Raw genomic sequence first — 72,089 nt, 5'->3', positions numbered from 1 at the left:
CCATTTCCAATACTATCTTCTAAGACTTTCCAATTCAAAGAAGACAAAGACTTCTGTTCCTTGTAAAGTTGTCATACAGAATAAAAATATAGAAATACAGTCATACAGAAAAAGAACAGTCAAATTTCAAAAAGCAAAATCATCCATGTAACTACAGTACCTTAATTAATTTTGATAATCAGAACACCTTCCTTACCTGGGAAATAGTCTGTTATACTCCCTACATCCACAAGTTAGAAACACACAAATCCTAACACCCACCTAGATAAGTAACTAGCACTTAGAATGCCTTATGAGAAAAACAAATAGTGAGACCATGCTCTAAAGGTAAACTCTTTTAGGTCAGATTGGGGTACAGGAGTTGGGTAGAGCGAATCTGACATACTTCTGCCCTCACTGCTTAATGCATACACAGCCACATTCACCAGAGCTACCAATCCAGCATCAAAATCCAGACAGCCAAATGTAAATGCAGCCCCTAGAATAAGCTCTGTGACAGGCTTCTTTTAAGCCTCTCTCAAGTGAGGGTCCCTCCTCCCCATCCCTTTGACCATTCTTTGTCAGAATGCAGCTTGTTCACTTAATGGTCCATTAGCTAATCTACATTCACATTGAAATTCAATCTTGTCTCATAATAGCATTAAAAAATTAAACAAGAACTTTGCTTCCTTGGAAATGACACAGTCTCCACCCCCATTTTCTCATCCCTTCACTGTTTTCCCTGGAGTTGGGGATTTTCCCTTCCATTTATTCCTGGGTTTGTGTTCTGGAAGAAATGCATAATCTCACCTCATTCAGAGTCAAACAATAAGGAGACAAACAAGCTATACATGCGTAACAGCGGAACTGTCTCCCAAGCAACGCCGTGGGTATTCCCATAACTTCTTTCCTGGCCCCAAGGACATTTTATCAGTTGGAATGAGGGCTAATAAAGATCCCCTTTGAAATGTCTTGTCACACAGAAGGAACACCCTGAAACAGTGAAAATGGCTGACAACCAATCAAACCCTGTGCTGGGACAGGCATATGATGAATAATTCACCTCTTTTTTAGGCAGTGGCACAGACAGCAGCCACTTGTGCTAATCTTAGTAATTTACAAAACAAATGTCCCACACATGAAGCCAGTGGGCCTCTCTGGAGACAGAAGTGACATCCCACTGTTACTGGGAAAAATCGTCTACCATTCTTTCAAAGATGCTGAATTATGGGTGTTCAATAGAAGGCAGGATTTAGAGAAAGTTTCTCAGGTCCACTGCAGTAATTTCTTTTTTCAACATTTTGCAGGCAGTATGTAGCCCTCTAGTCTGTTCCTAAATGCCATTACATACTGCTGTTACAATGACAGCCCCATAGAATTAAGCATTATTGTACCCAAAGAGGCTGCTTTTATTCTACATTAGCAAGAACCATTATGTTTATGGCTCTGTTAGCTCTCTATAGCCCCAATCTCCCTAGCATGCAGCTAAAAACGATAGCAGACTTGCTTATAACTCAGAGAGAAACATATCCCATATACCACCACTCAGAAAGGCCGTCTGCTGCTCTATCCTCAGTCCTGAGCCGAGGTCGTTGCCAGGCTGTGATACCAGGTCAGACTACAATCACCATTTAATAGGCTGGGAGTAACTGCTAGGGTTGTAATTTATCATAGCTGACTGAAGTTGCGCGCTTCAGTTGTTGCGACTGTGGTCCTCCTCCACGCTGTGCCTTTGCCTTAAGTTTCACGCCACATTATACAAACACCTACTTGTGCTCATTAATCACAGCTAAAGCTAAGAGAAATTTGAATATAGATATTATATTAATTTCTAAACCGGCATGACTGGCCTGCAAAGCTGTAATCCAGCAGTGCATTCTTCTCCAGTCCCCAAAAAGGCTGTACTCCCATCTCCCAGCACCTGTGTTGTCCCCTGGGAAAAAACGGGCAGAGCTTTTGTTCTTTGACATTGAACTTAACCTACACAAAGGAAGGTGAAGTGCCTTCTCCTAGCCTACATCTGAAGCTTTTTGTTAATATCACTTGTACCTACATGCATTTACTGGAGAGATCACAGCCCCACTGCACAAGAAATAGATTGCTCATACTTTGGAGCAAGGTTAACAAGACAAGAACATCAGAGGACAAGGGACTATATCTGGAATGAGCTGACTAAACTTATCCGTGGCAAATTCATGGAGGCACCAAGGCTCAGTTCAATGCTTTCCCCATTAGACCATAATTGTTTTCTAGTAATATCCTGAGCATGAATGAGTTAAGCAAGAAGTGTGTTCTTCTATTTTCAAATTTACATTTTTTTCACATTGTTCTATATAGGAACTTCATTACTAACAAGAACCACTCCATCTGAAGGATAATGGGATATGAAGTGCCCTCTCTTTTAGGTTATTGCCCTCAGTTCAGCTCAGGTCAGCAATGATTAAGCACCATCACCTGTTGATCCTTCTGTATTGTATATAACAGATGTTCTTGATAATCTCTGAATTTCACAGAAGATAGGCATCCTCATTTCAAAGACAGTGACAAATACTAATTGACCCAGCTGCTGCCAGTATCAATAAAAATTACAAGACCTGGGCAAGCTAAGGAGACAGGCAAACCCTCATCTAGAATGATGGTCATCACAGAAAAAAATTAAGCCACTGCATGTTCCACATGACCCGAATATTCCACCCTGTCTTAGCAGCTCTTTAATTCACCGATTAAAATGGTTTAGGTGAGAAGAGATGCCCTCTGGACACAAGCAGCATCCCCAAAAAACATGATGGTTATTACTAGAACTCATGAGAAGCACATGGAACCAACCAGCCAAGATCCAGAGACAAAGGTTTCATGTGCAAACTGTTTTGAGGGGATGAGGAACAGAAGGACCACAGAACATCAATAAACATGGAAACAACAGCACTACCAGGGATAGTATCCCATGCTAAAGCTGTAGAAAAGAGTTTTTACAATTAGGTATCAAAACCGTCAGTGATAACCCAAACCAGACACTTTTTTTTGTTTGTTTTTCACAGCAAAACAAAAATGCGAAACATTTTCTTTCAGGTTAATTTAGAATACAGTTCAAAATTGCTTTTGCCTAATATTCAGGGGCCATATGATATTCTAACTCTTGTCAGTTTGATTTATCGTTTATATAGGAAAATGACATTTCAAAGCATTTTATCTTTCTAGAATTCTGTATTTAAAAACCCCCAAACATTGGAAGGCTTCAGTATTTCAAAATCACTGCTCTCCCAGTCCCCTCTTACCTTTGTAGGAGAACTCTCAGACCACAAACGGCCTGACAAGGAAACAGAGGTTATGTATAAAAGCGTACCTCAAAACTCGCACTATGTGCTAAGCAAAGCTTCCACACTAATTCAGTCACTTCCCTTCCAGTGACTTTCCTCTCAGGTTCTTCCCTTTCATAAAGCATACTGGTCACATACAGATCCTTGGAGTCCACTGGAAAGACATAAGGGAAAATCAGATATCTGGTGGTTGCTGGCCATTTGCTATGGTTAACCCTAAATGCTAAGGAAAGTTTCTTTCTGACCCTTTAAGAATCTCAGAAGAATCTGAGAACCTAAGAATCTCTCTAGTCTCAGTAAAGCCAAGGGATGAATATGAATGCGTGGCAGTCAGGTTGAATTTAAGAACACAACAGAATAAAGGCCTAAAGACAAGTGTGACCTGAAAGAAAGAAACGAGACAGAAAAGATACACATGAAAAAAGTCCCACTTTCCATCAATATGCCTCTTACAATGGCCCTGCTACTTGACATTCATTGTCCTTCTCACTTTTATCTAATCACTTGCTCCTCAGTCCCACACTTCAACCTCCCAAAAACTCAACAGGAGATCTAGGTGCCAAGAAAAATAAATGGCTCAGCTCTTAACCTCTTCCTGAGGAAGAATCTTGTCATCTTACATCAGCATAACTATAAACAAAAAGTGTCCTGGAAATATGGATTTTCCTTTAACAAAAAAAAAAACCCAACTATTTAGAAGTAGACAAAGAAATAATACAAAATGTTTCTCAACATTTAGAGCTCAACTTTAAAATCTTTCCTCAGGCAAGCTGAGGAAAGACTTGAGTAAAATCATTATTCAAGTAATGTAAAATTATTTCATTGACTTCAGTAAAATCATTCTCCTAAGGAGAAGCACACAGAGCAAAGAAGGAACAAAAACAAACAGTTCTCAGACATGGCATGTCCTTAGTTCCATTAGGACTTGCGATTATTTAGGCTCCATTTGTGCACAAGTTAGGAATTGCCCACGGATACAGGAAGGCTGATGCTCTGCATACAAGGGCACTAGGTATGTAAAGCAGGTAAAAAGGAATTGTCCATTATGGAAATCTATCACTTTTGGAGATCCACCCAGCTTCATTATAGCAGGTCCCAGCTCCCAAAGAAGGGACAGCTCTCAGTAGCTCAGCTGTAAAAACATCCACTTTCACATAGTTTAATACATTAAAGGAAATAACAGGTGCAAAGAATTCTCACAGGCAAGATGCAGTCCCAAGATTTTTCTAGGAAATAAATTTGCTTTATTTTAGCTGAAACATCATGTTACCTTTTTTATACAGCGTCTCTGTTTCCACTTGAAAGAGTTTCAGTGAAGACTGTGTCTGTGTCTTCGCCCCGTTGCCCTTCTGAGAGAGCAGTGCAACAAGGTTGGACTCAGTACATTTGGCCTCCGCTAAGACTCCGTCCTTAATGCTCTGAACACATTCCAGTTTGGAGGACAGGATCTGCTGCTCAGACTGAGAAGAACAAATACTTCAGGTAAAGTCTTGATGACCTATGTCAGACCTGAAGTCTCTTGTCTAGACCTTTGACAGTGCCCAGCCTGTGGAGGTTAATACGCTCCTTATTTTCAGTCTGATTTTTCTATCACTGAAATGCAACTGCTACTAACTTTCAGTGACAAACAGTCTCAATTCATTTCAGTTCACAAAGCATCAGTGTTAAGCAGATCTTTTTGGTCAGCACAGCTGAGAAAAGCAAAAGGCTAGTAAATTATGACTAGCTAGTACAATACAAGGAACAAGTAATATTCACCTAATAAAAATGGCACAAGACACAAACATTGACTGTATTCGCCATGAACAGCGGAAAGCTGTAAGTTTGACTTTTAGAAAAGCTTCTATCTTTCCAAAGTTTTCTGCATATAACAACTTTCTTTGCATAATATTTTTTTCTTATGCACATCTCTATTCCTCTTTCATGCTCTACTTTCAGTTTACCACTATAACATATTTTAATGACAGAGCTTAATCCAGGCACCTAACAACCTCTTGCATTTATACTCTATATATACTCTAACATTCATCAACTACAATGCAAATTTGCATTAAAAACAAATTCTATGAATAACAGACATTACAGGGACAATAATGTTCTTCATTTCTTGCTAAGGATTCAAGTTTGGGCAGACACACACAAATATAATTCAGCATAAATGACGATTCAAAAATGTTTTCATTTACATTATGACTCTTCAAAGGAATTAAAAGGTCCTGTGGAAGAATCAGTGTCATTCCCCAACACTTACTGACATACGAGGAAGAACAACAGACTGCACAGAAGTAAAAGCAGAATACCGATGAGAGCAGAGGTTTAAGTCCCTTGTCTTGACAAGAATGGGACCTTTTCGCTGATACCTCGTTGGGCATATTCCCAGAACATCCACCTAGTAACAAATGTATGGTGTTGAATCACACATGCACACAAACAATACAAGCAGGTATTATGGGCTATTACAAGTAGTTTTAATAATTGCTTTGTTGTAATAACTGCAACAGAGACCTAAATTCTCCCTTGCAGGACACTGGCTTCACCACAGAAACCATGGAAGAGCAAACAGTTTTAAAGACCTTGGTCAAACTTTAAAATAGCCAGGGTTTGTTGATTTAACTTGTGTTATTCTGTATGAGATCATTAGCAGATATATGCTTTTTCATTTAAGATCTTGTGGGTTTGCGGAGAAGCATTAATTCAGCAGAGCATTTCTACTCAAAAAGAGTTGTAATTACATGTGGGTGTCCCAAGCCTTACTGCAGGATATCTATTTAAGCACTGATATGTAGCAATAGCATGAGAATGAGGTAGTGCACATCATGCTGAAGGTCAACCTAGAGACTGCTCTTCACAACCAGAGGAAGTGCACCCATAAGGTATCTCAGCTGCACTCATGCAAACACACAGGCAACAGTGGGGTACTCTCAGATATTATTTCAGTGCAACACAGCAGAACTTGAGCTTAAGCATTCAAAAAAAAACCCCAAAAACTGCAAAGAGCTCTGAGAAGCCTGATCTTAAAGCCTCTTGAAATTAATGAAAAAAGTCATGATGAATAATGAATATCGTATTTTCCCCACAGGATAGGTAAAGCCCAAGCCCTGGTTTTACAACTGCTCAGTGAACTCTGCAATACACAGCTTTTCCTCAGGTAACCAAGTTCTGGATTCCAACCTTCAACAAGAATGCAAATTATAAATAATTTCACAACATTCACTACAAAAAGCAATCAGATGACCACCACTGGCTGCTGACCAGTCACCAAGTGGCAAAAACCTTTAGTTTTTTGTAATAGTTAAGTCTATTGCAAAGAGAATAGACTTAATGTGTACAAGGCCTGACAGTCACCCTAGAGCATGACTCTACCAACGGTCTCACCTCTTCAACAACTGCACTAGCAGTGGATGCTTGTAACGTCTGTAGGACACTGAGAATGCCCCGCTTTATGTTCAGTGCCCAGGTCTGTTCACTCTTCACAGGACAGAGCTTCAGAACTTTCCCATCATGGAAAGAAAAATGAAGAGGATGCTGTTCTAGTATTTCCCTGCAATAAAATAGTTTATAGTTTCTTACTTCAAACTGTGGCTGCAAGTCAGTTTATGACATCAGACTCAGATTTTCTGAACAGAGATGTTCCTCCACAATGGATCTGTCTTATTCTGTATATATTCTGTATATTCTTTATAACAAGCCTCTATTCTTCATTAATTCACCCTGACCCTAAGAGCCCTTAAAAAACAAACAAAACCTATCAAGATAACCACAGCATCTTCAACATAACTGTAACACTTAATAAAGCCAACTCCTGGTAAACTCTTTACAAGTAATTACACTTGATGGCAACAATTCTTATTTAATGTAAGACAGAAATTCCATTTTATGATTCAGGGTGCCTTTAGCATTGGTAAGCATGTCTCAATTGCAAAGTAACTGCATGTACTTTTTCCTCTTCAGCTGTGATACACACAAGAACAATTGCTTTCCAATCAGCCCATATCTTCCTGCTCCGCTAGGTGTACATACTTAGGCTCTATCCCAGTTATCCCCCAGTCTCTGTTGTCGCTCCACTCCCTGATTTCTTTTGCTATCCCAGATTGAGAGTAGAGCGTTCTCTACTTTTGCAAGAAATCACTTTTTAATATTGACTTTCACTCCTAATATAATGTACTTCAATCATGTATTTCCCTTCTAAACAGGGAATAGTAAGCCATCAAAAGGAAGAATTTCTACAGTAGCCCAATGGTCAGCTCACACACAGGAAGAACACAGTTCATCTGCACATTAACCATGAAACAAACTGTTCAGCTAATCAACCTGTTCACAAAGACAACATAAAAGAAAAACTTTTAATGCACCAACACCTGGATAAAATCTTTCCAAACGAAACTGTGCACATGGGATCAGAGTTTCGGAACTCCTAGGCAACTGTGGTTGCTTTTGTTACTATCCGTGGAAATTACATGCATGTTCAGAGGACAAGCTAGACCGCTGTATATTCACAATAGGCTGAGGCAAATGCTAATAAGGTTCACTCATCTGAATAATTATTTTCTTGACAAGAAAAGAAAGCACTGAATGCTTTCTTTGCTACCTCTATTTTTTGGCTTCTCTGCAAAGAACAAGACACAACTGCTCTCACTTCTATGAAAATCCTACAAATAACGTCACAGAAGATGATGTGCCTGTACTCTGATTTGAACTCTGACACCACTACCAGTACTGTGGAACACAAAGCTCTTCCTGATGAATATAAAAAGCAGTGCATTTACTCCAAACTTGCTCTTTTTGACCCTCTGAATTGAGTCAATTACCTCAGTTCTCAGTGTCATTTAAAGGCTGAGAATCCCAGTAGCAGGACAAAAAGGAAGATTACAACGCTGAGCTTAATCAGACAACAGAACTGCCTTTTTTCTTTTTTTTTTTTTTTTTTTGACTACACATGAAGCATCAGCTCTCTGGGAAAATACAAGGCCTCCACAGTTTGAAGAGGCCTTTTTGTACAGGCATCTTCACTCAAGTCTATACCTTTGCAAGTCAGAGGGAAACACGCAGACATATGTTATGAATGAGCTACTAAAAACAAAAAACATAAAAGGAAGAGAGTGACATTAGATTAATAAATGCAGCTTAAATATCCTGGAAGAAAAAAAACAAATGTCTTGCATCATGAGAATCCTCCAAACCAAAAACTTCTGAAATGTACTTCAAAACTCAGGTGCCTGTACAAGTAAAAACCGCAACTCAGAGAACTAGTACGTGATCCATATACACTGCTAGTCAGCTGGAGGCCTGATAATTTGTACCCAGAATAATTTTAATTGCCTCCTTTCCAAATGCTTTTACATACAAAGGAATGACAATTAGGTTCAAAAAAACCTTTTTGGACCAAATGCCTCTCAGTTTGCTGACAGTGCTCAGATCTTGATCCTTGTTTTTTTCAAAAAAAAAAAAAAAAAACAAAACCAAACAAAACCAAACACAAGTAAAACTAAACAGAATATGAAACAGAGTGAACAATGTCCATTCAAGCTGCTGCTAAGCCATACGGCTTCAAAAAAACAAGAACTAGACCAAATTAGAAGTTTTTCTACCTTAGACTGTCCATTTCCTTCAGAGGCTCCTCTCTGGATGCAAGACTCTTCTTAATCTGTACATCTTGCACCTAGGAGCAAAGATTATAGAGCAACAAATATCACTGTCAACAGGAGCTTATGGCCTTTGTCTTGGTTTAGCCCCAGCCAGCAATTAAGCATAACACAGCTGCTTGCTATTGGGAATTAAAAACAACTCCATCCCAGGCGAAACCAGGACAACTTCGTCACGTAAGGGTATCTACATAGAATGTCACAGACCATGAAAAAAGGCTCAGTGTTGCAAGCAACACAACTGCAATAGCCACATCTTCAGGTTGCATATCTGAAATGGTTTCCAGAAATTTCTTCTACAAAGAAGTTTCACTCGCTATTAAATACATTTTGATGGCACTGCTATATCCTTTTCAGTTTCAAGCCAGAAGCAATCACCTGCTCTGGGGTAAAGTAGGAGCCTGGATAAACATAAGTCATTTCTACTCCAGTTGAGAAGCAAAATGACTACTCATCTCGGCTGACTCTTGAGACTATACCTGGTGAAATTCGTAGTAGTCAGTAGCCATTTCACAGCTTACTTTTACTGAAATCAGAGAAGAAAACGCGTACTTAAGTTCATTACAAAATTTCCTAGAGTACTTGCAGTTTGGCTGGTTGTGGTAAGGAGTAACTGTTCTCAAATGGTAAATAAAAAATGGTGGCTCTCTGCCCCATTTTAAGTACAGCACAGACTGCAACTGTTAGTAATTTTTTTTCTTAGTATCTTCTACTTTTTAATTGTTTTATAAAGACAAGCATTCAACTACATATTGTTTTGCATATCTTAAGAGGCCTCAAATTAAGATAAAGAGCTAGAACTTGGGGAATCCAGCCACTGATAGTGCAAGGCAGAAGAGAGTGATTCAATCTGAAGACAGTACCCAAATTCTCATTTTTCATGTAAAATCATGGGATCACTAAAGAGTTAATTTTATCCACAGTGCCATGTTAGGATAGGGATAACTATTCTATTCTTCACTGGCCTCATGTATATGTGTATATAGTACACACATGTCAACCCCCGGCAGACCCCATGAATTATCCCCTCTGTGAACCTGAAGTAAAACCAAGGCAGATAAGAGAAGTTCATTTTCCATGCTCCCCCTGCTAAAGCACCATATTTCTCAAACTGGCCTACCAAAGGGCTCACCTCAGGAGAAGGAATAGCACCAATCCAGCACATCATACAAGTTTCTCAAGTTCTCTTTAAAACACTTGCAATTTTTAAATTACTGCTACAGATATGAAAGTGCTTAAAAATAAACCAAGTTACTTTCAAAGGGACTAGCTTCAAGTCCAGTTCTGCACTTCATGTGACAAAACAGTGAAACTGTCATGCTGCTTAGGAAAGAAAACAATGATTTGTTTAATCTGCCCTTTAAAACTGGCAAATATTTAATTTGAAGCCATGTCACATCAAAGCAATTGTGCAACTCTAATTATGAGATGCAGAATTGAACTGGCTTTTAATTATAAGAAAAACAAATGTTTTAAATGTAGCAGTAATCCCAAAGAAAGACACAGTTCCACATTAGCTCACCCCAATCACTCAAACGATTATGTCAATACTCACTTTCAAAACCATCTGGCAATTCCCCAATACATCAATGATCACTGTGCTCTCCAGAGAGATGCCACTGCTTTTGTAAATACTTCCCTGCAGGAATGTGCTGGTGACTGCTGAATACCTGTAGCTGTATCTAGCTCTTTTGGGGAAGTACGATGTGCCGTGTCCATGTCCTAGGAAACAAACAAAGAAATCTATTTTTAGTCTATTAGGCTTCCCCGTCCCCGTATTTTTTTTCTACTTTTTTAATCTTTTGGCCACTTAAATCAGCTAAACATGGAGCTGGATACTCAGAATGCTCCCTTTCACTTGGACTTACAATTGAAAGAACTGGATTTCTGTAAGCACTCTGCATGCTAGCAATAGCTCCTGTATGGAGGGTGAAAAGAATTCCTCTCCCTCCTATGCACATAACCTCACAATCTCCATCAAGGCAGGAATCTGATTTCCAAGAGCAGAAAAGGAATGCAACACATTTACAGCATGATGGTCTTCTGACACCTTTCAGAGAACATCAACAGAGGACCTTTGCAACAGCAAGATGAAAAAGATCTGCTGACACATTCAGTGCTTTTCATGCCCATGCTGTGAGCTACACATATGCAGGCAAACTAAATAATGGGTTTTTTAAGTAAAGAACTTTGGTTCTGAAAGCCTGCCTGAAAAGATCCACACTGAGGAAAAGAAAGCATGGGAAGACAAGGATTATTTCTATTTGTATGAATACATTGTAATGACCAGGCAAGTGTCCATGGGCAGCACTGTCTTCTAGCACACACCCCCATGTGTGCCATATGGTCTCTCTATTATTCTTCTAATCAAAGGAGATTCTCTTCAAGACCAGGTGGTAAGAATTAACCCTGAAAGGATGAGAAGATCAGAGTCATAATACCTTCAATGCCATATGTTTTGGTGGCTGTAGTGTGTGAGATTTTCACAAATACAGTGTCTCTAAAAGATAAGACATCATGGTATGACCTTAACTGGGACCACTGAAGATGAGGGAAAATTCAAAGAAAATACTCTGCCTTCCCTCACATGAAGACAACACCTAGGAAAAATGACCACTGTGTCTCACATTATACAGAGCTTCCTTTCCTCTGCCTCACAGCAGCACTGCAACACTTGAGCACTTTCAATGACAAAGCCACACAGAGATGAAGCAATAGTGAATAAATGAAGGGTCTCTGAGCTGCACTGAGCAGTAAGCCAAGAGGCCCGGACCAGATCTCCTTGGGAGTAGAACATCCATGTCCTCCCCTTGCTGTTACACTCAAAAGCACTTTTGCACATTCAAGTACCTGCTGGCAATGTAAATGAGAAGCATAAATTACAAAATACAGAATCACAGAATCACAGAATCACAGAATCACTAGGTTGGAAAGGACCTTTAAGATCATCAAGTCCAACCATTAATCCAGAACCACCATGTCCCCTAAACCATGTCCTGAAGTGCCACATCCACACGTTTTTTGAACACTTCCAGGGATGGCGACTCCACCACCTCCCTGGGCAGCCTGTTCCAATGCCTGACCACCCTCTCAGTGAAGAAATTTTTCCTAATATCCAATCTAAACCTCCCCTGGCGCAACTTGAGGCCATTTCCTCTTGTCCTATCACTAGTTACTTGGGAGAAGAGACCAACACCCTCATCGCCACAACCCCCTTTCAGGTAGTTGTAGAGAGCGATAAGGTCTCCCCTCAGCCTCCTCTTCTCCAGACTAAACAACCCCAGTTCCCTCAGCCGCTCCTCATAAGACATGTGCTCCAGACGCCTCACCAGCTTTGTTGCCCTTCTCTGGACACGCTCCAGCACCTCAACATCCTTCTTGTAGTGAGGGGCCCAAAACTGAACACAGGATTCAAGGTGCGGCCTCCCCAGTGCCGAGTACAGGGGCACAATCACTTCCCTACTCCTGCTGGCCACACTATTCCTGATACAGGCCAGGACGCTGTTGGCCTTCTTGGCCACCTGGGCACACTGCCGGCTCATATTCAGCCGGCTGTCAACCAGCACCCCCAGGTCCCTTTCCGCCAGGCTGCTCTCCAGCCACTCCTCCCCAAGCCTGTAGCGTTGCATGGGGTTGTTGTGGCCAAAGTGCAGGACCCTGCACTTGGCCTTATTAAACCTCATACAGTTGGCCTCTGCCCATCGATCCAGCCTGTCCAGATCCCTCTGCAGAGCCCTCCTACCCTCCAGCAGATCAACACTCCCATTCAGCTTGGTGTCATCTGCAAACTTACTGAGGGAGCACTCAATTCCCTCATCCAGATCATCTATAAAGATATTGAACAAGACTGGTCCCAGAACCGAGCCCTGGGGAACACCACTCGTGACCGGCCGCCAGCCGGATTTAACGCCATTCACCACAACTCTCTGGGCTCGGCCATCCAGCCAGTTCCTCACCCAGCGAAGAGTAAACCCGTCTAAGCCTCGAGCCGCCAGTTTCTCCAGGAGAATGCTGTGGGAGACGCTGTCAAAGGCTTTACTAAAGTCCAGGTAGACAACGTCCACAGCCTTTCCCTCATCCACTAGGCGGGTCACCTGGTCATAGAAGGAGATCAGGTTGGTCAAGCAGGACCTGCCTTTCATGAACCCATGCTGGCTGGGCCTGATCCTTTGGCTGTTCTGCAGATGCCCTGTGAGCACTCTCAAAACCAACCGCTCCATAATCTTCCCTGGAACAGAGGTCAGGCTGACAGGCCTGTACTTCCCAGGATCCTCCTTCCGGCCTTTCTTGTAGACGGGCGTCACAGTGGCAAGCCTCCAGTCTTCTGGGACCTCCCCTGTTAACCAGGACTGCTGATAAACGATGGAGAGTGGCTTGGCAACCTCCTCCGCCAGCTCTCTCAGTACTCTTGGGTGGATCCCATCAGGCCCCATAGACTTGTGGGTGTCCAGGTGGCTTAGCATGTCCTTGACTGCTTCCTCCTGGATTATGAGGAGTACACTGTGCTCTCCATCCCCGTCTTCCAGCTCAGGGGGCTGAATATCCTGTGGATACCTGGAGTGGCTATTAAAGACTGAGGCGAAGAAGGCATTAAGTACCTCAGCCTTGTCCTCGTCCTTGGAGACAATGTTCCCCGCCATATCCAGTAGGGGATGGAGATTCTCCTTGCCTCTCTTTTTGTTGTTAATATATTTGTAAAAACATTTTTTATTATCCTTTACGACTGTGGCCAGACTGAGCTCTAGCTGGGCTTTTGCCTTTCTAATTTTGTCCCTGCTTGACCTAACGAGATCTTTGTACTCTTCATGAGTTGCCTTCCCCTTCTTCCAGAGGTGATAAACTCTCCTCTTTTCCCTGAGTCCCAGCAAAATCTCCCTGTTCAGCCAGGCCGGTCGCCTTCCCCGCCAGCTCTTCTTACAGCACATGGGGACCGCCTGCTCCTGCGCCTTTAAGATTTCCTTCTTGAAGACTGTCCAGCCTTCCTGGACACCTTTGTCCTTCAGGACTGTCTCCCAAGGGACTCTCTCAACCAGTGACCTGAACAGGCCAAAGTCTGCCCTCCGGAAGTCCATGATAGCAGTTTTGCTGAGTCCTCTCCTTACTTCACTCACAACTGAGAATTCTATCATGTCGTGGTCGCTAAGCCCAAGATGGCCTCCGACCACCACATCTCTCACCAGTCCTTCTCTGTTTGTAAACAGCAGGTCCAGCAAGGCACCTCCCCTGGTGGGCTCACTCACCAGCTGCATCAGGAAGTTAACCTCAAGTTAACTCAAGTTACACCTCAAGACATCCAACCAAACCCTTCCAGGTCAGTTCAATACCCTGTCTTCCCATCCGTTCCTCCTCTACAGAATTGAGATTTTGTGCCTGCTCACTGAAGAAGTCTGTCTTCATGCCCCTTTCAGTACAAAGGGAGCCAATACCCTGGCTGGGTTTTGTCCTGTAGCAGTTTAGTAGTCTGCTTAGCTCTAACGTCTGTGAGTTTTCTGAGTTCACAGAATGCAAACTTTAGGCAGGTCTGGGCCTGGCAAAGCTTAGTGGAACTTCTCTGCTACTTCCACGAATGACGGTAACTCAGATATAAGTACCATTCTTCTAAGAACACAACATCCCTGCTGAAGAGAAGGAAGTTTTCTCTCCTTCCTTATCACATACAAGCCCTGAATACCGTCTTGTTTTACTCACCTACACACTTCGCAAAACAGGAAGCTCCATAACTTGCACTCTCCAGGGATCCTGCAATGACAGGTAAGATAATAGAAAAGCACTGAAAATTTGTGTGCAGCTCAGGACAGACCTGCTGCTTTTCAGTTACAATGAAATAACCGAAACCAAAGCATGCCCCTAGGAAAAAAAAAAAAAAATTCCTTGAGAGTTTTGCTACCAAGTATAGAGGGATAAGACTTTGCTCTTGTCCCTTTCCACATATCTATACCTCCCAAGCACATACATAAAGGAATGACATGCCTTCGTGTGTTTATTGAGGAAGGTATGGAAATGTAAAAATAACATGGATTACCAAGCAAATTAAAAAAAATTAATTTTTTCATTACCACACTTCTTCACATCCACAGGCTTTTAACTTTATTGCAGTTAGGAAAAATTTCTACTTAGATAAGATTTTTATTGCACATGGCCATTCAAGAAATCATAAGTATCATTTAAAGCAGAATGAGAGCAAGCTTTACTGCCCAAGAAATACCTTTCCGGCAGCAGCACACTAAGGAACACTTAAACATCACAAGTCAAGGGTGGCAGTTGGTTAAGACACCCTTTAACACTGAAGAGCCTGCTCTCCAGCATGACTTTCATTCCGACTTTGACTGGGAGGGCAACAAATTCCAGGGGATAAAGAACACACAACACATAGATGGAATTGCTTCAGATTTGCATTGGCATGAACACAGGGAACAGTCTGGGCTGTTACACACAGAGCCTCCGTTCCTTCTCTTCACTCTGTGCACACATGTCTGCACAGTAAACTAGTAAGGCTCTCACTAATGCTCTGATGCTGAATGACCTTAAATAAGGCTGGCAGAATTATATTCATCAGTTAGTGCAAGCACTGCTGGACGATATTAAAGTCCATGATGAACCGGAAGAAAAATTCTGTTTTCACAGAGAAGATAAGCATCAGTGAAATTTTTACGGTATCTATTTCCTGTGCATCACTCTGATTGCCTCTACAATCATGATGACTGGGCACTCAAATTGCTGGACTGATATAAATCACGCTTCAGCACATGAAGAAAAATCATTGCAGATTGCTTCCACCTCTGACAAATACACAGGCACTATGTTGAAGACTGGCCTACTGGTCCCAATCTCTTTATAACTTCTGTGATAAACTTGAGCTGAATTACAGGAATTTTGAGAGAGGAGCCCCATGACAGGCAGTTGTGAGATGCACCTTCCAGGACCTGATCTGGCACTGCTAACAATCTCCAGCACTCAACTCGGAAAGCTACCCCAAGTCCTAGATATTGATAGGAACGTGCACATGGAAAAATCAGTCCGATCCCAGCTGCTCACATGCACTGCGGTGATATACAAGGAACAGCCAAAAGCAAGTATGTGATCCTGCTGCACTGCAAGCATGGCACTTGTATGTATCATAGTGAAAGAAAATGCTACTTTATTAATAAAACGTGTATTACATGATTTAATTACTATTAAGAGCATTCAGACCTAACCTGGCATTATTGATAAATCTTTCTTAAAAATAACTCCCACAAGTTCAATAGTAAGTATAATTGCCCACAAACTCGAGGTTATACTATATGCTAATGAACCTCCCTGTTAAGTCATAACGAACATCCCTGTGCTGCTCAGCTTTGTCTCCCACTGGTGACAGAAGTTAGAAGAGCCTCTTTATTCTGGTTCTGTGCTTTTGGATGTTTTATATATGCTATATGCCTGAAGGAAATGCTCTTGTAAAACTATAACATTTAAATATCCACATTTATGTTATTTATTGGAACCGCATTTTCTCTTCTCTTAATCCCTTTTTTTGAAATGTCAAAATTATTGGCAGGAGGAAAGAAAGGAATTCTCTGGTTTTGGAACAAAAATAAGAAAGTGTTTGTTTCTTCAGCACCCACTCAAGCTTGTATGCATTTTTATTCCCATTTTAAGTTTCTGGAGAGTAGCATTACATTTTTCTTGAAAAGGTCTTCTCCCCAGATTTATATTTTCCTCCCAACAAATGCTCCTTTTTATTTTGCAGAATTAATTCTCTTTATGGAACTTCAGTTTTTACCTTTTAAAAGTATGAACAACATGTTATTTTCAAGCAAACTTGGTCCTCGTGCTTCAGATATCTGCAGAACTAGAAAACTTTCCAGCATAGAGAGACCATGTCACGTAACATATGAGAATTATCACTTGACTATAAATTTTTATAAATATACCTATTTATACACAAAACAATTGCATTAACTTTAAAATTACAAACACATTGCATTTGGAGAGAAAGAAATACACTTCTCAGTCTCCTTGGGAGAAAAAAAGTCATCCCTAAGTGTCTAGTGGGTCAGGTAAGAAAAGGGATATTTACCTCACACTCTTCCTCCAAACAGTTGATAGTGTTAGGTTAATGGATTTTAATGAATAAATAGTACAAATTATTCAAGAACCTTGAAATAAATACAGTAAGACAAACTTGGAAAATCCATCTCTGTTATGTAGCATCAGATTTTTTTAAGATGTTCAGCATGCCTCTCCAGGACCAGATTTAAGAGCTCGCTCAGCTCCTGCGTGGATACCTGAATGCTGTGCTCAGGATTTTTAAACTTGCTTATCACAGACAGATGGTGTGGTAGGCTGAGCATCCTGGACAATGAGGCGCTTTGTCAACTTTGTTAAGCTGCCCAAATTTAGAGTTTCTGCTCTTTGCTTTGTTCTTTTTAGATTTTCGCTGATAATTTATTTTGGTTATAAAAACATCATGCACTTATCTCTCTCCAGCTGACAAAAGTAACATCACTGACATTTCATGACCTATTCACACTTTTCTGAATCCTTCATCTGCCAAATACAATGCAAGCACAATTTTAGAACATGATACATGTTATTTTCAGGTGAGATAATGGAGTGGCACAATCTCACTGCTTCTGTTGCTTTCGCTAGCAATGCTGAAGAAAGATGCACTATTTAACTGCACTCCCTTTACAGGTAGAGCACCCTCCCACCTGCCCTGTACCACCCAGAGAGCTCAGTAAAGAAAACTGCTACACTACACTGAAAATCAAGACAAAGCTTCTACAAGAATTACTGCAAACCTACAAGTTGTAACAAAATTTACAGCATCTCAGAGGTTTTGTCAGTGAGATCATTCCTTAGCAGAAGTATTTTGCATTGAGAAAGATCAATCTTAGCAGAGGAAAAAGTGTCTTCTACTTACTCCCTGAAGCTCCTGCCACAACAGCACAAAGTAAAACGATGGTGTGCAGCCCCATGGCCATTGAAATCACCGCCTCAGCCCAGAAGTTAGCAAAACCACATCAGTTCTCCTCTCAAAGGGACCTCTGAGCAAGGCAGTGAAAGAAAATTTCCTGACAGAGCAGGAAGCTCACTATTTCAACTCCTCTCTTCCAGCCAGAGGAGGGGCTCTGGCAGGGCAGCCTGGAGAGGGGAGGGTGTGCGTGGGTAGTAAGGGGGAGAGACAGACACACACAAACATCTCCTCCAATCTCTAACAGCATTTCAGCCTTTTTGCAAAACAAAAAGGAGAGAAGTTAACCTATCAGAAATTCCACAAAACCGCAAGGAAAAGAAATTAAGCATATGGCATCATAACATAGCAAATGCTCAGAACAATTCCACACAGTTAAGTTTAAAATAAATAAATAAATTTTAAAACCACCCTAGCAATTGTTCCCTGACGATTAATCCATCAAAAAGCACACAGGATGAAAGCAAAAGCTTTGGGGCTGATGGCAAGGTGTTTCCATTGGTAGCAAGCAAGTTCAAGGGAGGCAGCTCATCCCTTCAGCCAAAGTCCCAAATCTAAGATGGATGGAATTGTGCATAAATAATACACAAAACCACTAAACTCCAGTTCTCCTGGTAGCAATCAGGTTTTTACAACACGTCAGACATAGGTCTTCCAGGGTTCACTGAACCTGTCATAAAGACCTTCCACTCCTGCTTGAGGGAAATTCACCACCCTGTTCTACTGACGCATTCTTCTAGAACTGGGGTTCTCCTCATACGCCTTCCCTGCCTGCCTATGCCAATGTTTACACTTCACGCATAGCAGGATCAATGATCACTTACACCACAGAGGCACTGTCAAAACTCTGTTACACATCACGCCCAGACCTTCTGAAGGAAGCTGCCATGGACAGGCAAAGGTTTAATTTCTCCTGCTGCCATGTCTTAACCTGCCGTAAGCTTCTCTGGTTTACCCTGAACTACTGTTCACTGGTACTACTCTCCCCCACTAAACTGTGTTGTCACAGCCTCTTGCCTGAACTTACTTTCTCCATCAGATAACATTTGCTCAGCCAAAACGCTTACGAATTTTACTTAGAGGGAAAGCAACTTCTCACATGTGCTTTACACAGATCAATGATCAAAGAAAACGGGAGCAAGCAAGTCAAGTCTAAAGAGTCAATGAAATATTCCATGACGAAAGCTGGGCCCCTCTATCAAAATCCCAGGTCTACCAAATGCCAGACTCAGGGACAGCTCAAATCTGAGACAGAATTTAAAAAAAAAATTTAAAAAAAATCTTACAGATTTCCTACAGCAGCTTGAATTTCCTACGATCAACCCAAAGTGACAACTGAGAAAGCCTTCTTCCATCTCCACTGTGATTTTTCAGAATATTCTAACTTTGAAACTGCTTCAGAGATTTCATTGTGGAAATCTTGTGACTTGCTGGGTTTGCCATTTTTACCCTGCTGAGTTACTCAGTCTTGTATTCACTCTAATTTTTCATTATTTGCCCCAGCTCATCTGGACATAGTACGTGCTGCGTACATTACGCTGCAGTCATTCAGCTTTGGTCTACTATCAGCAATATGGACAGAAGCAAGTAAGTTAATAGCTGGGCATGAATATAAAAACATGATGAATTTACTGGAATATTGCTATACTGTGACAATTCCTTTCTTGAATCACTACTATTGCCAGTTCTCCACGGTAGTCTGACTTTTGACTGTTTATACAGTAAGATTTTTCAATATATTTCACATAGCTATTGCAAAATAACTTAAAAGCATAAAGCTTATACTGAAGTTAGTGGGAATATAAAAATTGAAACTAGAAGGAATTTCTGCCTTATCATGACTCTCCTAAGAACTGCATAGCGCAACAGCAGCTTACAAGCAGTGTTTGTATGCTGAGCATTTGTAGCCCTACCCTCATACTAAGGACAACATTTGTAATCCATTGGAGAGGACAACATAAGCTGTCATAAATGAATGTGACATAAATGAATGTTGTAAATTAATTTGACAGTTTATAGTAAGTTTACGTTAACCTCATGTATGGCACCAATGTCCAGAGTCAGCAAAGTATATAAACAGGTGCTTAATTTTAAGCATGTGCTCAAATATAAATGCTTTCTTGGAACAAGGTCATTTTATTAGTCATTTCATACCCCACTGAAACTCCAGAAGCTCTTTCAGAAACCTTTTTGTCGTTAAATATCTAGTCTTTCCTTATAATGCTGTGGGCGGGTTTCTAATTTAAAAAAAAATTAATCAAATTTTCTCTTTCTGTTACATTTTTAATTTTCACCCAGAACAATTCATGCAGGTCACAGGCAACTCCTTTCCCACAAGGAAGGAGCTTTAGGAAAGCACGTGGCCAGGAAAGATTGCATGAACTATGCTGAGAGACAGTCTGTGCCCGAAGCCCCTGAAACAAAGCAGGGTCTAACCAGATGGATGAAAAATGTCAGACCTTTTCACAAGACTACAGCACACTAGATTTTGGGATGCCTCAGAACTGCTGCGCAGGTGCAAACCAACAACACTGCACATACATCTTATCATGTGGCAAGAGAGCATCTTTCTAAGAGGTTACACAACAGGCATCACTAAGAAAACTGGACCCTTCTGATGAACTTTCTGGTAAGGTACCATAGTGTTTAGTAAAAGACCTGTTTTATAGCTTTAAGACAAATACACAGCTACAGATATCAGCATTTCAATCACAACTTATGGAGTAACATTTTCATGCAAAAATAGCTGGTGTCTTAAGAAGGTTCTCTAAGAATTACCAAACAAACTTTCTAAAAAGATTCAAGAGGGAGCAACAGTTTTCATTTGTAAATGCTGGGCATTAATGCAGTTATATATACACTTAATTTTAAGCACAAGCAATCTTGTTAAATGTAAAGGATCAAAAAATGCAGACACACAACACATGCTTGAGCAGAGAAAGAGAAATTTAAATGTCTGTAAGTACAGAGCAGAAGCTCTTCAGAAGTTTCCATCAGAAGTCACCTGTGATCAGAGTGTCTGAGAACTGGACAGGCCCAGCTTCAGACATCAGTATGACCAGAGTGTGGCCAAGCCTCTCCCCTTCTGAAACCAAACTGAGGATGAACAGCCAGTAATAACACTGCGAGCCACAGACTGAATATTGACATAGAAAATCCATGCAAAATAGCAGATACAGTGAATTTCTATGTAAATTTCTATATTTTAATATAGAAATTTAATTACAGAAAGGGTTACATGTCAACATATTAAGAGACTCACAGGTCAGGCTCACAGTCATACTCTGATTCAGGCTGTGATCCCAAGGTATGTTATATGCGGAAAGGACTGCTGGAACAGAGGATTTGGGCTTTGGCTTAGAGAAAAAAAATAGAATTCAATGTTACCTGGTAACTGCATCTGATTTCCTATTTTGTTCAAATTGTCTTGCTCTGCTTTTTTGGTTAGAGCTGTAAATAACACTTTCCAAAATAATCAAATTTGCATTTTAATTTCAAGTTTTAGCTTTGCAGATTCCCATTTCTTAGGGAAGAAGCTACATTAATATAAAAGAAAGAAAAATATATTGTAAGTCCATGAGCACACTCAAGGATTTATACATCTGGGCTTGCTTGAATCTTGACAATGTCATACACCAAAGAACAAAGAAATGCACAAACAAAACGCCAGGGCTTTTTTGTAAAAAATATTTCAAATAGCCTTTTTCAGTATATCACAGACTTTGGGCCCTTTATATTAAAACTTCAGAGTTAGGAATTAAATGCCTGATTTGCAGTAGACTCTTAAATGCATGCAAAAGACAAATGTTCAAGATAAAACACAGTACAACATTACTGTCCTGTGTACTTGACTAACTTCACTCACTTCAGTGGGTTGGTAAGCGCAGGATGCAGTCCAAACCGAAAAACAAGCTCAACATCTTTTAAGCATTTTTTTTCTAGCACCCCCAAAATGAGTTTTTTCTAAAAAAATCAAAACACCAACCCCAAAACAGGCGGACAAAGAACCTCCCAAAGAGAAATTTCCACCATGGTGCTGTCCTAGATAATATTAAAATACTGAAAAAAATCAGGCACATATGCTGCTAAGACACTCGTTTAATGACACACAGGAGACCAACACTGGCAGTTAAGTCTGAAAAACGTGTTCATCCATTTTAATGGATACTGTACTCAAGTTTGCAAAATTAATTTAATCAAAAATACCATCTAGCATACAACAGAGTAAGGATGTCTGGCCATGGACACCTGAAAACTCTAGCATCGTCAAGAAAATCTGAGCTTTAACAAACTGGTAAAGTCTGCTCTGTAATGGCCGCACAAGTTCTTTTAAATTGGTATTATTGTTATAAACTCTCGTTTAACCCTAATAAGCAAAACCTGGCGGAGAGCGCCCTTAGCCATGGCGCCAAACTTGCAGCCCTAAGTGCAAACACCTGCACGCCCGTCGCCCTCCCGTGATGGCGGCAGCAGCTACTGCAGCTCCCGCAGAGCCTGACCAGCGCGGGGGGCCGAGGAGCGCCCATCCCACCTACCTGTTCTTACAACTATTTGGTGTCTTCACAGATTTTACTAGTTCTGGACCCCGCAACGAGACCTGAAGAGAAGCCCGCCGCAGCAGCGCGTGAAGCCCTCACAGAGCGGAACGCTTCCCCGGGCACAGCTTCGGGGAAAGTGTTCCAAAGACATTATTTCCCTGAGGATAAAAAACCCTAAAACCGAGTAGCACGGCGAAACACGTACATTTTTCAGGCCGTTTACAAGGTGAAAATTAAGCGATGAAGGGGCCGACCGCCTTCCCAGGCTGTGGCAGCGCGCGCCGGCGGTCGCTACACAACCACCCCACCCCACCTCCCCAACGGACCGACCTCACCCGCCGGCCGCTGCCCCAGGGCGCAGAGGAGAAGCCGAAAGACCCGCCGTGGTCCTCACCACGGTCCAGGAGGATGGAAGGCCGCGCCGCCGGCCCGGCGAGGCAGCAGCCCGCGGCCGCCCCGCCGCCTCCCCAGCCGCCGCGAGGCGCTGCGGCCGCGAGGCGCCGGGCAAGGCGAGCTGCGGCTGTGCGCGAGGGGCAGGCGGGCGCGCCCAGCCGCCGGGGCCTGCCGCGCGCCGAGGGCGGGCTTGGGCGCTTCACCTTTGTGCCTTTATTTAGTTCTTATCACAGAGCGAAAAATTCTTCAGCGCTATTTGGTGAAGCGCTGTTTGGCGAAGGACTAGAGCACCGCAGGTAACTGCTGTACAACTAGCTGCCAAGACGCAGCCCGCGCGGGCCAGGCTGTGGCTCCCTCCCCCGCTGCGCGGGGCAGCGAGCCCTGAGCGGGGCTGCAGCGGGGATGGAACCGCTTCTGGGGTTGTTGGGGCTTTTTTTCTCCCAATGTTTTGTGAAAGCGCTGTTGTCACATTCAAGTGGACCGTGGCTTTAGCCGTGTCTGTCACACACCCCGTTAGTGCAATAATCCGTTGGAGCTCACTGAAGCTGGTTTTTTGGGTTTTGTTTTGGGTTGGGGGGGGGGGGGGGGATGGAGGCTACGAAGACCAAGATGTTGCATGAAGCAAAACATCCAACCACAAAAGGACTATCAGAAAGCCTCCCACGCACTCTTGGTTTATTCTAGACTTGAGTACGACTGCTCTACTTTTAGCACCTTCAAACCACACAGCCACCTGTTCAAACAGACACTTGATGTGCAGATTCTTAAAACAGTAGCAAAAAAATCAATTATAAGTGGTAGCAAGAAGCACTTCCTTTGTAATTGGCACGTTTCACCATGCACCATTTGGCCTCCTGGTTTGAAAAAGTAGTAAGAGACTCATTGGAGAACTTATTTCTATACTGGATTCACATCCAGCACATCATACACGAGGGTATTCACCTCACAAAAATACATTAAAAGTCATCCTAAAGATAATCAGCTTCTGGGACATCACAGGACCTTATAAAGAAAACAGGAAGACAAAGGTTAATTTGCTATAAAATACAATTCACTTGAACTATAAACACTTCACACTTTTGTCACAGTACTTGCTCTTAGTTTTTGTTCCTCGTATGACAGTGCATACTCCATTACTCACCTTCTACTGCTCAGTTATGAAGAATAATTAACTGGGTTTGAGTACACAGATCACAACTCATTTCTTCAAAAAAGAACTTGTGGGTAGACTGCCAGAAGTTCTTTCACAAACACTGCAATAAATAGCAGCTTTTTGAAACCACTGTGCTCTTGCTTAACAGCTCCCTCTTGTAAAGCTAGCAGCTGCTTTTTGCTTGTTTTAACAGCTTTTATTTTGGATCCTCTTTGCGTGACAAAACAAATTGTATTTCATTCTGGCTCAGGCGTCATGAGAATTAACTAAGCCTGAACATTGTGCAAGTTCTGTCGATTAAAAGTCTAACAAAAATAACACTGTCGAAGTGTAACAGAAAGCAGCGTTATCCTGGAAAGCTAAAGAAGGTGGGGGTATGGGAAGGCTTCACCCAAATTTCTCATGTGAGGTTGGAGGACTTCAGGTGGTCTATGCCCCTTACTTATATGTGGAAATAGCATGAGCACATAAAGTCAGCGTGCCATTTCTGTATCTATCATCAGAGGAGAAAAACTGTTTGTTCACGACTCAGCTTGCTTATTAACAAGTTAACCAAAATGTTGCTCAATAATAAAAATCAGTGCATTAGGAAACAAATTGTTGGAGGTATTAATCTTGCCTTCCTGTATTCTCTGCATCTCAGAAGAAAAAAAAAAAAGGAAAAAAGTGCTTCAGACATTAAAAAAGCAGGGTATTCTTGCATGATTAAGGGGGATTCTTTCCAACTGAACAGAATGATACTTGGTATCTGTTTTCTCCCTACTGGTCAACGGTATGTAAAAGTGTAGCGTATCTATATATGTGTTTAGTGTTTAGTTGTATTGCAAGTGGAAGTTTTACCCAAAGGAGTTTTAAGTTGGGGGGGAAAAAAAAAGTATTAAAGGGCCCGAGTTGCAGGAAAACACCACATTTTCAAATGTGGCGCTTTGTGTAAACAGCCAGTCTGCAGGCCAGAGAATGCCGTTTATCAGAGACTTGGGCCAAGTGACAGACTGAAAAATTTCACCCTATGATTACATTTCTTGACTGAATTTTAACATTTCAGCCATTCATGTGTTTGGAAACATTCCAAATGTTGTAATTTTCCAATTACAAGCACTAGATATGAAAGACAATGTTTTTATTTTAAATATAATCAGTTTTAAAAACAAACAGCAACTTCAACATAATCAAACACAAAGAACTTTCACACAAAGCAAGTTATATCCTGCATTTGTCTGTCTAAAGTAAGTTTAACAAAAGCAAGTTACTTTGGCGCATTCTGTAGATAATTCCATACACAAGAGAACAAACACATACTTTGTAATTAAGGAAATTTCAGTATAGAAGGTGTGGCAGAAAGTTTTGCTGAACGCTTAATTAGATGGAATACCTGCCAACATTATGTGTCCTATTCTCAATCCGTAAGGGGAATTTAAAGAGATGCAATGGATCGTGCCCATGGAACAAAACTGTCCTGGTTTCAGCCAGGGTAGAGTTAATTTTCTTCACAGAAGCTAGCGTGAGGCTATGTTTTAGATTTGGGATGATAAACTGTTGATAAGGTGCTGATGTTTTGAGCTGTTGCTAAGTAGTCAAGGACAGTCCAGCTTCTCGTGCTGGCCTGCAGCGAGCAGGCTGGGGGTGCACGGGGAGCTGGGAGGGGACACAGCTGGGACAGCTGACCCAGACTGGCCAAAGAGATATTCCCTACCATGTAACATCACGCCCAGTATATAAAGCTGGGATGAAGAAGGAGGAAGAGGTGGAGGCACGTTTGGAGTGATGGCATCTGTCTTCCCAAGAAACCATTACGTGTGACATAGCCCCGCTTCCCTGGAGATGGCTGAACACCTGCCTTCCCACGGGGAGTGGTAAATGAATCCCTTATTTTGCTTTGCTTGCGTGCACGGCTTTTGCTTTACTTATTAAGCTGTCTTTATCTCAAACCGTGAATTTCCTCACTTCTACTCTTTTGATTCTCTCCCCTGTCCCACTGTGGGAGGGGGAGTGAGCGAGCGGCTGCGTGGGGCTTAGTTGCCAGCTGGGACTAAACCATGACAGTCCTTTTTGGTGCCCAACATGGGGCACGAAGGTTCTGAGATAATGACAGGTTTGACTGGAATGTGCTAGATAGAATTTATAGCTGTTATTGCTGTTTAGCTATTAATTGCCAAGCAGGCCCCTGTGCGTGCCATGGGTTTGCTTTCCTTACGTATATTAGGGTCCAGTGCTTGTTAGTGGCTGCTTTTTGCTTTCGCTGCTGCCGTGCTGCTGTTCTGCGCATCGTCTGACTCTGCTGTGCCTGGGAAGATTTTGATAACAGCAATGGCCTTACGCCTGGGCTGGCAGATGTCCAGGGCATTGCTGCTTTTTCTGTGCCGCTGTACTGGACAGGCTGGAACTCCAGTGTGAACTCGAGTCGAAGGGACTGTGACCTGCGGGTGAGTCCATGCGAGAGCAGGACATCCCGAAGCGTCTGTGGCCGTGCGTACGCCCATGCCAGAGCAGGTATATCTCAGAGCATCTGTGGCCATGGTTGTGTCTGTGCCGCAGCAGGTATAACTCTGATAGGATTGTGAAAACCCTACATAATTACTTTTTTAGTCAGTGTTGTTCTGCATTCTGGTGCCACCACCTTACATTTTCCAACCATCACTTTGTAGAGAAAAGGGGAGCAAAGGGAATGACAATTTGAAGACTTACTCACCAAATTACTATCTGTCAGGATTATGCAGACTAGACTGACATGGGTACTAAAGGAAGTAAAAATCTTCCCCACCACACAAGCAAACATCAAGTTTGGAAACACTGCATGCTTCATTGCTTCTTCCTGTCTTGCTCTGATGATAAACTGACAAGAAATACATTTTCTGTGAAATCTGGGGAGGGGTGGGGGGGTGTATGTGTGTGTAAAAAAAAAAAAAAGAAAAAACTGCTTTACAGTAACACATGTGACTTGTGTAAGGTAGAATCAATGCCTGTGTCATCAAAACAGAAAATTCAATGGCGCATCACGCAGGGCCTTAAAGAACATCAAAAGCATCACGGCGGTGCAGCAGCAGACGGAAAACATGAGCTAGTACCGTATCAAAGCGGAAATCTATAAAACTACCAGCTTTTTACCTCCATCATTCTCTTGCCAGTTAGTAGCTGCTCAGGTAAATTCTTATAGTACAGGGAGACATATGATCAGAAACCTTTTCCAAATACACAGGGAAGCTCTTAAACCACTTGCAGACTGACCCAAAAGCAGCAGCAGTTTACAAAAATTAATTAACACAAGGCCTAGAGGTTGCATTTGTGATCCACAAAACTCCTGGATTTCAAATGTGAAGTGCTAACTTTTAAAAAAAGTTAACTTATACCAAATACTTACAGAAGGCACATTTGGCAAGAACAGTACATGCAGTATTTTTTTTTCATTTGTATTTACTTTAGCTTTTTACTTTTACAGAGATTAATACAGTGTTAGCATCATAGCCTTGTTTAAACACCTGTCTGCCTCTTCTAGACAGGTATCATTCAAATGCATGAAGAATTTATCTGGACCAAGTCTGCTGCTTATGACATAGTAAGATACTTGAACCTTCAGAGCCTCATTCCCTAATTTTTTGTGATCATCGTCTTAAGTAAGCGTATCCAGCTTAAGTTTCTGAAAACAGACCTTCTCTTTCATTTAGAAAAATCAGAGTACAAATGTAAATAATCATCAGAGAAACTCCTTAACAAACATGTTACCTTCTCAATGAAGAAACAGTAATTAACAAACAAATTAACAGCACAGATCCTGTATGTGTTTTGCAGACGGAATTCAAGCCTTAAGATAAGGCTGAGGTTTGTTTATGATCTATTAGTTGACTTACATAAATGCAAAAGGAAGTCTTCCAAGTCTATAACCAAGGCTCTACAGGCATTTCCACTGGAGTAGAGAGAAAACACTTCACAGATTTATAAATCAGCAGTAAAAAAATCCAACCAAACAAAAAAGTCTGAAAAAATATCTATTAAAAATTCCTGTAGGAACATCTTTACTGCAGAGTAGAGATATGACTAGACTTAAAACTGGCAAGGAAATTCAGGCACCAGATTGAATCACTATTGATGCACAATAACCTGAGTTATCCATTTGGTAAAGCAGCCTCCAAGAAGGAAGAAGCCTTTAGGTTTGGTTCTCTTTCAACTAAGAAAGTTTTAAAGTGAATTTTAGTGCTCATGAAAAGATGCCAACAAATCACTTCTTTTGGCAGAGGGGCACCTTTCCCAAAGGCAAGCAACTCCCTGCCGGTTTGTAAACAATGCTGTCGCAAAAGCATCAACACCAAGCATGAGACTATATAGGTCTCCATAGACATTCTCCTCTTGGTCTGTGCTGAGACTGTAAGCAAGCACACCAGTGTGCAACATGACTGAGACAAGATTAACTGAAGAACATCATCAACCTGTTTTGCATAAAGCAGAAAGGGAAAACATTTAGTTGCGATCAACTGGTGCTGGACTGAGTGGCCCATAAAGATTACATATACTTTTTACAGACCTAAGTCAGAATCTCCTCAAGCAAATTCTTATTCAAACAATCTAGCAATAAACATTACTTTTGATTGGTTTCCAGTGACAGAATGCACAGGAACAACCAGAAGTCTCCATGAAGCTTCAGAAAGGGCTTGTAGAGGTCCTAACCAACTTAGTCAATTATCAATGTTTAAACACTGCCTATAAACGTTTGTAAGAGCCAACAAGAGCACTGCAGTTCGGACAGGTGTGATCCACATCCTTTAGGGCATCAATGCAGAAGGGAATTAAGCAGCAGCCAGCTATACACCTGTACAGAAAAAAAAAAAAAAACAAAAACAACATTTTACCACTTGTTACATACACAAGAAGGTAAAATATATTTCCTGCGAAAGCCATCAGTAAAACTGGTGTCATGAGGCTTTAGGAAGAACACACATGGCAATGGAGCCCATCATTCTAGCGTTCTAGAGCAGCCTTAAGGTCCTACAGGACTGAAATGCAGATGTACACTATTCAAACCACAGAACGAGAAAGCAACAAAGCCAAGAGCTTCGTTACTCCTTAGAGCTATAAAAGGTCATGTAAGAAGAGAAGAATAAAGTGCAAATTGGAATCAACCTACCCCAGCAGGCAGAGGCCACCACATGACAGCCAAGTCAAAGCTCCCGAGTCATATGAGAGACGTGTCACTATCATCTGGTTACAGGAAGGGCAGCACATCTGAACTGGGCGGTCATAAAATACTACTGGGTGCTGCACGTACACCGTCTGAACTGTAACTGAGCAGAGAAAGATGTTGTTTACTCAATGGGTAAATAAGGAAAAAAGGATAGTTTAATTAACTTCCTCTGAGCTAGAACCAGCTACTATGAAATATTTGAAACTCAGAGCAATGAAATACTCAATGACAAAGAGAAATCACCATGGCATTTCCTAATGCAGAAACACACTGTCTTAAGAATAAGTCTGCATTAAAGACTGCAGAAAGCCAAATGATGTTATTGATATTAGTGCACATTAAAGGACTCACAAGAATTGATGCACCTTATTCCCTTCAAAAATATTTTTTGGAAGGTTGGGAACATCTGTGAACCCCGATCTTTAATCTTCTGCACAGCATCTATTACATAGCTACTTGACACCTCCTTAACGTGAGGTACGGTAGTTTTTCAGGCTTACCGGGATTATTCACTGGTGCTGGCTGTCCCATGTACGGGGGAGGGCTCATTCCCTTCCCATCTGGTTTCTGGCCAGATTCTGGGACAGGATAGGGGTGAGGATAGCTCACATTGATTCCTGTTGTTTCCTCATAAGAAGGTGGTGCAGATGGGACAGGGATGCCACTTGGAGCAGACATTGTATCTAAAACATAATAGAAAGAAAATTATAACAAAAGACATTATTTATTGAGGGCAAGTGACAATTAATTAGGCTCTCTACTCAGAAAGCAAGAAGATAACTAAATTAAAATGCACCTTTACCAGCATAGAATTTATTGACTGTTATTTGTTTCTGATAGTATTAAATGTTAATTTTGATTTCATTGTTGTTGTTCTTTCATTCACTCTTCCTTTTCACAGGATAGGTTTTTTTGGGTTTTGTTGGGGGGGGGTGTTTGTTTTGGGTTTTTTTGGTTTGTAGTGGGGTTTTTTTGTTGTTTTTTGTTTGTTTGTTTCCCCCCCACCCCCAATTCTTCCTTTATAAGTTAAAAATGCTAAAACAGGGACTTGGGGCATCGTTATTAGTATACTAAGCTATCTGGCAATTTCAAGAACAGTATTTCAGATCCATTCCCCCTCCAGCTCTCCTGAAAAAAAATCAAACAGCATGATAGGCCACATGGTAGTTGCTAACATGAGCCTGGTTTGTGATGAAGCTCAAATATTTTAAAAAGGCTATTTGTCTCTGCTGCAGTTTGAAATTAAAAAAAACCAGAACATTTATATTGAAGGAAAAAGAAACCCCAAACAATTAAGTACATCCAACTCAACTCAAAGCTCAAATAAGCCTAAGGTTGCCATTTTTGCTGCTTACCAAAGGTTCAATGAGTTTGTTAATGCGACTTTCCTCCACCAAATGTTATTTCATTACAGAGTTTAACAATGCTAACATCCCAAAGTGGAAAGAAATGATTGTGATTTCAATGCAGACTTCCTCTTTCTCCCTGCCTACCCACTTCCTATACTCTGCCCACCAATTTCTGTGTTGAACAATCCCTCATGGCATCAACGCTGATTAAGCATCTTCCTTCTTCTCTTCCATCTAAGGACCATCAGACAGCTCTGAGAACCATACTGCATTCTCTGTTGTTGTACATTTGATCCCTCTGTATACGCACAAGTCTTTTCACTCAGTATTATTTGCGAAGGGCAACCTGTACTTAGAATATTAATTCTATATTCTTATAGTAATATAGAAGCTATAATTAACCACAGCACTAGTATGAATAAAAGGATTAAGAGAAATTGCACCGATGAGGAAGAAAAAAAAAGGAACAAAAAAGTACGTTAAGAAATAATGCTATATTGTTGTGGGTATTTTTATTTTCAAAGCTTGTTGCTTTGAAAACAGTAGCTTGCTGCATAAACGCAGTGTCTTGAGGTGCGAGACGCCAGGCATTTCAAGCTCAACAATTCTCCCCACTGTCCATATCACAGCTTGGAACACCACTGCATTGCACGGTAATAACAGGACCTAAATACACACAACTTGACTAACTTGGTAGTCACTTGCTTCAGAAAAATATTGGCAAGGTTCGCAGCCCAACTTCCTTTTCTACCTTATACAAAAATGACATTTCCTCCCAAAAAAGCTGATTCAAAGCTGAACATTAAAGATCAGAGTTTAGATCTGGTTAAACTCTCAAGGACAACCAGTGAACAATCCTTTCCTCACAAGCTATGCTGTGGATTTTTACAATCCAGGAAGTATGCTGTAACTTGACTGCTCAATACACAGAGTCACTACACAGACGGACAAGGAAAAGAAAAGCGAAGAATCAGAGAGAGTAACATTGTGCATGAAGACCTTGCTGGCTTTCTGGCCCAGAAAACAAGGGCGAGGTGGGGGAAATCTCAGTATAAAACCTGGCTAACCCTTAAACTGTAAAATTACTTTTGAGAATTTATTTCCTGAGAAAATGGAAGGTCACAATTTCTTTCACACTGAAATCAATACATAGTCACAGCAGACAGCGGAGGAGCAACAGTCAGTGGAGAACGAACTTACAACTATTGTGCAATGACCTATTTGCACAATAGTTTCCCACACAGTGGCCTGAATAACCCTTTTACTTTGAACTTAGAATAATTACTTTAGCAGAGAATTTATTATTCCAAAGTAGAGATAACTGTTGTGAAACTATGCATCTAGAACTACCTTCTGCCAGATTACCTCATTCCATTTTGTTTACGTGTGCAGATGAAGTCCAGAATTTGTTTGCCTTTTTCAGTATATTGTAATGCTTAAAAGCACCAGTTTAACAACCAAATGCATCAACAGGATTCATCCCAGGAAAGAATGTAGCTATTTTGTGCACAGATCTGGAACTTTTCCACTGCCTATTCTGAAAAAGGATCTCATCATCACCATTTCAAGGCACTTGTGTAACAGCCACCCCAAGGTCAAAGCATCCTGGACTTCTAAATTAAGATGTGGAGTCCTACTATTAGTGAGCTATGAAAGAACTGCCTAACTAACCCCCTTTTTCCATTGGTCTCCTAAAATCTCGCTTTTTGTACTGTTTAAAATGCACCTCTTTCCACCTATCACCCAGTAAATATATCACATTCTTCATTCAGAAGAACTGATCACTTTGGCAGCTGGGTTGCAAAGAAGGATCCAGCAGATCTAGAAGACCAAAAGCTGAGTATAAGCTGACAGTGCCATGAAAATGGCAAACACCACACAGGGATGCGTAAGCAAAAGCAGCGTCCGTACAACAGCTGAAAAAGTTCTGCTGCTCTGAGAAAGCCCCCATGGGAGTACAGTATCTAAGAAACAAACAGCTGAACTGATTCCAAAGAAAAGCACCAAGAGCAATCATAAAGGCTAGAAAAGAGGACTTCTGAGAAAAAGCCAAAGAAATTGAGTTTCTTTAGTTTCAAAAGACCAGAGAGAATAATGAAGACAGACAGGTAGCAATGACAAAGCACTAAACAAACTCCTCTGAGAGTAAACTTTAAAGAAAACAGTAAGAAAAATTTTAGAATAATAAGCTTTTCCCTATGTCTCTTAATAAGGGTACTTAAGCACTAGACAAATTGAGCAAGACACTAATAGACTTTCCATAGTTTCCTTTTGCACTTTGCTCCCTGCAAACAGGTACAGAGCAGCTTAGAACTTTAATCACAGTATGTTTTACAGATACAGTCTTATATAAAACACCACTGATACAGACATGTCTGGGAAGAGCAACTAACGCATAATGCCTGATTACAAAGAGGACAAAAGATTAATATTACAAACCAACCCCAGATCATATAAAAAGTGATGCAGAATCTGAAGCGTCCGTGTAGGATATGGAAGACTTGACTTTTCAACACCTTAACAAACTGTACCCAGCTACTTGCGAAACAGCAGCAATTTACTAACTGAAAGATAAAGAGGCACAAAAGCAAGCTGATGGCAGAAGCAGAAACTGAACCCACAAGTTTCGTCTTCTGAAAAGCGGCTCTCCAATGCTGCTCCCAAATAATTCAAAAGGGAAGACTGTTCAGCGACTAGTACCAGACTGCAAGAAAAGACACAGGATAAGACAGGTAAAGGTAACAGGGAAGTCAAGTACACCAAAAAGTTAGGAGGTAGCATGTATGCAAACCATCAGGCAACATTAAAGCTATCTCAAACCAGGATATGAAAACACTGAAAGACCAACAAGCACACTAAATGCAAAACCAGGCAGCCTTTTACACTGATACACAAGAAGTTTCCATTCACATCTGGAAGTTTCAGATCCAAATGCCACTAAAGCAGAGAGAAGAACTGAGCAGTTCTGGCTTCCCTTCCCAGACTCTCACTAGTCTTTTGCTTTGAGTCTTTAGAAATGCATGTGGTAAGATAAAGACCAATGGCTTCAGCTACCCATCCCACGTCATTCTTCTGCTCTTTATAAAAAACCTCTTGTATTCCAGGTACGCACTGGTAAGGTGGACATTGACTCACTGCGCCCGGCTGCACTCTAACTTTGGGCAGATGAGTCATTAGACTCCAGAGAAGAATTAATAAAGCAGCAAAAGCACCAGCTCCCTTCTCCAGATTTTTCTTTTTTGTTCATTTGCTCAAGAGAAAGAATCACAAGTACTTAATGCTCAGAGCACTTTTCTCAGCCCAAATCATTTCCTTCATAAGCACATCAACATCAGCATGGGGCAAAACATCCTTCCAGTTCATTCCTTTCTGCAGAGGTCTATTGCTGTACATACAGAACAAAGTCAGGATAAAGAGAGGGAAAAGGCTGGTGAAAGCCACAGCATTCACAAACCACTATATTGAAACAAAACCAGATGAATTACTTATGCTAGCTGCAGATCAGGAAGACAAGTAACAAATTCTACTGACAGAAGGATGCACGGATACCCTTCTTTCCAATGAAGAGTGCAGCACAGCTCTATGTCACTTTTACAACTGCACTAAAGCCAAATGAATTTTGGGGAATAGAAGCCTTTTGAACCTGTTGAATACTTCATGAAACTCAGTGGCACGCAGTAGTTTTTGCAGGGTTCTGCATTTTGCAAAATCGTATTTCAGCTAATTGAAACGCTCCCCCACCATTTTAATTCCTAAACTCAAACTCCATGCAGCAATCTGAAACCAGCAGCAGGGTCTGCATTTGCTCCATACCCAGAACTGCCAGTTTTAAAGACAGCAAGAGAATTTGCAGGCTGTACCTGAAAAAAAAGGCGCAACACCTGGCTAAACTTCCCTTTTATCTTGCTATTGGAGAAAGTGAATTAAGTGAATCAGAACCTCAACGTAACTTATCTGAAGAACTTATTAACCAAGCATTCATTATAAACCCAAGATTCTCACAGCTTTCTATCATGGGCTTCAGGGCTTGCATCTGACTAAAATCATCCAAGATAAAACTCCAACTTTAAACTAGAAGTGTGCTCAGAGGCAGCTACACACTGCAAAGGGATTCAGCAGGGTTGTATCTCATCAGGCAACTGTCCAATAATGTTTATGTAATGAATTAAAATATACATTATGACTTACACAGGGTTGTTTTTTTTTTAAAGAGCTGCATAGCATTCCTCAGTACACCTTCCCACAACATGAGTCTCTAAAGTTGGGCACTTTCTTCAGAATGCTAAGTGAAGTATCAAACTGTTAAAACCTAGTGTAGGAGAGGAAGACTCCTATTCTGATCTTCTTCATCAAGATGAATACAGGCATTACGGGGAAAATAAGAAAACGAACACGTTTATCACAGTCCAGAAGCTATATAGGTCTTGCTTAACATGCCCAAAACAAAAGGTTGCCCTGTGATAACCTATACCTGCTACATCTGCCAAATAATACATATTCACACTTAGGCCATTATCTGTTCTAGAAGGGGAAACGTATTCAGAATTCCCTTCCTCCCAAGGGGCAGATATACTGCAAGAATGTTAGGATGCCGTTATCTGTGTCGTGCTCCACAATACAGAGCTGCAGAAAGCTACAGGGCTGCAGTCACTTTCCCCTTCCCTCCTCACACTCCATTCATGATACAGACCAGTCAGGGTCAGAATCTGGCTCACATGCCTTTCATGCATTTTCACCTAGTGATGATTACCATAACCACAAATTGTCCTCTCCACACCCAAAACTGAACATATATTAACACTTTCTCACCATAGGATGCATCTCCCATCTTAAAAGAATTCTTTATATTGCCCAGATTGGTATGTCAACATTATGTAGTTTAAAACCGCAGCCTTTTTCTGAAGGAAGGATGCAAACGCGTGTTCTAAGAATGCAGGGAAATACCTTTTGCCCAAGGACAAACAGAAAAAAAACCAGGAGGGGGAACAAGTCAAAAGTGGAAAGGTAAGTCAAGTCATTCACACTTTACCTAAAAATTACAGATGAATTATTAGGCAACAATTTTTTTTAATCCCAGCTGCTTTCTTGACCTGCACAAGAGTCTAGTAGAAATGGATTCCACAGCACCACACAGGTAACAGCAGCAACAGGACCTCAAGGATAACTGTGGGTAGATGATCTCTCTGCCCCGTATCAGCAGTGGAGAAAAAAAAACCAGGTTTGCACAGTCCTCACACTAACACACCACACAAGGAGAAACTTATGCACAGAAGTGTTGCTCCTGGGAGGCTGGAGAAGATGGAGGAAACTGTACTCATCCCTCTCTCCCTGTCCACCCAAACCTGAGCATAGCACCTGTTTTTAATGCAACAGCAAGCACTGCTCTTCTAAGAATGGAAGATTGCCACTTTGGCTGCCTACCACTATGGAGTGAGTTTTCAGCCATATCGGTTCCTTAGTCTCACCAGCCACACAATAGCATAAATGCTAGTGGTACAAGGGGAGATGGCAACAACATTCATGTGAGGGAATGTAAGCAGATCATGAAACCAGACCCAACATCTCAGCCCATCTGTTTTTACTTTCATAGAGCATCATTCCAAACCTCAGAATCAATACAAATGCACTCTCAGCAAGAGGAGGGACATTTCTGTTACACACATGTATTAGGGTGACTTAGAAAAGAAGTACATGGTTTATTTTTTATCTTCCACTGTAAGGAATATTGCTGAATGTGAGTTTACCTGAATGCATTACATCAAATTGCTTTCCAGAGAATTTTTACTTAGAGGTACAACACACTAGCAAAGATGCCATGCAAGACAAGGCAAGGACATGAAAATAAAGTAAGCCTATATCTGGCTATCCAAGTGATGAACAAGGTGACAATATCATCAAGAAGGCATACGTTTTATAAGAGCATGAGAAGTGATTATTTTCTTAGATTTCTTAGCAGTTTCCATTTTTACAGGGACTTTTATTGACTGGTATATACATTGGATGAAAAGAAACAAGAAATACATAAATTTGGTCATTCACGTTTGGGTGCAAGACAGCGGATCTCAAGCAGGGACATACTAGCTTCTGCCCAGATGAAGACAGAGTGCTCGGCACTACCTGTTGGGACCACAGCAGAGGAGTTGGCAGGAGAAATGGGGCCAGAGGAAGGATGCAAAACAGCATGGAGTGTGATGGCCTTCAGCTGAGCAATGGAGTAGACAGCACTGAAAACAAAATCAGAAGATGTGCATGGCTGCCAGGAGCAGAGCCAAGCCACTGTCTCCCTGCCATTGCCATCCAAACCTGAAAGCTTGCAGCTTGTCTCAGAAACTCCTGCAAGATTCATCACTCCTGCTGCTCTGTTCCCAGCCCAGCTACCTTCTCCTGGATATAACATCCTTCACATATCCCCACTGTCCAAGCTTATTCCAAGATGTTATGCACCTCAACTTGAGAAACATTACCTAAGCAGGCTTCAAAGTGCAGAGTACAGCACAGACCGCACTGGGTGGAGAGAAACAGAGACAAAAAAGTCTCAGGCATTTCAAAAAAAAAAAAAAAAAAAAAAAAAAGAGAGGTTTGACTTACTTGATTTTTGCACGTTTGTTGCACACAGCAGAAAGTTGCTGGCTAGAGACGACTGTGGTATCTGATCTTTTAAGTCCAGGAAAACACCCACTGGGAATAACAGCAGAATCTGTAGGCAACACACACAAGGGCAAAGAATGGATTAGTTGGAAGGAAACAGAAGACTGGACAGTTTTTCCCAGAAGCAAACAAAAGGTACAGTGAACGAGCCAGATAATAATGCAGAATTTCCCCATCAGCACCGTAGCTGGCTATAAATAATTCCGTAACAAGAACAGAAGTAGGAAACACACTTTGGAATAGACAGCTATAACAGAATACAAAGTCAAGGGGCCTTGAACAACTTCACCTAAGTAGGTCCTAAGCAGGTGGCTGATCCAAATGACGTCGGAGATCCCTTGTTCAACCTAAATTACTATATAATAACCCAGAAAACAGAAGTTACATTACTGCACTAGAAAGATTACAATGTCCAGTTCCATTTTTATCCATACGCTAAAGACTAAATACTAAGTTATGACAAAACTGACCCAAGAGATACCAGTCATGATGTAAATAAAACAAATTCATTTGCTTTAATGACATCTTCACTGAGGACAAACTGCCTTAATTGCCAGGCTGTCTCCATTGCTGCCAGCTTGGTTAAGGTCAGAGAAGCACTAATTCATTCCAAGTACAGAGACTGGCAGCAACAATAGGAACTGTATGGCTATTAAATACTTCTTGTGCCACAAGTACTGTTGTACACCTAGTAGAATGCAGATTCTGGATCAGTATCTTGATATCAAAAGGAAGCTCGGTTTTATTAGTGCACTTTACATTTTATTATTATTTTTCCTTACTTCACAAGCAATAATGTAAATATATCTTTCTGAGAACATAGGAATTTCAGGGAATTTAAGACAAGCTTGATTTTCTTGCTTTTTTTGTGAAATGCTCTAAGAAACTCCAGTCTATCATGGTTCCAAACTTAGCAGTAAGTTTTAGCATTAACTCATAAAAAGCTTCTCTTGTGTCTACATCATCCTTTAAACAGTTATATATTCTGATGTTTATCTCACATACTTCTACTACAATATCTTCTCAACTAGAGTTCTCAACCACTGCCTCCTGTCTGGTAAACCTCTGCTGGTCTTACAATGTCCGTGTTACCTCCTCACCACTCACGTCTGTATCTGTCCATGTCAACACTGCTGCCCTCCAGGATCACCCATCTTTTCCTTTCCACACTGTACCTCGGAATAATCAACCCCCACCACGCACCAGCTGAGCGAGCGCAGAGTTCAGTTACGCAGCCAGACACTCTTGGTGCCTCTGCAGCCGCGTGGGCCAACTCCTCTGCTGAGTCAGTAGCCAGTACTTACTTTCCTTATCATATATATACCACCTACACACCTGTCCGCATACCAAAAAGAGAAAAAAGCGATCTAAAATTGTTGTTGGTTCCCGTGCTGGTAAGCTATTTATTCAGCCTCTCCCTCACTTACCATCCAAAAATGTCTCCCTTAAACCTTCAGCTACAAGGATAAGGCTCTGTGGACACACATCTCCAGACTGCAAACTCAAAAGAAAGCAAGCAGTACTTCTAAACAACATAAACAAGTTAATTTGTAATCCATGATTGCTCTTCTCCAACCTGTACATGTTTCCACAGTCATTCTTCAAAGTTTTAAAATAGGCCTCAGATAGCATCTCTTGATTCTACACTTTAACTGACCATGTCTCTCAAGTCAAAAAGCCCTTTCAACACCCAAAAGATGCCTACAATGAATTTCACAGGTACAAAAGACAACAGGCAAAGAAAAAGAACTTCAGGCTTACGTATGCGATTAGGGCTGGAGTCACTCCACCCCCACAAAGTATGTCTAAGACCCAGCACACAAGCTTCCCAACAACAGCACAAGCCTGTTCGCTTTCCTGGAGTGCGGCAAAGTCTCCGAAATACTGCCAACTGCCTTCCTTACAGCTTTCATCGGGATTTCAGTGAAGTCCATAAACATTTCTATAAAGAACTTGTCACAAGTTTGTTCACTCTTCCAGCTTACACAGGACTAATCTGCTGCACTGAAGGCACAGTAATATAAACACTACTAACATTTACACATTTCAGTAGTCCCACGGTCTTCCCAGTAGACTAAGCAGAAATGCAGACAGGTTTATTAGAAAGGGAATTGTGTACTCAGTCCAGTGTGGGTTTTACAGTAGCCACGTAGCTAGGACAAACACAGGAGCTGGTACAGAAGGACAGACGTGGCTACAGGCGCAGTGTGTATGCCGGAACAGTTAACTGTGGTAAGCCATCACTTCCCTGAGGACAGGCATTGCTCTTTCACACCATTCTCATACTCACACTGCAGCTCTGGCAGACTGAAGAGGTAACAAGACAGCAGTCAAAGACGACTGAACTCACTAAGTTTTTTTTAACGATATCTGTCGTATCAAATATTCCACAGATATTTTTTTAATAACCACTGACCTCCTGTTTTCTTTAGAAAAAGAAAAGTTTCCCCTTGTGACTAAACTACAGAGCTGAATGCTGACCAACTGCCCGCAGTCAGTGTGCTGGTTTTGGCTGGGGGTGCACAAGCAGCTGGGAGGGGACACAGGGGACACAGCAGGACAGCTGACCCCAGCTGACCAGAGGGATATCCCAGACCATATGACATCATGCTCAGCAATATAACTAGGCAAAGGTTGGCGGGGGGCCACTGCTCAGGGCCTGGCTGGGCATCGGTCAGTTGGTGGTGAGCAATTGTTTTCATTTGCATCACTTGTCTTTCTTGGGTTTTATTTCTGTTATTTTCCTTTTCATTACAATTATTATTATTTCACCTATTAAACTGTTCTTATCTCAGCCCATGACTTTTCTCACTTCTACCCTTCCAAGTCTCTTCCCCGCATCCCGCTGGCAGGGGAGTGAGCGAGCAGCTGTGTGGTGCCGGCTGGGGTTGAACCACGACACAGCTCTGCGCACACACTGCATGACTGAAGACCACCTTCACCTCTGCTTTACTAAGAGCAAGTTCTAAGAAATCAACACCCTTTCATAGATTTCAAAATGGTCATGATCATACTTCCAGCATGAATACTTCTAGTCTTGATATTTAACATTCAATACTCATTTTTAAATTATGTTGCGTTTTTCATTTCTTACCACTGACTAGTTTTGGACAGCTGGTTCAATTTAAAAATGACTGCTATGTTTTTACTGCTTTTTCCACTTCTCCTCCCCCCCCGCTTCCTAAAGACAGATGCAAACAGGTCTCAGGTCTTCACAGCATTTGGCAGCACCCCTGGCATGGCAACCACCTCTCCTATGCCTTCCTTTTCTTATTTTAATTTTAAAGTTTCAAATCTGAAGCAGAGATAACATTTACCAAGTACTACAGTGGATGGTATAAAAATAAAAACAAGTATCAGTCCCTTCAAGTTATCTGTCAAAACAGAAATTACTAATAAAGAACAAGATGACATCAGGACTACAACACAACCTCTTCAAAATACTGAATATTGTGGAGGTAACCACAACTTCAGCTTTTCAACTTAATTTTGCTAATGTCCCTTCTGCTTTAAAGGTCAGCTTTGAAGACATATTTGAACTACTGCTTCATACAGCCAGTGCAAAGATGTGTCTCACAATCCTGGGCACTACTTGAAGATTAGCCTGGGGACAAGAAAAAGAGAAGGTAATAACCCACCCCTCTGCTTGGTATTAAAAAAAAAAACCAACACCCCCCCCCCCACACACCCCCAAAAGCAGTCAATGGAAAAGAATTGCTTATAAATACAGCTTTCCTAACACTGCTTGGCCAAGCAAATATGCTGTTGCCCTCCCCGTAATCTATCTCTTGCTAAAATTTGACACAATTTAATCCCTTAAACGATTCCTACTCAGTCCTCTTCACTAGAAATCCCAAATTGCTCTCCAGCACCTCAGGGAATTACCGGGGCTCCCGGCACAGCAGAGTTTAAGACAGCTGCTGATCAGAGCAGCACCCGGAATGAAACCCAGGTTGAAGGCTAATCTTTTTTTTAAACAATCAGGCTGGATATACAGGTTTATCAGAGCACTCGGGATTTTTGCAGCACACAGCAGCAAGCAGTAACACAGCACTTGCTTGGGCCACCATCTTGGCTGTCTGAACGCTGGACAATAACTTCCTAGTTTACCAACCTGCTGAGAAATATTCTTTTGAAGTCGTGTGAACTTCTCAGGCACTCGTGAGAAAATAAAATGCAGTAATAATTACAAGTAAGACGTTGACATATTATTATTTTAGTAAGACAACCAATGCCACTCGGGTCACCTGAATTTTATTCTGACAAAACAGGAACGGTACCACACGGTGTGTTCTCCCCGGCAGGAGAGGTTACAGACGTTTAGCGCGTTTCTCCGACCGAGCAATCAACAGCCTCGGAATAATCCTCTCCCGGGCCGTCTCCTGACCGTCCCGCCGGCGCCGCGCAGCCCCAGCGGCTCCTGCGCGGCGCGACCGGCCCGCCGAGAGTCGAGGCAGCTGCCCCACCCCGCCGCCGGGCCGCGGCCGGGGCCGGGTCTGCCCGGCCCTGCCTGGGCGCCGCGGCAGGGCTGGGAGCGGCCCCGGGAAAGACAGAGCTCGGGCCCGGGAGCGGCGGCCGGCGCTGCGCCCCCCGAAAGCGGCCCCGGCAGTAGAGCGAAGCTCTCCCCTCTCCCCCCGGCAGCGGGTCCCGTCCGGCCGCAGCCAGGCTCCGGGCGGCGCGACAGAGCCCGGCGCGCCCAGCGTCGCCCGCAGCGGCTCCGCGGCCCTTACCGCTCCGCAGCGGGCGCCTGCCTGCCCTCCTCTCCGCTCGGGCGAGGCCACCGTCCCGGAGGGCTTGTCCCGTCCCGTCCCGTCCCGACCCTCGCCTTCCTCCTCCCCTTCCCCCGAGAACTGCGAGCGGGTGCCCGCGGGGGCTGCCGCGGGAGGCCGGTCCGCCGCCCCCCGCACCTACCGGCAACGCCTCGTCGCTCTCCGGCGGGCCGGGGCTGCGAGCGGAGGAAAATGAAAGGAGGGGAAAAAGTCTGTGGAAGTACAAAGACGAGCGAGGCGCGCCGCCCCCGCCCCCGGGACAGGCAAACGGCCAGTCCCAAGCACCGGGGCACTTGGCAGCGCTTACGCACTCAGACCGAGAAAGTAAAACAAGTCAGCTTCAGCTTTCCCGTAATCGCCGCGATTTCGTAGCCCAAGAGAAAAAACCCTCCCCTAATTCTACAATACCCCTTATATTGCCAAGATCAGTTATTTCAGACACCACCACATGCAAGAAAACAATAAAACGAGCAACAGACACAGTGATTTTAACAGATGCCCTTACAGGCAATTAAATCGGATTTGGTCTTTGGAAAATACAGTCTGTCACTCCTTCCTCTATCCAACGCAACACCTCAAAGCTAAGACAGAAAATTAATTACTGGCCAGATCCCTGAAAGGGATTCAGCAAGGACTGCTTCACCCGCTATAGTTTAGGTGAACCAGTCGGCAGGACCTACTATTTAAATGCTTTAATCTACTTTAGACTGAAGGGAGTCAATAACTCCCGAGGGTTCAGCAGGGATTGTGCATTAGGCCTTTTTTGGCTGAAAACATCTAAAATCCATTCAAGTACTATTTTTGTATTTAAATCCTTTCTTGGACCTCACCCTAAGTAACATGTATAAAGCTTCAATTCAAACCCATCCCAGAGCCAGGATTCAGGTTTCATAGGACAAAAGGGGCTCTTACTCCAAGTGACAATAAACCCAACGCTGAGCTCTGTAGTCACAGTAATCTCCTGACTCGCCTGCAGGTACAGACATTCATCAGGGGTTTTCATCAGATGTTGGAGTTCGAGGGCTCTGGCAGCAAGAAAACTCCCAGGCCCCTGATTTGCAGGGAAGGGCGGGGTGTGATTCAGCAGCATTCAGTCCTTCCGACAGGTTAGCATCTGAACCTGAGAGTAGAACTAGACTTACAGGTGAATAAATTCTCATCAAGAAATTGCATTATACATTACGATATTTTTCTCAGGAGCAAAATATGAGTGATTTTGGCTTTGGGGCCCTGGCTTAACTAAAATTGGGATAATAGTTCTCTTCGTAACTAACTCCCCTTCCCCAGGTGGCTATGAGCAGCTTAGAAGCCACAGGACATAGAAGCCATGACTGAACACATCTCCCAGGGTGAAGGCATGACCTTCAACTGAAAGCCGCCTTACTCCCAGTGCTGCGCTCTCCCTTTTGCTTACATCTAGTCAGAGGCTGGCTTGTGCTAGAGCTTTTAGTCCTCCTTGGGGACCCCAATAACATTGCTCCCTTTTGCTCTACTACTGTTTCTACCAAGCATCCAAATACAGCAGGCGGTCAGCATCCATTTACCAGTGCACAAGCGTACTTCCTCTCACTACACGTCCTTCCCACCCATCTCACCATTCATCAGTTCCTCCCTTTCCAGTCCTTTGCTGGCTGGCACTGGGTGAAAGAAGCACCAGCTTTAGCCAGTCTGTGGCTGGCCGGGCCACCGCAGCACCTGCGAGCTGTGGCCGGCCAACCTGCCCGCCTGCGTTAAGCAGGGCAAACCCAGTGCCGCTTCCCCGAAGCGGCCGCCTGTGCGGTGGAACCCACAGAAGTTCTCTTCCCGCAGTAGACCAAGTGACTGGGTGGGGACACAGGCAGTGCCAACTCACTGCGTGCTTCAGGAAACACAGGTGGAAATTAAGAGAAATCTTTATTATCCCTCCTGCTCCGCCCCAGGAGCTGTGTACCTATCAGAATATTTTGTCTGAAGATTATGAACATAATTTGTTTAAAAAAAAATCATAAGAGAAGAAAAAAGGCCACATGGCAATTTCAGAAGCTTGAAGTAAGCCCGAATGCAGTACGCTGTACCTACGAGAGCTCCACGCGGTCACCTGTCCAGTGGCATGATGTGCGAGGCAGCCCCACCTGCTATGCGTGGCTGTTACGCTTTTCTCCACCCTCCTGAGTCATCAACAGGGCTGCTCCCAGCGACACGGCAATGGAAGTGTACACAGAGTATTGTGTATATTTCGTCGTCACATTAATTGCATGTATTGTATTACAGAACACCAGCAGATGTTAGTTTAGCCCCAAAAAATTAACGCATGCTAGATTTATTAGCTTTTGTTTTTACAACAGTAAGTTTCCCCGAAAGAAACTAAACTCTGTTTAGATGCTGATGTACATTTAAAAGCCTGTTAGACATATAGTCCACAATGCAATATGCCCTCACTGTGTAAAATAAGTAAACCTTAATGTCACCTTAGTTTTCTCCTGCCTGGAAAGCATAGGACTTGCACACATAAAAGTTTGTTTGTTTTTTGTAATTTTGCATATACTGATTTGTTGAAGCTAGGAAAGAATTTCTATGGGTTTTGATCATTTCAATAATACTAGATACTCAAGGAGAGTTGTGCCAGCATGCAGTTCCAGACCAGTAATCAATGTACATGCATAGATTTACAAAGAAAGCAAAGTAGATACATTAAGTCAAATAGTCTGAAAGAATGTTTGGTTTTTTTCCTCCACTGTTGCAATGGCCGATTCAAGTTGCAAAGCAAACAGAACAAGAACTCAAATACAATTTGAACAGTTAGTACAAGCAAGATACAGCCACTCATTTTGGTATTGCAATTGCCAGTCAATATCCTAACCTACAGTAACAGCTAAAATTTAAGCCACTCATAGGTTTGCTTTTCACAATATTTATATTTCAAAAGAGAAACAGGTAAACTTGATGGAGTTAAAGAAAAAAAAGACACAAACAGCAGTGCCATCTAGAACTGTAACACTTCCAAATATTTTTGAAGATTTATGTTTAAAATAATGAACAAAACCAAACCACACCAAGAATCCAAAATTATAATTTCTACGTAATTCACTACTGCAAGCATCAATTGGTTGAAGAAAACCTACTTCAAAGTCCCAAGGGCATGAACTTCCAGATGGGATCAATACTGATGACGAACAAATTACTTGCACTTACAATGTCAGGTGGTACTCAATCAAAATTCAGCTTCTGCCCATGGGAATGTTGACTGCCTGAGAAAGCAGAGCTTGAATTTTAATTAAGGTGGTAGAGCTTAGCACTGATTTTGCTAATTCTAAATCTTTTCTGACCCTCATAGAGAATTTAACTCACCTATGAGCTAAATTCTTTTTCATGTAGTTTTGTGTATAACACTGACAAAAAGTTAACAAAACTGGAGAGGATTCATATGTAATTATTTAAATGAGTCAAAATAGTCTCTTCCCCTCTTGTCCTTTTACCCTCCATTATCAGATACTGTTCTGCTAGGTTGTTACTGCTAAAGAATTTGAATAAAAGTTTTCTAGGAAGTAAAATAAGTTAAACAAATTTAATTGTACATATTTGTCCAAACAATCAGTATGTAGACTGCACAAGTTTTTCTTATGTTTTCCTTAATCAAATAATACTGATATGAAGATCAGTATTTAGTCTGAGTATTGAATCTATTTAATTATGGAATGGTACAATTTCTTCAAGTGTAGAAAATTATTGTCCCAAATCACTCACTGGATTATAGGGGGAAAGTGTCAGATGGTAAAGAGTTTTTTAACCTAAGAGAGAAAAGGATAGTAAAAACCTATGTTCAGAGGGCAAAACTGGGAAAATGAAGAATAATGTCTTGTTTTTCCATTTCATTAGTTAGGTGATAAGCAAGTGGAACAAACTGACTAAAGAAGTAAGAGATTCTACATCTGTTGATTACTTCCAGACAAACTTGGAAACTTCTGACTTCCTAGAAAACATATTTAAGACAAGACTAGATAATTTCAAATCATGTCACCTGCATTGTATAACACATCCAACTGGTGAGCTAACAATGCCATGAGTAATAATGCATCAGTTAAAAAACAAACAAACCACCACCACAAAACAGCAGTACAAACTGCTATTAAGTCATTTGATTTCTAGTGACTTTGGTCAAGCTTTGCTGCTTTAAAACTGACCTGCACTTTAACCAGTAATAAAATACACATACCATCAGTGCCACGAGTGTAAATCAATATTCTGTTATACAGGTCCCAGGTACAAATGAAGGTCTTCTGCTGCCTTTCCAGCTAACAGCGGGTAATCTTCAAGGGAGGCTTTCTCCCTCTGACTAGCCAAGCAACCATGTGACACGAGCTTTGAGGTTCACCCCGCGAGCCTCAAAGCTGAAAACAAGAGACACACATCTCGGTGTAAAGTGCATGTTCACATTGCTGAGATGTCCTCAAAGCACTAGTAATAGCTGTCGTGAGCTGGGCACACGGTTTGGCCAGGTGACATTCAATTGCCTAAGCAGCTCCTTCATAGTATATGGGAGCAGGAAAACAGGAATTTTGGCTGTCTGAGAAAAGCCTCCCTGTTGGGGTGTTAGCTGCACTTAGACACCGCATGGCTAAGCGAAGGTATGAGCCTCTTTGAGAATGTCTGGTGAAGAGCAGGAAAAACACGTATTAGGCACAGTAGCAAACGCACTCACCCCTTGCGAGGCACTCTGGCTTTATAAAGGTGGTATGTGCATGCATACATGTATTTGGTAGCCACAAAACTCGATTTGCATATCCCTACTAAAGTAGCAACAGCACCGTCATTAGCACCGAGTAATTACAGCTATCCTGCCTGAGGTTCTGACTGCTGAGCACTCCTGGTAGGATATAGAGTCCCCTTAACTAACTCTATGGGGTTTTATACAAGGCTTTCAATGGTTGGCTCTCTGGGTGTTTTTTGATCAGGAAGGAAAAAGATACTGTCATTGACTTTTGTTTTTAAATATGTTCTCATTTAGGTTGGAGTCAGGGCTTAGAGCTTTGATAAAACAAAGACTGGGACAACATATTAGTTGATTTGGTAAATATTAAAAAAAAAAATTTAAATCTGCCAAATGCTTCATAAGTCAAAGTAATGAAGGATAGGCAAGAGCTACATTTTGAAGGAATAATGTTACCATGTAATAATTCTGTCTACTCTAAGTTAACTCAATTAACTTTAGAGCAGGAGAAATTAATTTCAACTTCCACATGGCCCTCCTCAAGCCTGTTGGGCAGAGGAACACTGAGGAAACACTTCAGCCTCAAGCTTTTGCAGAGCTTAGGGTTTAGGGTTTCATCAGCTTCCAAACCCACTCTATAGTAACTTCAGCATTGTCGGGTTGTACTGTGCAGACAGCTTCAGTTTTATTCTCTAAGCTACTTTTAACAGTGAGTGCGCATGAAAATGTCTGCAATAATTAAAACGAAGTACTGCTGTAATATACTTCCTCTCACGTACTACTACAGCAATACTAATCACAAAATACTTCAGAGCTAACAATGCAGTAATTAACAGCTTGCAGAGACAGGTCTAGGTAACAGTGCTGTATTGTTTCTGTTGGGGGAGCACTAGCCCTGTTCGATATAAACAGCTATACCAATATGTGCACTTGTCGAAGAGGCTGACATTGTAAGCGCCAAATTCCTTTGAAAGTATGGTGAAGTCTACTTGTGTGAAACAAGAGCAGAACTTGGGTTTCAAGGCTGCCAAGAAGTGGGTTACCTTGAATGCTGGTTTCTAAACACTTGGCTTTTAACAAAGCTGTGATAAGGGGGCTTTTCAGTGTTCATTTGGGAGTTAATAACCTCAACTTAAATTATCCCGGAATAAATTCTGTGTGTGGCAGAGCAGGCAGGGGAAGATAAAAGAAAGAAAAAAAAAAAAGCGAACAGAAAGACCACAAATATACCCTTCCTTTCAGAAACTACTGTGTGAAGATAAATACCCTGTGACTGACAGCATCATTGCTTACGTTCATGTATCAGAACAAAACTATTGCTCCACACCAATATGGAACTGGTAGAGGGGAAAAAAACAAGAGAAACCTTCATGACAGATAAATCAGCTCTCAGACACATGCTGCCTTACACAAAACCATCTTCTTTCTCGTTTCCACTTTATTCCAGTGTCTTTTACACTTCACCTGGTGATCTAACCCCCCCCAAGGTGCTGGAAACCTATGGGATGAAAAAGTTTTGAGCTTTTAAACTGCTCTCATGTCTCTTTAGCCCACATGCTGCCTTCACAGCCGCCACTTGGACACTTCTGCCTGGGGATCTCCAGTGAGGCAGGTTCAAGGCTGAGCTTTTCCTGGCTGCTGCTGTTCTCTTTTGAGGCTGCAGCTACCCATTTACTGCCATCTTGGCAGGCAGGGAACTCCTTACCCTATAGCGTATCCGCGTGCCGGGAAGATGCATGGAGGTGGGCTTCCCTGCCTCCACAGCGTGGGGTCAGTGACTGCCCCCCTTCCTGGGGAGACCAACTCCTGGTTTAAGGTATCGCAACAACTCCTCCTGGTACTAGACATCTGCCATCCTCTTTCCCAAGCATGCACCCTCCTCACTGTATGTGCCTTGCTTAGCGTGACCATTAAGGAAAAAAGACTTACTTCTTTCATGCGCAAGTTCGTAATATGTGGGGTAATATGCTTGTAGAAGATTGGAATATTAGTGGATTTGTTATGTGAAACAGAAGTAGCATCTCAAAGTCTGAAACTGCAAATGATCCCCCAGGATTGCAATTGGTTGACAACAGCTAAATGAATCCAAACTTAAATATTAATACTTTAGTGTCCTTCCTTTAGTATTGCTTCCTTCTTAATTACCAACTCCCATAGTGTTATTTGATCATCATAACTGCTAATAACGGCCACCAGATTGCAAAACACTTTCACACTACAGCAAAACGTTGAAGTATGTACATCATATCATCTCCTTAGAGAGTGACACAGCAGTGTGGACTCAAAAGAGGTAATGATAGATTTATTTTTCCCAAAACACTTGGCACTTCCTATAAAGAATTACAAGGAGAATAACCATTCACTGCCAGTAATGGTTCTCCTAGTATAAACAACCAAAAAGAAACAGTTATGATAGAAAAGCTTCACATTTTAATCAGGACAGATTTGCCATTTTAAGTCGTCCATTATTTGATGGATTCTCTAATAACACCATCAGAAAACAGAAAAATTATGATTCTCCAACGATTTACCCTTCAAATTCATCTTCCCACTCCCTTGACAGAGTACAGGAAGGATATGATTTTTTAAATAAAGCTGTTTCTCCTATAGACATAACTGAAGCATGATTTCAACTGCTGTGACGCCATTGCTGAAGGAAGTGGTGCAAAAATCACATCTTCTCACCCTTCCTCCAGAATAATGCCTGACCTACTGTTTGGCCGAGCTTTGATATAGTCTTGGCTGTGAATCAGCTTTGCTGGCTCGTGTTGTAGCTGACCACTGAAACCACTGATGTAAATCTTACATTTAAGCGTGCTGTTGTTTTACTTAAGGCAGCAGCTGGACTTATTTTAATGAACCGCTTTAATCCAGCTCTGTGGATCTGAAGCGAGTAAGGAATGACACAGTAGTCTCTTGTGCATATTTCTGACATAATAATCTTTCACACAGCTGTCATCTGGACACCAGAATTAATACAACCTAGCTGTGATATAAGCAAGAAATACAGAAATATAAATAGAGATTAAGACCTTATTGCTGAAATTCAAAGTTATCCAGTGAGGCTTTCCTTAAGGCCTCAAATATCCACTTCTCAAACTCTGTTCCCAACATCACCCACACACATTATGTACAAAGCTGGAGGCCAATAAATACCTGTTTTCTCATCCCCTCTCATTTCTTGCAACAAACATTTGAACTTAGCAGTAGTTATACTTGCTGCAGTTCTGGCAATTGTGAAGTTATTGCTATTGAATTCTGCCTTGGTTTATAATCTCTAGGTGTTATAACTCATGTTACATGCTTTAAGAATAGCTTTGACAATGGTTAATGTTTCAGTTCCCCACCTCTGGCAGGACTGCCTTCATTAAAAACACTGTAGTGAACCTCTCAAGTCCATATATAACTTAAATGGCCAACAGTCTCAGCTGGGAAGGTGTCAGTTCCTGTTCCAGAAACTCAGATATTACATATCGTATCTTGTCACTTGATATTGCTTGTCTGCAGGAAGCAGCAAACCAGGAAGCTTACCATCTGGGGACAAAAATCAGCACAAGTGTCACAGCTACTGAGCTAAAACAGTGATAGCGAATGTGAGGATTAACGTCCATTTACCAAAACAATGACTGATTATGGTGAAATGCAATCTCATCATCCATTGCTACACAAGAAAGCACTTCACCAATTTGCTGGCAGCCTTGAATTGCTTGTTACATATGGATGCCAAATATTCAGGACACTCCTCAGTTGAAATGAATCCTCTGTCTTTTCAGACTAATCCTTTGTGACAACCAAGGCAATCAGTAAACAATTGAATATCCTTACAGACAAACACTAGTAATAAAAATAAGTGAACTAGAAACCCTCACGTGATGTTTGAGAGCGCTTTGGTATTCTGAGAGCTGGTTAATCTGCTGTATGCATAGATTCTGCAAGTCTTGATTGCATGCGCAGCTCCTCCTGAATTTGCCCTGCGGCAAAATCATGTGATCTGTGTCACAACCAGAACAGAATCTACAGTAACTAAAAATAAACTGCTTCTTCGCAAATTCATGGCTTGGTTTAGTCCAGCTCATAAATGACTTTTCAGCATTGGTCATCACACACAGGTCCTTACGATTATCACAAGGTGCATGACCTCATTTATTGTCATACGGGTGGGCGATGTTAGTACCTTCAAATACTTGCAACACTTGGCTTTTGGACCCAGATGTTTGTTTAGTAAGTCATGAGTTTTCTTACCAGTTACGTTCCCCGTATTTGCATCTCTCAACAGTAGAACCATCTGACCGATCTGCTTTGCCACTCCCTTGACAGCTTTGGTGGTACCTGGCAATATGGGGTGACAAATTTATTACCAGAAGCTGCTTACACCTCTGTAGTTATAATTCTGTATATATGTATAATTCTGTTATATGTGAATGGTGGGAAAGCTAATAAATCAGCCACCTTTCCAGTTCTCTGCATGACCGATTAACAAGAACATCTACTCTAAAGCTAGAAATGGCTCTGCCTACCTGAGGACAGACAGAGCTATCAGCACAATAAAAGTTAATGTTTCTTTAATCAGCATGTGATTGACACTACTTTGTTTGTCCAGCAATTTTTATTCATGAAATCAAATTTATATTAGTCTTTTTTAATATACACAATTGCTTCTAATTGAGTTCAAGTTAGATCAACTTATTTGAGGCTTTTTCCTATTAGAATCATACTTTAAAGCTAACAGCAAAAACTTTACTTTTGTTAACCATCTCTGCATTAGCTTTTAAATACTTGTTTTTGGAAACATTTACCATAAGCTTGCCTTATTTTAAATTTTAGAAGAAACAGGCAGTGGGCTATCTCTAAAGGACTTTTACAAGACAAGATCTGCCAATCTCTGTGATCTCTGCATGAAAAGGGAAATTATCTCATTAGGCAAGCATAATATTTTGACAAATGTTGAAGGTTTTAGAGCTTTCCCTGTAAAACAAATCCTTTTTGCTTTTGGAGAGGACTTTTCAGTCACTAAAGAATGTCTTAAGAGTTGCCACTTGCTTTCTACAAAGAAAGAATCAAATAAACTAGTACGGGTCAATAAAGAATATAGATATATTAATTTCAAATAAGAAATATTTGTACAAGTTGGTTATGTCTCTAACACGAAGAATATTTTTGCCTTCATTCTTGAGCGAAGGAAATTTCTAAAATTTTCTTCTTTTATTATTATTGGCATTTAGCAATTATGCTGCTTTGACAGATGTTTCTCAGAATTATTTCTGATTTGCTCTCAGATTAACATAATTCTAGGTTATTGATTTAAACTTAATTAAGATGAAAACTGCAAAGAATTTTACATTTGATAGTTTTACAAGTGGTAACAAGTGATTCATATCCTAGCAAAAGAAATTCAGTTTCCTCAAAATTAAGGGAACCAAGCAAACTCAAGTAACTTCAATTACAAAAAATCAGTGTCCACGAAGAGGAATGGTTTGCATTGAGCTACAAATACATACTCTTTTACATATTGCACAACTAAGCAATTTTATCACACACACACAAAATATCATAATCTTTAAATATTTGTCTCAAGGATTCAGACATAATATGACTTGTCCACAAGATGGCATACACTGTGTCCAGGAGGAACTGACACAGCAAAATGCTTTGCAAAACCTATGGGACAAAAAAACTTCAATGTAATTATCCTTCTTCATTTCATTATCCTTCTAGACAAGCACATAAGAAAATCTGTCTGTAATTGTCTTCATTATTTGCTTATATAATTTAGAAATCTGCTTGCCCCAGAGGTAAGCAGAGACTTCAGTTCACATGAAAAACAGAAAGTGTCTGTCATCCAGGGGAACCAGTTATTCTCTCTGAGATTTCAGGTGGCTGTAACCAAGTGAAGTCATACGCAAGAGGCAAAGGCGTTGTAGGGAGAAGAATTATAACCTTACCAGATATCTGTTTTTACCAGTATCTATCTCACTGCCTAGGAAAAGCAGGCAAGAGTGGGAAGAGAAAGAGCTTAGGGTTCTGAAAGGACTCACCAAACGCCCAAAAACTCAGAATTAAGACAGCAATGCTTCATAGGAAGATAAAACTAAGAACAGTCTGGAAAAATTTATGCCTACATACCTGATAACAAAAAAAGGATCAAATCCTCAGAGCTCTCAGTGAGTCTGTTCAGATTAAAAATAAAACAAAATATGGACTCCCCCACCCCGCGCCCTGCCACAGATGCTGCCAGAAATGGAAACGTTAAATGGCTGCAACCGACCCATCTGTCCCCTTTGGATCTCACAGTTATATTGGACTATACTTTTTGAGATAAAGTTTGCACAGAACGGTAATATTCTATTAGATTCACCTATGAAGCTCATTTTCAAGTCTACATGCTCGTCTTCAGATGAGGTGCTATGTGCCTTAAAGTCACTTTGTTTATGTCAGTTATCCTAATAAAAGGCCTTACCACGCTGTAAACTTGGCCTTGTCACCATCCGTCATAACTGTAGCATTACTAATACTATAGAGGTAGCATTGCACTTTTTAAAAATGAAACCACCATCGTTTAGGGCAGTTTCCAAGCCGCAACTAAGGCTGAAACGATCACAGGCGTATGACCACATCCTTTTGACACCAGACTGAAGAGCCAAAAGGACATGGAGCTATCTGTGCTCTAGTACAAAGCAGCGTTTCCCAGCTAAACTCAGAAACACTGGCACCAAGTGGCTGAAACATAAATGTTCTGACAGATACACTTCCCAAGCTGCCAAAGTCTGGCTGATTTGTTGTTACTACAACATAAGTATTTCAAACCCTCCTTATCATCCACCCTCCAGCCTTTCTCAGTTTGTTGCTATTTATACACATCTTTAACAAAATGGAAAGCAACCAAAGAGCCAGGATTCTGAAATTAGGAATGCAAATCTTCCATTTCTGCAAAACAGCTAGAAGTCCTTTTGTTGTCATACAAGTAATGAACATATCCCATTCAATTACACGCAGATTGGCAGCATACTTTTAAACTAAAGGCAATTGTACACTAAGTAAAGCCTGAAAACAGGAGCACGGGGCTATTTTGAAAAGAGAATTCAGAAAAGGATACTTGTTGTATTCCAAATGATATGACATTGTTTAAGCGTGTTTATGAATAAACTCTCTATTTGGCATTTTCCATACCAGTTTTCACTTCAACACAGTTGTGCTGTTCTGGGTTTGGATTTGTGCTGGAAACAGCGCTGATAACACGGGATGTTTTCGTTCCTGCTGAGCAGTGCTGACACAGGGTCAAGGCCTCGTCTGCACCTCACCCCACCCAGGAGGAGGCTGGGGTGCTCAAGCAGCTGGGAGAGGACACAGCTGGGACAGCTGACCCCAACTGACCTAAGGGATCCTCCAGACCATATGGTGTCGTCCTCAGCACATAAACCTGGGGGAAGAAGGAGGAAAGGAGGGACATTCAGAGTTATGGCCTTTGTCTTCCCAAGTAACTGTTATGTGTGGTGGAGCCCCGCTGTCCTGGAGATGGCTGAACACCTGCCTGCCGATGGGAAGTGGTGAACGAATTCCTGTTTTGCTTTGCTTGTGTGTGTGGCTTTTGCTTTACCTATTAAACTGTCTTTATCTAACCCACTGGTTTTCTCACTTTTACCCTTCCGATTCTCTCCCCCATCCCACTGCGGGGAGTGAGCGAATGGCTGTGTGGGGCTTAGCTGCTGGCTGGGGTTAAACCGCAACAACACTCAAATAGTTTAAGGCCCATAAACCCCTAAGATACATGAAATGCTAATCCAAAAAGAGTGGGATTAATTTTCTGATGATAAAGTCCTGATGTCCAAGTTCGTCCAAATCCTGATTTTATTGAAGCTATTTTTGAAGGTAGAAATAATAAACCTGCTAGTCACACAATCCATATGAAACACTCTCATTGTGTGTTATGTGAAAATAACATACACCTGTCCTTTACCCTGCCACCCACAACTAACGCAGCTATCCGGGTCCTTCAGTAAAGCATGGCACCGTACAGTCACGCTGTTTCAGCAACAAGGCTAGATGTGGCTTCCAGCCCTGGTGATTCCAATTCAGCAAAAGTCCTACACTGTCACATTTTTCCCCCTCCAGATTGACATTGTTGTCATTGCAAACTGGCATTAGCCTAAAGCAAGACCATTGGACAGGTTTTCCTACCCAGGTACTTTCAAGTAGCATGAAGAAGACTGGCCTAATTAATTATCATTGGTGGCTCTTCAGAAAATTGAAATTTATTTGCGCTCTGCCCTATAGGCAAACTTTCAGGGGAGTAAGAAATTAGCATAGAAATAGAATGAGCAATTCTATTAGAAGTCTCAGAGGGCAACAAGGGATTTGACGTGCCACTCACGAGATAGTTTCAGCTACGTATATGCGAAGTGGCTAGAACCCACAGAATTAAATGCTGCGATGACAACAGGTGTGATAAGTACACCACCACTCCCACAAGACAAGGTCCCTTTCCGATACTGACATCACATTTCTGTTCACTCCTGATCGTTTCACAGAGAAGAGCAAAGAATCACCAATGTGTTCATGGATACACAGGTTGGAGGGCAAGGGTTATTCTGTGTCAATACTGCTTCCTCCACCGGCTGAACTTTTGAGAAGAAATCCACAGGGCAATAAGACTGTTGAGAGTGAAAGGAGAAGGTTTCCAGAAACGCCAGGAAAGGTCTCTCTCAGCTCAGCACGGTGACGTCAGAAGTTACAATGGACAAACACACAGTCAGTCCTCTGAGCTGTGAACTAGCTAATAGGGAGTGTGAAGCAGAAATGACACTTAGAAGAAATTTATTTTAAGGTTAACAGCTCTACAGAAGTTGTGAAAGTGCCCAGCAGTGCTACAAGAGAAACAGGTATGCGCTAAAGGTACTTTTTTAACATTTAAATTAAAGAGACTCTGGAAACTTGGGGCTAAATTTCATCTTACACAAGTTCAGGGCTGTCTGTGAGAGTGAAGCAATTATTATTGTTTACAACTACCACTCACTCCTCCAACTCCTACTTTGCACCCCTATGCTTTAATCTAGCCAGTAAGTTCCCTTAAGCATACATCAGGTCTGCTCACAGGCTTGGGGAAAACAAGAGCAACTAAAAACCCCCAACAAGTACTTGAAAATAAGGAAGCTCTGTGAGGGCACAGCTGACCAGTAGAATAAACCATCGGTAGTCAGACTATCCAAGTTTAGCTTCCTCCTTCCCTTACTGAATTGCTTTATAACAGAGCAAGTAATTCCACTGCACAGTACTACCCTTGACACGATGAGATTCAGTGCCTTTACTCAGAGAGCCCACAAAGCTGACCTCCAGCAAATTACACGGGAAAGCCAAGTCCACAGTTGCAAGACGAGGTAAATCAATAAGATAAGAACGTGGAAGTTCTTCTGTTGTGGATGATTATTATGGGACTGTGTTTTCAGCAAATGTAATGGACAGTCCATTACTTTTTAGTGTGTTTCACAAGGGGGAAAAGATCAATTTAAAAACCACGCAGGTACAGATGTGGAAGTTACACCAATTGTCCCTTAAAAATAAAAAAGCCCACAACAACCCACCCCACCCCCAAGCCTCCCAACAACCTTATATCACACACACACACACATATATATAAAAAAATATAATCTGCATTAACTATTACAGCTCTAAAGTGGGAGCTACATGTCCGTGTAATGTCTCCTCTCCGTTTCAAACATGGACAGATATACAGAGTGTGCACTGGAAGACCCCTATCAGAAAAATCTTTTACTCAGGCACACAAAATTGTCTTTGGTATTCCATATTTCTTATTTGAAATTATACTGCTCCAGGAGGTTACTAGTGACTGTCAGCAACAATATCAATAAGGTACCTATCCCAAGAACTTGAAAAATGAGACGTAAAGTTGCTCTAGCAAATCAGGCATTTTATTTTGTCTTCTGTAAATCAGTATACATGGACCTATAACTGTATATGATACTATTAACAAATCCTCTATTCATTTATTTCCGAGTTGGAATATGCCTACTTCGTTCCGGAACACCCAAACCATTTAGTGTTCAGCTGTTCTTGATTAGTTCAGACACTGAGTTTGGATACCCAGAGGAAAGACAGAAATGTCAGTTACAAGAGCAGACTGGAAGAGCAATGTTAAATCAGCGTGAAAGCAGCATCTAATTTCCCCATGTAAAGGAATAATGGCAATGCTACATACTTGTTAATTAAATGGCAGCCTGTCAATATTTTTCAGATTAGTTATGAATATGAAAAATTCCTAAGAAAATTGAATTAAAATGGATGAATTGGTGAAACTCCTGCAGACACATTTCATTTCTATTTTCAGTGTCCTACCATAAGCATTCTAAGCAAAAACAGCATATCTTTTTAATATACTAATGAATCAATTTACAGATTCCGCATGCAAGGCATAGACCAAAATAATTATTCCTGTTCTTTCAAAACTATTCCCACAGAACACCTTTTGCTTTCCGATCATTGCCATCCCCAAATGCTTATGAAGCAAAAATGGTTGAGAGTGCTCCATCTGGCATTCTGAGATGGTACTATATAATAAAGTGTGGGTTTAGATCAGATTTTATTACAGATTGGCATCAGCAATTTGTTTCTATTGGTAGCAGCTTCTCCCAGCTCTTATTGTTGCTACAGCATGGAAAAATTCAAACTTTTTTCTTTTTCCAATTTGATAGCCTGAATGCAAGAACTCAGTGTATTTGGAATTATTATTTCAGAAATTGCACAAGATACATTCTTTGGGGTTTATCACCAAGAATCTCCAAACAGTTTGTACTCATACAGCTCAATTATGGACATCTCTTAAAGTAGTAAAGTTACAGAGGTTTCGGACTCAAGTCTCTAGAATTGCTCAAAGAGACAGGGCGATTACAGTGTACCAGGAAACAATGTGCAACTGCAGCTGGTAGTGCAACACCCCTCTGATGGTCAGTTATTATATTATGGTGCAAGAATTGAGGACAAAAAGTGAAATTCAGGATATATAATATGAAATTATTACTTTCCTCTCCATAACAGAATTTAGTTTTAGTAGTCCTAACAGCATACTGAAACTTTCAAAGGAAGCAGTCAACTTTTAATGCTGCAAGTCTCAATCTAAAAATCACAAGGATCAAAAGTATACACTTTCACCAATTTAATAAGAGACATGAATTTACTCCAGAGAGTCTAACTAATTTCACAAATTCAGACTAATGAGATTGAGGCAGATTTTGAATTGCCAACCAAGCCAAGTTCCACCACATTCAGGGGTTTACAGGGTTAGTCTGTCAGAAGGGAGCAGCACTGTAGAGCAGGAGACAAGCTGGCATAAATCAGGAAGACTCTATTCACCTTGTGTAATTTACTTCCCTCCACACTCTAAGTAGAAAATGGATGCAGATATGAAATACTACATAGATTCAAAGATTTTTCCTTTTTCTAAGAAGCACTGACAAGTTTTGTGTTAGAGTAGGAGGGGCTGAATTTACTTATGAAAAAATACACTGCTGTGTTAACCGGCTGCTGCTGCACTATTTTAATTTGGTAGCAACAGCCCTATGTTGAGGGTAGAATTTATAGTGCCCTAGTGTTAAACACTGAAGCTGCAATATCACCTTTCTGGAAACGAAGCTTTCTGTGTTCAACCATGTATTATTATTCTGGGAACCACTGACCTGAAAATACAGCAAAAAACCCCACTTGTCTTTGCTTCAGTGTGAGCACACTAGATGCTTTTAGCTGTGGTTATCTGAAGCACTTAGGAAATCTTAGTGCCACTCAGAGAAGTCTCTCTTTCTTCAGCAAGGCTAAATTCTCAGTTATACAGCAAAAACTGGATGGGTGATAACCCTGACAGGGCTGTAACTGACAACACTTTAGCTGCAATTCTGCTTTCAGCAGCTATGTGAAAGCAAACTTGGAAATACAAAGGATTCATTGAAAACTGCAGGATATATTAGTTATAGCTGACCTATTTGGGTTTCCAGGATAATGCAAATAGGTTTTACAGGTAACAATTAGAAATTATCACACCATCTCTTTTCACTTGAATTAGAAAATAATTAGCATCTGAGAAATATGATAGTACAGCAAGATAACAGCTCTGGCACTTTATCAGGACACTCTGTATGAGAACCCTACCACAGGACTCCAGCGTCAGCTTAAAAGCTGACTTATTTAAAAGCTGGTCTTCTTTCAGCCATTTATTTGCAACACAGGCTTAGACATTCTCCTTTTAAGTGAAAGGCCAGGGTGCTGCTAGCAGCTAAACTCCCAGAAGATTACTAAAGCTCACAACAAAAGTACAAGATCAGCACTAAAAGAAATGAGTGAAAGATTCCTGACAAAGCATAGTACCTGGGGAGGAAGGTGGAACCCCTTCTGTTTTTCTCACCTTTAAGCGATGTCTTTCTGTGGGCACCGGCGTATCCCCTAACGCTCACCACGCTGCTCAAGTTGGGAAGCACGCGGGGCTCGCCACGGCAAGGTCTCGCTGGTGCCTCGCTCGGGCTGACGCCCTGCACGAAGACCTCGTGGCAGTGCTCTCTTGTAGCCTCAGGCTTCACAGAATGTGGCAGCACAAGCCACAGCAGGAGCTTCCTCGGAGTTTAGAGGACTCGCCCACGGGCCACTTGTACCCAGTAGGAGAAGCAGACAAGAGGTACTTAAACACCTCTTTGGTACTGTCACAGCCTTTGACAAGCTTTAGACAGCAAAAGAAAGGTAAAGGTACACTTCCTGTGAAACTCCTGACTACTCAAGTCAGCAAGGTATCTGTGGTCTCCTTTCTCACCATACGTCTACCTTTTCTACAAGGGAAGTGGAGTGGTAGTAAGTCACTTGCTTCCATCCCAGAAAAAGAAAGGCTGTATAAAGGATGTTATGATACATGTTAAGACATGCTGGTTAAGGGTTATATTAAGTAAAATAGTGCCCTGCTATTCTCCTTTCCCTCCATATTCCCTGAGTTCTCATGATACAGGACTGCCTCCGTCTATATTAAGTAGAGACCCAAAAATAGATTTCTAGATGTTTGCTGTCTTTCTGGTCATTTCTTCTATGCTGTTACACAGACTGTGCACCATTTGTTATCTTCTACGGCATATGTCAGAGCATGTTTCTGCTCAAACATGCTGTTGTTGAAGGTTTAATTACTGTGGTGCCAGACCATAGGCTAAGTAACAGAAGGAGCCACCTCTAAAAAAGCCAAGCGACGGCATCACTGCCAGAAAACACAGCAGCTGCAAAGTTGCCTGGCCGCTCGTTTCACAAGGAACAGTGAACTCCGCTCAAGGCCAGAGGCTGGGTTGCTTGCTCCCCTGTCCTCTCGTTAGGCTGTGACCTGCGTGCCAGTAAGCACGCGGTGTCCCTAAGTGCCAGCTGTACAGCATCCCTAACGTTCTGCTGCGCTGGCTGCAAGGTCACACAGCAAGAGGAGCCTGTATGCCCAGTCCTCGTCCATGCAGCAATAAATATTTTAACTCGGTGCAAGATTGCAAACAAGACAGATGCATCTGCAGCCTAGGTTGGAAAGCTAACCACGCATTTTTACCTTCTTCCCCAAAAGAAAAAACTAACAAACAAAAAACCACAAAAAAATTCAACACCTTCAATCTGTTACATTCAATGTATTAGGTGCCATAATTTAAACTGATTTCTCATCCCTGTTGAAGAGAAGTCACTACCAATGATTAAGGACCAACAGCACAAACACAGCTGTAGATTCTCTTGCCTATTTCATTTTGTATGAATTGCCAAATAATGGCAGTGCTGCACACAGTACACACAGCTCCTTGACAGCTCATTGCCCTGTTTTAAACTCGGATCCACTTTCCACCTAAGAGGAAGCATCAGTTCTAAGAAAACTCTTATGTGGAAAGTGAGATTCCTTTACCCAAGATCCAGGTTTTTCAGACTCGCAAAAAAAGCACCAAGAAAAGGTAAAACTCCATTTTATAATAGCAGCTTGCAGAGTTATCTTTGCATTTGAAATGTAACTTCCCAAACACATGCAAAATGCTAACTACAGACAGCAAAAATTTCTTAGGACGGAAAATATTTTACTGGATCGCTACAACTATTTCCTTCTTGCACATACTACTTTTAAAATGGATTCCTACATCCTTTCCAAGTTGTGTGGCATCTTTTTTTTTCCCCAGCTGCAAGAGCTCTTTGTAGCTACTCACATCTACTAGCTTGCTACAAAAAAACAGTATTCTCTTCCATATCACTAGTACTTCTTTTTACTTTTGAAGTTTTACAAATATATTCTTTCCAGATGATACAAGCTATTCCCTATATGTGAACTCAATTATCTTTTTCTTCCTTCCACCTCCACCAGGGTGGCAGAACTACCATCACCCTCTTTCCTTTTAGCTCCTTTATTAACTAGAAACAAGTGTATGACAGCTACTAATAATTAGAGTACGACAATAAAAAGTGACCTTAATTCCACTTCATCCTTTGCTTCCACCACACATGAGTTATTATACCCACTCCTGACAAGACCTTTCATCAACTCCTGATCCTTCAGTCATCCTTCCTCCTCCACCTCATGCTCTCATGCCATCCCACCTCTGGAACCACGGCAGCTCTTCTCTGACCTCTGTCCCGAGGCACACAGCCCCTGCTGGCTGCGGGGTCCGCATCAGGAGAGCTGTGGGAACCCAGGGTGGGACAGACCCTGGCCCTACAACCTTGTCTTGCTTCGCCTCACAGCACCACTCATATATTCCCATTATGCAGGGCCTGCCTGAAAGTCCACAGAGTACCATTGTTTCTTCAAACCATTAAACGTGTGTTCAGAGGCGAATTTATATTTTCAAGTGCCCCTACTGACAACAGGATTTTCGCAGGTTGCAAGTTAAAGAACCTATTTGCAGAAAATTACTGTGCAGCTCCTCAATCCTGTCTCTCAAAGTGACACTAAATGCATCAAAGTTCAATACCCGTTTTAAGGCCATGAAAGAATATATAACACAAAAAAAGTAAACACATGAAGGCTTTCTAGATCATCAGTAACACAAAATGTTAGTCCCTTAGGAAGTGAAAGTGGCTGAAACTCATCACCTGTCTCTAAATAATTCAGAATGCTGTTTGACTACATCTAAGCTCAGTGTTAATTTGTCCTCTTGCTTTCCTCTTGCGTAATGTATAACTGAACATTGATTAATCTCAAGTAGAAATGAAGTAAATAATTTGAAGGGTCATGTAACATAGTCATAAGTGAGTTTAAGCATGGTAGCATGCAGTCATTTATCAACGACATTCAATTTCAGTTTATTAAGCTTTTACTTAGATTCACTCTAAACTGTGTACAAAAAAACCCCCAACTTCCTCCTCCTTTAGAAACCCACAAGATAATCTGCACACTGCATCCACAGAGACAGCAATTTGGAGAAGCTTTATTGTAAAGGAATGCTACAGACATATGTTCTCATAAACTAAGCTTTTTTTGCAAAAGAAAAAAAGTTTTGACAGTATTTTGAATCTTAAAATTATTATGGGTGTACCAAGCAACAACAGTAGATGAAAGAGAATTCACCAGTTAAAATGGGGATAGAAGATGTTAATCAAAAAGGCAAGTTCTATCCAGTGAGATACAAGAAAGGGGTAAGAAACTTCAGGGTCAAAAATACTTAACTTTGCCTCTACAAAACACAAATTATCTTGCAATTTAGGAAAGAATTTGCTTATCATGCACAGATGGATGCTTACTAAAGCCGTACCACAGTGAACAAAGTGAATGAAGCCCATGCATCAAAAGTAATGGAAGTAGCATTTTATCACAGATCTTAATATAGGCAACCCTTGTAGTCTGGTAACAAGTCCTTAAACAAATTACTGCAGGAGACATATTCTGAGTCATGAAAAGAGAACACAGCATTCTGTGAGAATCTGGTCATACTTCCACAAAAAATGGCAGCATAAAAACATCTTCTTAGATTCTTAAAGGATGGGATATAAATACTCTTTTCATAGCACCCTGTCACCTTTCCAGTGTTAATGGGAAACCTTCCCAATCACAATTCTTTTGTAAATAAAATACACACCCTCTGCTTCTCATCTGCAGTTCCCATGTGCATATAACACTCACCCTGCATCCCAAGATTGCAGTAGAACACTGGAGTCTGTTCAGCCATCCCCCAGAACCAGCATCCCAAGCTCCCACAGGGCTGCTGGGCCGGGCAGCTCTTCAGAGTGGCTGACATAATGGCTTGCAGCTGAAAGAATCCCTTTGAAACGAGCTGGTTTTTTCAGAGCTGTATACAGCCTATTTACTCTGGTCCAGAGATAATACGAAAGTTCCCACTACTCTCCCATGAATTGCTTGAGTTATTGAAGTCCTGGACATGACAAAAAAATGGACCGCATAATTTTAGGTGTTAGGATTGCATATATTAAAATATTTTCTTTTTAATCACAGGAAGAACTATGGAGAAAATTTGAGCATTGAAAGCAGATGACTTTATTAATTTTCTTTCTAGAGTATGTAATTCCCCATCAAACATGCCTAGATAATGCCTTGCAGCCAGAGGCACCAAGACACATGCTGAGTTTTGTAGTTCACGTAGTTGGTATCTAGGTCATAATTGCTTAGCAATGTTTTAAATAACATTCAAAAACCTACAATAAAGTGAAAACTAGGCTTTATGTATTAAAATCCTGTTTAGACTTTAGAACTTCCAGAGAGCCGCAGTCTCTTTTAAATTTAACAAAACAATTGCAAAGATCCTTCCTCTGAATACCTTGTAGTAGGTACATTAAATTTCAGGCCCTCCATTGCTTTCCTCCCACGGGAGAAAACACTGGATTGAATGAGCTGTGCTAGCAAGTTCCAGGGCAGCATTCTCCAGGCTCTAAAGGTGCACGGCTGAGTCAACCCTACAGCAGAGTTATTATATCCTGTCCTTTTCACCTACCCCACTGACAGCAACACAGCATGAGGAATCTCTGTTGTCATCAGTAGTGGTAAAAACGTACGCTGGCTAAAAATTAGACTAGAAAAGCAATATCTGGTACATAGGTTTGCTTGGTATTAGGAAAATTTGACAAAATTATTTAAAAGAGCTTCAAAGCCCTGAAGAATTGTCTCTTCTCATGTCCATAGCACTCAGCTGACACTTTCAAATACAAAACCAAAACACTACAGCTAAATCTCATATACCTCTCTGTTATGTTCCATACAACCAGGACACAGGTAAATACCCTTTCCAAATTTTTAATCAAAAAATGAAAGCTTTCATGCACAGTTTCTGAATATAAGAGTGAGTAATAATACTCCATGAAACAGTCCAACAAAATATTTGAAGACAAAAGGAAGAGATACACTTCCAAAACAACCTCTCCCTAGTATCGACTCTAAATGTCTGGTGACTGCAGGAAATGGATAGCATGGCTTTTTCAGTGATGCCCCTGACAAAACCAGAAGATAGCACTCAGCGTGGACCATAGATGAGAGAAATCAATTTAAGCCTCACAGGTATTATTTTTTTTAAAATAGGCTATTTGTATAAGTACACTTCTTAGCTATGGCCTGAAACCATTTTTTGTTCTGACCAAAATACCTAGGCAGTATGGCATACGATACAATCACAAAGTGCATTGTTTAATTTAGAAAATTAATCGAGCTTTTCATAAACCAGGCTGAATTCTTTCTGGTGTCATTCCCAAATTGTTAAGTTACAACAAACAGCACTGTATAAAGTTCTGCTATAAGTACAGGCACTTGTATAAAGCACTAGTACTTATTTATCGACTAACAAAAATGTAATGGTAACGGCACGTCTCTGCTTCCCCTTCTCAGTCGGTTCAAGTACCTGTTCAGTCAGAACTAACTATTCCTGTTCTCCTTCCACGGAAATTAGCACTGACAGTACCAAACTTGCTGCAGTGCTCACACAGCACCAGCAGCTGTACCTCAGGCAATGATCCAGCATGCACTGAAAATAGTAGTGATTCTTTGTTTGGCATAAGCCTTAAACATTGATATATTTGTGTGTTTAGTTGCTTGCAGGCTTTATCTTTGCTACAGTTATTTTTAAGCACTACTATCCGCAGAAACCATAGCAAATGAGGTAATTAGTGAAATTTTTTTATACCTCTATTCATCCCACCCAATTTCAGTCATCTAAGGCATCTAAGTGTTAATACAGCTACCTGCATTGCACAAAATAGATGCCCAAAGACAAGCTTAACCCAAGCATTCTTTAGCAAGTGCTCAGCTTTGTAATTTATGATCTTTTTAACACATTTTCTCTGTACTTAAATGTTTTGTTTAATAAAGGATGGAAGCTATTCTTTTCTACATCAGTCCTATAATTTGCAGTTACAACTTACTGCATCGCTGAAACTGGCATGTCTGGAAAGTACTTGAAGTCTGTACTCCAACAAAATACAGGTGCAAATTGCCGTCAAGAGAGCACACCCACACCTTAAGCTCAGACCACAATCTGCTTCACTTCTAAGAAATTTCTGGGAAAAATGTGAGGGTGTCTGCAAAGAAACAAAAGATGACAGATGACTTTTGCATTGATTCACCCACTGGGATCAGATTGCCAGTTTCATTGCTGCCGGGCTGTAGAGATGACTTAACCGCAGGTCTTGTGTTGTGACTTGACACTTATCTAGCACCTCCTCCTCCTGTTAGAAAAAAAGATGCAATTTGAAAACAAGTGATGTTTGTTCTCAAACAAACTCAGCCCAGCACGTCAGCCCAGATGATGTGCTGGGCTGAGTTAGGCTGCATTCTGCTGTACACTTAATTCTCAGGCCTTGCTCACACAAGAAAGTTACAGAGTTTAAACTGCAGTTTAGATAAAAATGAGTCATATCCAATCTAGTTCAATCAGTGGAAATCAATTCAAGGACACTAATTTCATTACTACAGGTTGTTTCACTGCAGCTCAGCTATTGCAGATACTCATGGTTAAACATTAAAAGCTGTTTCATACTCTTTTCAAAAATGAATGTCAGTGTGATTTGGGCCTTTTGAAAATTCTATTTATTCTAAGCTATAGATGTCCATATACCTTCTTGTACTCTAAATGCTCAAAAATTACAAGCTGAACAACTGTAAACAGCTTGTTCCTGGTAATAACCAAAATTGTTTCATTAAAAGATCTTCCAGTCTTTCTGACAACACTGGCTCACACACATCTAGTGAGGCTGTGTCACCTGACTTACAGACATTCAGTACTTCCATTTACTGTGAAAGTGGAACTTTGCACCTGTAAGTATGGATGACACAAGTACAGAGACCTATGTACAACATGAATGACAGAAGAACCCGTGATAAAATAGGAGAATGTAATAAAAAGTATCATAGAAATGAACGCAGTTAATATGATATTAAAATCTACATATAGATCACAAAGAGGTATCTGCAGCTTGAAGAGGGGGGATAAAGCTTCATATCTATCCTGCTTCTGCCACAAAGGAATGCAAAGTGGCGTGCACAAAGAATCTCTGTTGGTATTAGGAAAACTTGACAAAATTATTTAAAAGAGCTTCAAAGCTCATGTGAGGTGACAAATTATATCTTCCGTTGGGCTGTAATGAAATCTGAGGTTAAATGACAAGCTTCGTTTACGCTGCCAAGATCCTAATGAGCTGCATTCCCAGCTTTCTGAATGAGGAAAGAGATTTCCCATAGAAAATGCTGGGCAGTGGAGGGGCTGCAGAGCCGACACCGCAGTGGCAGAAGGACTGCACGAACTGGCCAGGGAATTCAGAAGGCAGCGGAAAAGGAACACTGTTTCCCTCACAAAAGAGGCCGTTACGACAGAAGGCTCACAAGTGAGGATTAGACATCACCGCACCGAATGCACAATACTCTATTCATTCCTCTTGAAGAAATGAACTACTTTCACCCAGACACAAAACAAAAACTGGATTCCCTACAAGAAAAGTTTAGTGTATGTCAAAGCCTACATCACCGCGCTGCTGGTAACAAGCCTTGAAGTATCAAAAGGGACACACCTTTTATTTTGTTGATGGGTTGCAGAAACATTTCACTTCCTATATAAAATGGTAGACAGGACTTTGATTCCACACACACATATATACCTAGAGACGGGTATGCTGTATTACATAAACGCCACAGAAAATTGGCCAAATGCTACAGGAAAAGTTAGGATCTGTCACTTTTATGGTAAAATCTCTTCTTTGTAGACGTTTCCTTCAATGGTATAAAATACGGCCAAATGACATCCCTAAAAATTACAAATGAAGGAGGTCTCTTGTCTTAACTATTTTTTATACATGGACTTTTCGATAAGCTAGACCACAGTCTTGCCACGTCCAAAAGCCATGCCTACATTCACTGCTTCCATAAAACCGAGCATGGTGGGTTTAGATCCATGGGGATTCTTACATAAGAGCTTGATTCCAGGTATGTCACGAGTTGTATGTATGTTATGTTCTTTGGAGAAGCCTAATATACAGACTGAACAGGTAAAAGCAATGACTGTACTAGGCATCAGCTAAGATATTCTATCTCCCTCAGTTTATCTCACCTTAGCTGGATACTTCTGAATGTACAAACAGCTTAAAAACAAACAAGCAAGGAATTAATGGAATAGTTTTGCACATGTTCTCACAATTTCTTAGAACTTTCAAACAGGGACTGTCCTACCTCTTTAACTCTCCTAGGCAATCTGGAAGGAAAGTTACTGGAAACAAACTGGATGTTTTGTAATATCACTACAGACAGTGGAAGGGAGGCAGCAATACCTATTGCTATACCTACCCAAGAAGTTCCTAAAACAAGAGCTGCCCACCAGCGTGAATGCCATATTCCTTCTTTCCTAATGTTCCGTAAGTCATTTCCAAGAGAGCCTACAGGCCAGCAACAATAAATCCTCTAGGGATTATTTTGAAGATGGACATCTCCAGTGTATAAAAAGCTTTCTATACCACATCATTTACACAGAGAAATTAATTAACTCGTATCAGCGTTGAATTATAGGCTGTGGTAGTATTGTAACTCCTGCTGGGAAATCCTCATTGTGCAGTTCAGTTGCTAATCAGATCTTCAGTTTAATAAAATTGTTTCCATTTAATGTTAATCATATTTGCCATTTGCTGCTGACAGAGTTTCTAATTGCTGTTCATAAGGGCTTTCAGGACACTGGGGGACTGCACATTCAGTTCTTGATCTGATCCTACTCTGTGCTCCATCATACAATGGACTGCTTAAATAATTATTTTTAAATCATTCAGCTTTAAATCATTCAGATTTTTAAATCAAATCATGTTCAGCTGGATTTCTATATCACAAGCTATAGGGAGATTGGATGCCCTTTGAATACTGATGCAAGACCAGAACTTTATTTACTAGCAAAACATTTCTGGAAAGTGAATTTTAAAGCAATTGCAGCATGCTGACAATCTGTGTGTGATCATTTAAATCACTGAAGCACCACCACAAGAATCTCAATTAAGAACTATTGCCTAAATATAGAGATTTTGATTGAAAAATTAGAGAAATAGCTTGGTGCTATTTCAAGATTAAGGAAATTTTGAATATATACAAATTCATAAAAGTAAATAAATAAAAATTAATTCTGTGCAAAAAGTCACTAAATTAGGAAAAGTTTTCTCAAATCTTGTGCATTTATAACCCTGCAAAACTGTGGCATCAGTTTTTCCCTTACACAAGAATTGCATGATGAATAGAACAAACACATCTCTCTTCTGATAAGGGTGCATTTGAATTCAGAAGTATTTCTTACACCTTGTGCTTGAAAATGTACGGCAAAAGCAGAAATTAGTCATGGAATGCTGCTAAGGTTCTGCTCAAAATATCAAACTTATCTATGCCTTCCGTACTAAACCTGGTGATGCTTGATGCACTTACAGAAAATCTATGTTCAGGCTTTGGATATAAATTTAGTCCTGTGTCAGCAATGAAATAATCTTCTACCTTATTTTTCCAATTCAGCCTTCAATAGTGGTTTATCACAAACACATGATTGTACAGGACCAATCCTTCGAAATTAGTGAGAATGCTAAGATTGCTACAGGATTGTTAGATCAGCCTATTTGCTTCTGTCTTGCACTCAAATTTCTGAACAAATTAGATTTTATTTATGCTACAACCTTAAATTTTGCTATTAAGACATTGAATGTCCTGTGATGAGTTAAAAATATTTTTCGTTCCTCATAATTGCAAATGTACCGCTCCCTCGCTGTCTCCAAATACTGGAATTAATTTTGCCCTCAGCTGTATCTGTTCAGTTTCCATACTATAGCTGCAGTTAGAACTGCAAGGGCCTCATTTTGCTCCAATGAAATCAATGCTAAAACAGCAATTTGGTTCAATGGCAATGTACACTAAAATAGGCCCTCAATCTTTGCTACCTATTGAAGAGAGAGGCTAGGAAATGGGGTCCTGCAGCTCCTGGTTAACTATGCCTGTATAAGCTCTGCTTGACTGCTCAGTTCTTCAACTTGATGCTATAATGGCAAAAGTATTAGCAGAGAGGTGGTATTAGAGACAGCCTGCCTCAGTATTTCTTAAAAATGCTTTGAAAAAATTACTGAAGAACTCACATTCCCTGAACTTTGCTGTTTGACATACTTAGATACCATCCTATCCTTATGATTGTGGAGGCATTTTTTTTTTAATTTCTTGCCGTGGAAAAAGCTGTAGAAGCCTCTTACTAAGTATAGGTAGCATTGACAGAGCTTCCTCTCTTTCTCCTTTAATTCTGTTTTATTCTGACAAAGTACTTTCAGTGCCTGTCAGGAGAAAAGTCCTCACACACTGAAAACCACCAAAATACATAGAACAGAATGCTAATGCAATCTTAAAGAGGCAAACAAAATTTTGTGAGCACAGGCACTGTTACACTACACTAGTTGTTAGTTTCTCATGCTTTAGAAGTTACTTCATTGCTGCAGAACTACTCAGGATTCCTCCTCTGGAGAAACAAACCAAATCTACATTTACAGCTAATATTAGACTTACCTATAGAAAGATGCAGCTAAACACACTGTCCTTCCTTCAGCACCCCTGAAATAGTGAAGACCTATGTAGTGCATCGGGATGGGTCCAAGGTGACAGTGCCACCTGAACTGATTGTGTTCCCCAGGTTTCACCACAGTGCCTGCAAATTATAACCTGGAGTCAAGTGAGGGCTACTGCTGCTCCTAAGGTACAGTTTACGGCATTTTTGAATGACCACTATTTGTTTAAACAAAATTAAAGCAAGAGAAAATAAAACTAATTCATTTTGAGGTTCATCAGAAGTATACTGTGAAAAAGTCTCAAATCATTGACATAAGAACTCCATTTTAATGTGTGGTGTAGAGAAACTGGTATCAGACAGCAAAATATTGGAGAAAGTTATGATTGAAGGATGGGAATCTTTAAGATCCCAGGATCGCACAAAACCATAAAAGTGGGACCATTTAAAAAAAATCTGTGTTCATTGAGTAAGGTCCTCTGCCATGCCACTAGTTATGTAGAGTTGACACTATCTTTCACTTCAGTAAGTTTATGCTATAAAATAAAAAATTCTGAACAGGAGTTATTACAGAAGAATTTTCTGTGAAGTCCTGAAGTATATAGGCAGACAACAGTTGACAGGGACTGATCCAGTGCAAGACCGCTATTTTCATCTGCCTGTACAGTATAAGGTGAATCCATTCCCTTATCTCCAGTTCTCCTTCTCTGTCATGAAAGGGTTAAAGAAGGTGATCACTTAAGGACACTTTTCAAAGAAAACACAAGAGCCTAGCAAGCATCTTCATAATTTGCAGAGTCAAAGTTAAACTACTGCACATAGGACCTTAAAAGCTTAAGAAAAAAAAAAGGAAAAAAAGAATAAAAGGAAAAAGAAAAAAGATGAATAATGAACTCCTCTTTGGACTTACACCATTTTCTTACAAAGCAATAATGTGGCACACTGATAAGTGGAAGCAGAAAAAAGTATAGCTGACATTCTGGTAGAAATTATGGGGGTGGATCTCCATAACTTTGGGCACTTCTCTCATGCTCATTCAGCCATGCTGCATTAACCATTCACATGTGGAAGTGGGAGATGTGCATTTGCTGAAGAGCTTGCAGAGCCAAACTCCTGCAAGGCTTTTGGCAGAGTAGCATTAATTCCAGAGAGGAATCTCTGGCTCTTCTTGTGTGCACAGACCTTTAGTTTAACAATAGTTCAGCTTCAGTTAGGGAAGCAGATAGGAGAAATCACAGTTAAGAGCTCAGTCAGCTGAAACCCTGCCAAAACCACATAGCACAAAAACCTCTGGAAACTCTCTAGTTTAGATTGCAGTCTCTCCCTGCCTTACCACTGGCTGAAGGTACCAAAAAGAGAAGAGTCCTAGTTTAGTACCACCATCCCTGTGCCACACAGCACTCTTAGTTTGAAAATGCTAACTATACAGCTCTGCTGTTCCCTCTCCCCTGCCTGTCAAGACAATTTTTGATAGACTAATGAACCCTTGGCCAATCTTTCTGCCTTCTGTTCCTTCCCCCACCCACTCATGCAGTATCTGTTTTCACAGTAATCAGAATAAGCAGAGGCTTATTGTAATGCTCTCTTGTAATGAAAATAAAATTTTGGTCTATCCATCCAGCTATCACTAAACCATTTCCCTTAAGCATTTGTAGAGATTTCAGCAGCACGGTGCGCTTGTACTGTATGCTGTTTATTTTTCATTTACACTTCTGCCTTTATTTTGCCTACAGCTGCCTGATCACAACACAGATGGCATTAAATTCATTGAGTATTCAGAAAAGTTTCTTTTCTCTAGGATGACAAAAGCCTCATTTCCAGTGCAAGTTTAATGCACTCTGCAGTCCGAAGAAGAGCTGTGTGCATTTCCTTGCACATCCATAAAGGCTGCAGCCAAGACACTGTACTCAAAATCCAGAACATGTCCAAGGAGGTTCGTCTCGCTGTCTCCCACTTGGGTTCTGTGCTTTAGAAATGAAAAATACTGTTATTTAGAAATAACAGTACATAAATGGCATATATATATATGCTCTGTTTGTAGCCAGCCCTTACTTTCCTGGGAGGTGAATAGTTATCTTGTGGGCATTTTCTGTATATGGCTTATGGCTTATACAATACTGCCATATTGGCACAAAATCTTTTGAAACTGACCCAAAATCACCATATCAAAACATTTCTCTACACAGATATTCCACATGACAACAACTATTAACCACTCCCTTTGCTATCATAGATGCACACAGAGGCTACTGGGCACATGCCAGAGACATTCGTGAATCATAGAATCATTTAGGTTGAAAAAGGCCCATAAGATCATCAAGTCCAAATGAAGAAACTTAGATGCACTGTGGAATATGTAAACATCTCTCAGCCGAAACTCGCTCCTCCAGTCAAATCATAAAACTACTGAAACTCAGAGGGAAGAAAAGTAAAAAAGGAAGGATTTTCTCCCTACATATGACGCTCCTAGAAATTCTTCATTAGGCCTTCTTCTGGGGAGAAATTT

General features: G+C 41.2%; 1 protein-coding gene across 1 annotated transcript; it reads right to left on the bottom strand.

The window, feature by feature from the left end:
- Positions 1-28,243: 28,243 nt before the first annotated feature.
- LITAF (lipopolysaccharide induced TNF factor) lies at positions 28,244-30,658 on the bottom strand. The gene is made up of 3 exons (XM_082006536.1): positions 29,652-30,658; positions 29,095-29,251; positions 28,244-28,779 (listed from the first exon to the last, which is right to left on the bottom strand). The coding sequence occupies exons 1-3, from the start codon at positions 29,827-29,829 to the stop codon at positions 28,671-28,673; spliced, it is 444 nt and encodes a 147-aa protein (XP_081862662.1). The 5' UTR covers positions 29,830-30,658; the 3' UTR covers positions 28,244-28,670.
- Positions 30,659-72,089: the final 41,431 nt, after the last annotated feature.

The sequence above is a fragment of the Phaethon aethereus genome (genome assembly GCF_964289735.1).
Source record: "Phaethon aethereus genome assembly, chromosome: 15".
Lineage (NCBI taxonomy): Eukaryota > Metazoa > Chordata > Aves > Phaethontiformes > Phaethontidae > Phaethon > Phaethon aethereus.
This window is presented reverse-complemented; position numbering and strand designations above follow the sequence as displayed.

Bases quoted from the DNA above. Each gene is read 5' to 3' on its own strand.
- LITAF (XM_082006536.1), bottom strand. From the start codon at position 29,829: ATGTCTGCTCCAAGTGGCATCCCTGTCCCATCTGCACCACCTTCTTAT. The intron at 29,252-29,651 runs GTAAGCCTGAAA...TTCTCTGCTCAG, and splicing joins AGCACCAGTGAATAATCCCG to TTACAGTTCAGACGGTGTAC. The intron at 28,780-29,094 runs GTAGGTTGATTC...TTTTCTGTACAG, and splicing joins GGTGGCCTCTGCCTGCTGGG to GTGTATAGCTGGCTGCTGCT.